The sequence below is a fragment of the Octopus sinensis genome, unplaced genomic scaffold, assembly GCF_006345805.1.
Source record: "Octopus sinensis unplaced genomic scaffold, ASM634580v1 Contig13640_ERROPOS123496+, whole genome shotgun sequence".
NCBI lineage: Eukaryota > Metazoa > Mollusca > Cephalopoda > Octopoda > Octopodidae > Octopus > Octopus sinensis.
Genome location: NW_021833023.1, coordinates 17,218 through 80,341, shown reverse-complemented (window position 1 = coordinate 80,341; position 63,124 = coordinate 17,218). Strand labels below are relative to the sequence as shown.

The window sequence follows — 63,124 nt, the reverse complement described above, 5'->3', positions numbered from 1 at the left end:
GATGGGTCGATAAGTAAGCAGCTTCTCTTTTCCTTATCTATGACTGTAATATCTAGTCTATTGTTTTCTAACTTTTTCTCCATTTAAATAGGAAAGACCCACAAAATCTTACATTTCTCCAACTCCAATACTTGTGTTTCCAGCTTCAGATCCCCATTTCTGGCACAGTTTCCAGTGTAAAACTTTTACAACCTGGTCGTGCCTCTGTTTCTTATATTCTTCCTGTGCCAACTTGGGGCATTCTTCCACAATGTGTGCCACTGACTCATTCCAAGTTCCACAGGCTCTACATTTTTCTGACACATTCTCTCCATATATATTTTTACTCAAGTTGTTTGTTTTTATCGCTTGATCTTGGACTGTTACAATTAGGCTCTCTGTTTCTTTTTTTAATTGGCCCCTTTTTAACCAAGCCCAGGATTTTGTTCCACAATATGTCTTTAGTGACTCTCCAGAATTGGCCATGCAGACGTTCCTCTTCAATCTGTCTGACATGATATCTTTGTATTTCATCCTTGTCCTTCTCTCCTATTACATGCTTGATCCTCTTTTTTTTATTCATTTCACAGAAAGTTCTTTCAGAAATAAGACTAAACTTTGTTTCTTGCACAGAAGATTGCTTGCTTCCAGTTTTGCACTCCCAAGCAACAGCATTCTGGGAACTACAGTACCATTTGGATTAGGATTTGCTAATAGGTTCAGATATCTATAATACAAGACTTAAAGAGGGTTAAAGTATGTAAACAGAATAAAAATATTAGATTTAGAATTGAACCAAGCCTCATAAAATCTAACCAAAAATATAAACTTGATATTGATTCTAATTGGTTGTAATTCTTATTAAAAGACTATCTTAAACATTATAATTTCTAATTGAAGAGATGAGCTTTGGACTTTGTGATGAAGAAATTATTCTAAAATACCATCTTGCAATAAACCAAAATAATGTCTTTTGAGAGGGGAGTTAACTCATCAATGTAGTCTTCCATGACCATCTCATGTGTGATGATACAACATAAGTTACATCCAATTATTACTTTAGGAAAAAGAACCATAAATGTAATCTGATTGTAAATATTAAATTAATTAATAGTTATTATCATACTTAATGAGCTGATTCATTACCTCATTAATTGAAAGTTTATAGCTAGGCTCCTACTGAGTTTTGAACCATCACACTCAGGTTCTTCAGCATGGAACCATATTGTCAGCAAAGGAAAACCAGTTATGGAAAATAAATCATGCCACTATGAAAGGCGCTAACACCTCTGTGAACATGGCTTGGCCAATCAGATCAGCTGATGTACAACCAAGGGCAATGGAATTTTCCCACCAAATAGTCTGGTCAAACGTTTTTTGGAAAACCCTGCTGGGCATTATAAAAATTCTTATTTTGCATTTCTAGACAGAATGAGCTCTGATACTTCACAGATGTTCTCACTTTTCTTTTTCTGCTTAGAACAACCTACGGTGCTTCTCAAAGCTGTGTCAGTCAGTTTTGTGAGAAGACATTTTCATTGTTTCTATTAATTTTTTTCTCAGTAATTATGAACTGTCTTTGTATTACTATTCAGCATATTATACAGTGAAAACTTGTACTTATTTCCATTCAGTATCACTTGACTATTACTTTAGCAAGCAGAAGAATATGTGGAAATATGTGGGTATGACAAAAGGTCCTTTCAGAACCATATTTAACAATCCTAAAAATTTCCATTAATGTCCAGGAGAGACATAATGCCACAACCCTGGCTAGACACATATGGTTATTGAAGAAAAATGCCATGGATTATAACATCAAGTAGAGAGTGATAGGGAGGTGCAACCGTTACTTCAATAGTAGCAGACGGGGAAGGTTAAACCTTGCTTAGAAAAGAACAATATTCAAGAACTCTCTTCATTCAGACACTTAACTAAAGCCTAAACTGCAAGGGTGAGTTTTACTTCCCTGGGCATGGATACATTGTAACTCCAACGTCTGGCAGCTGACCTGGCAGACACCCATAAAATTATTAACCATATTACAAACAATAACTCTGAGCACCTTTTCAAACTTCATCTGTCTAACACCCGTGGACATGTTTACAAAGTCAGAAAACAGCACAATTCCCATGACTTTCGGAAACATTTTTTCACGCTAAGAGTTGCTGAAGCATGGAACAAACTGCCGGTATCAGTTGTTAGTTGTCGGAGCACTGTATCCTTCAAAACTTCCATGCTTCCTGAGATTCGCCAATACTACACCTGATTTTCTCCCCTCCATACACACGCAAGCATGTATCTGATTCATACACTGTTCGCTTCCCAGACATTTGTACATTACTGCATATACTTTATATGCACTTTTGACAAGTTGTGGTGCACCTGAGCACTGTATACAATAATTTCATTATTATTATTATTATATGCCTGCATGAAAAATAGTATGTGATCAGTTATCTACAAACTCTACCATAACATTACGATTTCCACCAGCAGTCTTTCCAACACCACAACCTAAGAGTCCAATACTGACTACACCGAACCATATGCACATAAACACATAGATATGCATCCGCATGAGTTTAAAGGTTTGGGTGCCTTCCCATGTCCTCTTTCAAAGTCCCTGCTTCCTGCACCAACTCCATACTGCCCACACTCAAACTCCACTTTACTGGCAGTTATTTCTCACTCAGGGATTTGGGGCCAGGGACATAACCTTTGATGGAGTCCCTTCACTAGCTGTCTCCTACAGCAACCACAACCAGATGTGTTACTTAAGATATTGTAAACTTTATGATTAACGTAACTTCTCTGTTGACAAATGTACAAGTGCCTGGTATTTCTCTTATGGAGTCTTAGACAATTTATATGCCTTGCTCATCATTTAATGTCCATCTTCCATTTTGGCTTGGGTTAAGCAGTTTGACAGGATCTGGTGAGATGCATTAGGCATGATTTCCATGGCTGGCTGCCCTTCTTACTACCAAGCACTTCATAGTGTGGACCGGAAGCTGCTTTTTCCATGACCCCAGTGCTAGTAAGGTCACCAAGTAACTTGTAATAGAAAGTGAAGAATGGAAAGAGCCCTGTGAAAGTGGGTGGGAGTGAATTTGGGAGACGGGTAGGTGGCTTTATATCCGGGGTAGGAGAGGTTTGATAGAGGGTCAAGTAGGGGTGTCTTGATATGGGGGAAATTCACGACTTGCTTATATTTTTTACAAAAGTGAATGAAAGTAGCTGGAAGGGAGAAAGATGGTGGTCATAGGGTGCAAGTGCATACTCTCAGTTTGCAAGGATGTGTGTATGGGGAGAGAATATAGAATGTGGATGAGGAAGGTAAGAAAGAGAGGGTAATTTCATAAGAATATGGGATGAGAGGCGTGGCAGATGGTTAGTGATGGGGCTAGAGGTGGATGTAGTGAGTGAGGAACAATGGTTTGGGGTGGAGTTGATGGCAAATATCTGTATGGAGTGGGGCAAGTGAGAGTTAGATGAGGTTTGGGTAGGAGGGAGTGACAAGTAGCAACGTAGGAGTAGCAGAGGAGAGCAGCAGAATCATAAATTCATAGACAAGGAAGTGCAGAGATGATGCACAGGATGTGACAGTGGAAGGGATGGGTTGATGATGATGATCAACTGGGACAGAGATGGGAGTTAGAGATACATGAGGATGGCTATAGTGAGTGGGGAGACAAAATTGGAGGGAGTATTGATAACGGATGTGAGAGGGCGTTGGGAATAAATGCATATAGAAGTGTTAAACATCAAGAATGGCAAACTAAGATGTAGCTAAGAGTGGGAAGGGAAAGATTAGGGAAGGGGCAAAAAGGGATGATCGATGGAAGGTTGTACGAACGGAGATGATGATGATGATGAAAGAGAGGCAACTGGTATTAATGAAAAGGGGTGAGAAGTGTTGTGCAGATTCTGCTCTCAAATGCTTACAGCAACAAAGTAGGGCCATAGTTAGAAGTGTAATGGAGGGATGGGTGTTAGGAAAATGAGATGTGGTGAAGGGTATGGTTGACATGGGCAAATGTCAGTGTAGGGCCCAACATGGACAGGAATAAGCACAATGCATTTAGGACCTCACTTTTGCTATGATGGATGTGTCTTTATATGTCTTTATATGTCATTTTGTTCAACTTGCACCAGTAGGTGTGTGGCCAGGTGGAAAACTGCACCAGACTTCTGTACATGCCAAAACATAGAGGTTTGGTGCCATCTTCTACCTGGCAAGTTCCTGTCAAATGATCCAACCCATGCCAGCATGGAAGGTAGATGTTAAACGATGATGATGGTCATGATGATGACACACTGATATTTGTTTATTTCCAGAAACTAAATTATCAAGCCCATCCTTTCCTGGTCCACAACAGAAAACAGTCTCTATCATACCCAGAACTAATATGTATTCCGGAGAAAATGCTGGCATTAAAATAAACTTAATGATTGGTTCAATTTCTAATGCATCTGTGAGTAAACAGATTAATGTAGCCTATTTATATTTAATTGTTATTTCATTTCCAAATAAGGAATCATTACAGTTAATTAAAACATTTTCTCAATCTAACTCAAACATTTCATTTCCTTCACATCTGATATCTTGAGTATATCTTTTGCTAACTTTAACAACCTCAAACTTACTACAGCCATTCTGTAGAGCCTTTCTTAACAACAATATCAACTGCAACAATGTATCTCTCTTCTCTCCATGAAATGTTCCTTAGTTGTTTACCATTAATTACTTTTGTAGGTTGATGTCATCGTTAACAGCACCAATGAACGGCTCCAGCTTAATGATGGTTCTATCTCCAAATTTATTCTCAAAGCTGCTGGTCCACAGATACAAGATGAATGTTACCAGAAATATCCTCGAGGTATTTCTACATCTGAAATAGCCGTCACTAAAGGATATAACCTCAACTGTAAGAATGTAATTCATCTGGCATTACCTCCCTGGGATGAAAATTCCTCTGATTCAGTAAGTATCAATCATATGATATTGATTTATTGAAAGAGTTGTTGTACAACCCTAGGTTATCATTGATCCAGCATCCCTGTGGCATGAACGGAATTGTCCATAAAACTATGCACAATCCACAGATGTGTTTTTCCAGTCATACAACACCTCCGTCTGCTTCAGGACAGTAGCATGTACTTTGATGTCCACTGATGTACAGTATGGGCTACAGTGTGACAGTCTGGTGTTGTGGTATTCTGTACAATTTCCAAAGCATGGATTCTGGTTGTTTGAAATTGATGTAGACTCTATTGTAGATATTCCCTGAACATTTCGACTCAACCATAGTCTCTTGTGTGCAGTGTAGAGTCTTTTGTGCCTGTGGCGCCCTGCCTTGTGGGTGGTTTTGTTGCTTCTTGCAGTATGTTCTCACCCAGATTTCCCTCTTGTAAATAATAATTAATCTCTCCTCTTCCCTATTATTTTTTTTGTTAATTACAAAATTCCACCTGAATTACACTGTGCAACCACCAAATCTTGGAACATTTCTCTTTCCATTCACGGCATCCATATCTTCACTCAGACCAGACTTCCTGCTATCACATGATCTGTGTTGATCCTTCTGTCACATGATCCATGTTAATCCAATGACCACATGATCTGTTAATCCAATAATCACTAGAAGTTGTTTAATGTTATTTGAATCTGTAAAACATTTCTGTTTGAAACAACAAATTCCATGTGCAATGTGTTGATCAAAGAATATATTCATCACTTACATTATTTACATTTGATGGATATTTGTCCTCATCTTGTTTGTTGTTAACACAACGTTTCGGCTGATATACCCTCCGGCCTTCATCAGGTGTCTTGGGGAAATTTTGAACCTGCGTTCTTATTCCTAAGGTATTTTTCAATGTTAATATTATTATTATTATATTATTATTATTATTATTATTATTATATTATTATTATTATTGTTCAGGTCACTGCTTGGAATCAAACTCGGAATCTTAGGGTTAGTAGTCCATGGGCATATGGCATAGTGGTTAAGAGTGCAGGCTATTAACACCAAAATTCTCAGTTCGATTCCAAGCAGTGACCTGAACAACAACAACAACGATGACAACACCACTACCACCACCAACAACAACAATAATAATTATAATAGTAATAATAACAACAACATCGAAAAATACTTTAGGAATGAGAACCCAGGTTTGAAATTTCCCCAAGAAACCTAATGAAAGCTGGAGGGTATATCAGCCGAAACGTTGTTAACAACAAACAAAATGAGGACAAATATCTGTCAAATGTTAATAATGTACATAATTCCTCCTCTCTTAAATATAGAACTGAAAGAATATTTTCATTACAACTTAATGATTTCTTCCTGTAATAAGAAAATAATTTAATAAAATGTGAATTATCAATTACTAAACAATTATTTTTTCAGATATTGCGAAACTTGACTAGCATGGTAAACACTTGTCTAGGAACTGCTTCATGTCTTAGTGCAAAAAGCCTTGCATTTCCTATATTAGGAGCTGGAGTATTGAAATATCCCATTGAAAAACTACCTGGAACTATGTATGAAGCAGTCAAAGAGTCACCTCGAAAATACGATATCAAAGATGTTTACTTTGTTGTTTTCCCTAAAGACACAGAAATAGTAAAGGTTGGTTGACGTATTTGTTGTGCATTGTATCATGTTCCTCCTCCTCCTCATCATCATCATCATCACCATCATCATCATCATTATCACCATCACCACCACCACCACCACCATCGTCATCATCATTTACTGGGGAGCTGCACCAGGTTCCAATTTGATTTGGCATGGTTTCTATGGCTGGATTCCCTTCCTAACACCAACCCCTTCAAGTGTGTAGTAGTGCTTTTTACGTGCCATTGGCATGGGTGCTAGTTACACAATACTGGCATCAACCACATCTATGAGCCCACTTGGTTTAACAAGTCTTCTTAATCATGCTATATTACCAAAGCTCTCAGTCACTTGTCACTGTCTCTGTGAGGTCTAACTATGATTTCACTTGGCTTGATGAGGCATTTCAAACACAGCATATCGCCAAAGGTCTTGGTTACCTCTGTGAGGCTCAATGTTCTAAGGTCATACTTCACCACCTCATCCCATGTCTTCCTGGGTCTGTCTCTTTCACAGGTTCCCTCCACTATTAGAGTGTGTGGCACTTCTTCACACAGCTGTCCTTGTCCATGTGTATCCCATGACCATACCAGCACAGTCGTATCTCTTGCACACCACATCTGATGCTTCTTATGGTTAAGTTTTTTTCTCAAGATGTTTACACTCTGCCATGTATGCACACTGACATTGCACATCTAGCAAAGCATACTGGCTTCATTTCTCTCAAGCCTACACATGTCCTTGGCTGTTATAGCCCATGTAGCATGGCTGTTCACACACAGGCTTCATAAATCTGCCTTTCACTGAGAGAGGCCCTTTGTTGCTTGCAGGGGTAAGGGCTCTTGAACTTAGCCCAGCCTATTCGTATTCTCACGGCTATGCTCTCAGAGCTTCCACTCCCACTACCGACCTGGTCACCTAAGTAATGGATGTTATCAGCTACTTCTAGTTTACCCCGCTGGAATTTAACTCTACCTGTGATTCTGCCAGACACAAAAACTGATTTTCCTGTTAAACTTCCTCTGATATTGATGCACCTCTTATGTGCCCCACAACGTGCATTGGGTACATTTTATGGAGTTTTTACCTACACCGTTTCTATAGATTGAGCAGAACCTGAAGGGGTTTGTGATTTGTCTGCTCTTCTACATGCTAAGACTTTGGTTCTTGCTAAAATCCTCTAAGGCCTTTGATTCAAGACTTTGCTCCCACACTTAAAATTTCTTCTCTAGTTCAGGTAGTGATTCAGCTATATGAAGAATGTCATCGGTATAGAGAAACTCCCAGGGGCAGCCCATTTTAAATTCCTCTGTTATTGCCTGGAGGTCTATGATGAACAAGAGGGAGCTGAGGACTGATCATTAGTGAACTCCTACTTTTACCCTGAATTCTTGGCTATACTTGTTTCTAACCTTCACCTTACCTATAGCATCCATGTACATGTCTTGTACAGCACTCACCAACCACTCATCTATCTTTAGCTTCTGCATTGACCACCAGATAAGGGAGTGGGGGACCCTGTCAAAGGCTTTCTCCATGTCAACAAAAGCCAGATACAGGGGTTTATCTTTGGCTTTCTATTTCTCCTAAATTGCCTAACTATGAATATAGCATCAGTTGTGCTCTTGCCTGACACAAATCCAAACTGTATCTCATCAGATTGTGTCGTATAGCCAGCTGGAGACAATATCTCCTGGGACTAAATTACAGTAACATTAGTCCTAAACCAGGACTGACTACGAAATCCATACTTGTTGCAAAGTGTCCAATGGACAAGCCTGGCTATATTGTCATGGTGTCTCATATATTTCTTCTGGGCTAGTGGTGTACATTGGCTAGTAATATGCCATATGGTTTCACCGTTTTGTCCACAGATTCTGCACTTATCACTTTTTGCTGTGTTGTCTATTCTGTATTTTATGTAGTTTGTTCTTAGTGCTTGCTCTTGGGCAGCACAGATTAGTGTCTCTGTTTTTGGTTTTAAATCACTTTTAGTCATCCACAGCCATCATTTTTCTCTGTCTGTCTTATCTTCAACATCCCTATGAAATTGACCATGCATTTTACTTTTTAACCCACCTATTTTCAGTTTCATTCATTTTCAATTTTTTGTATAGTGCTTTATCTTTGCAATCTTTCATCCTACACAAGCCTGACCTTCTTACTTCTAATAATAGCAGTTCCATAGCATTGTTTACATACCATGCTATGTTGTTTTCTTCTGCTCTAATGCTGTGCTCGCATCCAATAAGTCCTCTTCCCCCTCTTTTTCTTGCTACATACAGTCTGTCTGTGTCACTTTTTTGCATGGAGTGCCCCATATCTAGTTAGCAACTTCCTTGTCTCTCTGTCTAAGCTGTTTAGTTCGTCTACTGTCCATGCGATTACTCCTGCTCCATATCTAAGGAGTGAAACTGCCCAGGTGTTGATAGCTGCAATCTTATTCTGTCCATTTAATTTCGACTTAAGGATCAGACTCAGTCTGTGCAAGTACTCCTCCCTAAATTTTTCTGTCATTTCTTTTTCCATCAATTTATCCATTTCCAAAATACCCAAGAACTTATAGCCCGTCTCTTCTATCTGCTTCATAACATCCCCTGATGGTATCGATAGCTCGTCCATACATTTGATTTTGCCTCACCTCAAGACTAACACACCACACTTTCTCAATCTGAACTCCATTCTGATATCAGCACTGAAATCATACACCCTATCAACAAGGGAACTGACTTAGGCTTCATCTTTACCATAAAATTTGAGGTCATCCATGAATAACAAATGGTCGACATTTTGTTGGCGGCTTTTGGATACATACCCAGCCTTTGCTTTCCTAAGAATCAGTGTTAGTGGTATCAAGCACAGTACAAATATCAGTGGGGACAAGCAGTCCCCTTGGAAGATGCCCCTCCTAATTTCTACTGACCCTAAACTTGTCAGGCCATCCTCCAATTCGTCATACTTTCTCCAAACAATCGCTCAACATTCGATGCAATACCAAATAGGTTCATACACTCCATAATCCAAGAATGTGGGATCATATCGTACGCCTTATGATATGGCTAAGTTACTTTTCCTCCTCTTGCAGTCTCTGAGCACAGTTTTATCTATCAGGAGTTGATCCTTGGTACCTCTGCACTTACGCTTGCAACCCTTCTGCTCATGTGGCAGGACTCCATTTTTTGCCAGATGTTCATACATTGACTCTGCGAGTATTCCAGTCAATAATTCCCACATAAGTGGCAAACAGGATATCAGCCTGTAATTGTCTACTGTATTGCCTTTTCCAATGTTTTTCAGGCACAGCACTGTCCTACCAAATGTCAACCACTCTGGTATTACTTTGTCAGCATTTGACCAAGTGTTGAGTTGCGCAACTATTCGGGCATGACATTCACCAAAACTTTTGTTCCAGTAGATTTAAACCCCATCTGGTCCCGGTGCTTTCCAGTTGCTAATTTTTTTGCTGATTTCTTTCATTTCCCTAACTGAAATGACTAGTTCTGCCTATTTTGGACAGACTACTGTTTGTTTCAGTTCTTGCAGCCATTCAGCATCCTTCTTGCGCTCCTTGTCTTTGCTCCAGATGTCACCCGAAAACCTTTCACTTTAAATGTTATTTGGTCACGCTACAAGAAAAAGAAGATAATTTTGAACAACTGCTTCAAAATCTCCAGCTTCTATTTCAGGATTACAAATTTACATCAAGCCAAAGTATTTCAACACAAATATTCTTCTTTTGTTTTAATTAGTTTTGAAAATAACGAAGAATAAAGTAAATTAGCTTTGTCATTATTGAGCTGGTGTTTGGACACAACATGGAATCTTGATACCAAATTCAATTCCGTGAATAATTTTTTACAGTCACTTAAACAAGCAAATTTCATTTCTTTTTATTCTGTAAGTAAAAATTCCTCCCCAAACTACAGAATATTCAAAAGCCTGTCCATCATAGGAAGTTATTCTATGATACAATAAATGGAAATATTAATTTAAAACAATATTTGTGATAGAAACAATGAGTTAAAACATTGCATTGTAATTAGCAGAAATTAATTATTTTCTCATTGAGTAATGATAAATTATTTGCTTACTTTTAACAGAAATTTAAAGAATATTTCCAACAAATGTCAGCAGATGGCTCAGCTGTAACATCAGGTAAATTGTTTCTTTTTTCTTATATTAAATATCATTTAGGAAGAAACTAGGGACAGTTTTTCTGATCACCATCATCATCATCATCATCATCATCATCATTATTATTGAGTTAGAGAGGAGCACATGCCATCAAATTGACATTGGGGTACAAATATATGAAGCCCAATAAATGGTATTAGTTTTTGATTCACCCTCGTATGTTTTTAAACATTTTGAATTTGACATGTTTTGTACTCAACAATAACAACAAATCCAAAGAACAACACCTCTAAAATTATATTTAAAAAATAGGCAAATAAAGAAAAAAAGAGATATTTGTAGTTAAAAAAAAAGATTTTTGAGAAGAAATCAAAGAAATCATCAGCATCGTTTAACATCTGGCATAGGTTGTGTCAGGACACAGAAAGGGTCTCAATTAAAATGCTAATAGTGAGAATAACAACTTCTAAATACGGACAAGTTTTGGTCTGAGAATGGGAAAAATTGTGTCACAAGTGATTTTGTTTCCTTATGAGAAAAACTTATTCAGGAGTGGTGGGCAAGGTAGAAGATAGTGTACCTCTACCTTACAAAAAGGAAAGGGCTTTCTGCATGCCCTTAAAACAATGACTAAAAGAGGCATTAGCCAATGTATGAAACAACATTTTATTCATTGACCAGAAGAAAGCTTATGCTGCCATTTGCCTGACCTTCAAGACCAATGGTGAGACATGAGAGCAGGTAGAAAGAGGGCAAAAAACATTCACTCATGGGCCCTTAATGCATTGCATTGTCAAATGGGACACAAAAGCGACAGCAATGACAGCATCAACAGTGACCTTGATCCCTCGTCTGTTGTCACCTTTATAGGGTTAGTAGAGAGTGCAAAGGTAACCTTACTCAGGAAGGGTCAGTATAAATTTATAAATCCTAATGGGCCATGAAAACCTCAAGTCCATTCTAAGGCCATGACCCATGATGTGTTCAGAACACAAAGCAATAATTCTACTGCTGGAAGGCTGAGCCTCATGTCACGCTTAACCGTAAAGACTACAATAATTAACTGTGACAACTTAAAACTAATTACCCAAATGATGTGGGGTACGACATGTCACATACAACCTTAGAAATACTTGTGGGTGCCTTTGGATGCACCAAGTTTCCAGAAGAGATGTGACAAGGAGACACAGTACAGACAAGAGAAACATATAAGGAGAATCCACCACCACCACCACCACCACCCTCACACCCCAGATTCACTCAATTGAAGTTCACAGTTCTTTGTGAAACAAAAGAAGAACTGATGGAGCCATCATGTGCACCAAAAGAAGACAAAATTAAGCATCCGCAAGTTGAATGAAGAGGAGATGGACTCTGCTCTGATTTTGTGCAACACCCATACAAGAGAACACTAGCAAAAGAATCACATGAGCTATCCATGAACCACTAATGTGCAATTTTGTAGAGGATGTGGAATATTTCATCCTTGGGATAATAGTAAATTTGTCCAGTTGTACCTTTGAATATATGTTTCTTTACTACCCGCAAGGGGCTAAACACAGAGAGGACAAACAAGGACAGACAAATGGTTTAAGTCGATTACATCGACCCCAGTGCGTAACTGGTACTTAATTTATCAACCCCGAAAGGATGACAGGCAAAGTTGACCTCGGCTGAATTTGAACTCAGAATGTAACGGCAGACGAAATATGGCTACGCATTTCACCCAGCATGCTAACAGTTCTGCCAGAACACCACCTTATCTTTTTGTCCTGCACCTTTGAATATAGCAGTTTGAATGAGTGGCAGAAAGTCAATATTGTTGGGATATTCTGGTTCAACTTTCTGGTTCGACTTAGCTAAGTTGATTTCCCCCTCCACATGGGTTGCTTTCCTTAAATGCTTTCCAGGTCTTTGAATTAAATTATATTTTGCTTAAATTATTGTGTTTCATATATGTTTATATATTATTCCTTGTTTATGTTGAATTGTTATTGTGTTTGTTGCATAATGTGAAAGGGCCTCTGAGTCAACTTAGCAAAGACCAAAGTAGGCAAACAGACAGGACTGTAGTCGCTTCAATATATAGAAAAGGTGTATGTAGAAATTCCATACAGTGTACCTAGAGGTAGCAGATTGCTTCTGCTCTTTAGGTAGATTAATTAGCAGTGGAGGTGGATGTACTGAAAGTATAGTTGCTAGAAAAAAAACCAGCTTGAGAATGTTCAGAGACCTTCTACTTCTGTTAGTAACAAAAGTCTGCACATATTTTATACCTGCTTAGTGCTACCAGTTATCCTTCTCTTGAAACCACTTCATTTGACATCCATTCATCATTCTCAACAGCATCACTTCTGACATTATTTTCCACTGCATCAATATTTCTTGCACTTTCCATTGTGTTGTTGCCTTTATTGAACTCATAAAGCAAAATATGGCGAATATGCTCCTTTGCCTCTGTCATTATAGCTTTGAAAAAATAACTGTTAAAATCGAACTGCACTCTTCAAAACTTGCACTAAGAATAAGTAAAAGGTAAAATTACTACCTGCTTTGATAGCAAGTTAATGCAGGTAGTTTATCCCATACCCCTCTAACTTTGGTTCATGCAAATGAAAGAAATCACATTACTTATGGGATGATCCAACATATATATATATATATATATATATATATCATCATCGTTTAACGTCCGTTTTCCACGCTAGCATGGGTTGGACGGTTCGACTGGGTTCTGGCAAGCCAGGAGGCTGCACCAGGCCTCAATCTGATCTGGCAGTGTTTCTTCAGCTCGATGCCCTTCCTAACACCAACCACTCCGAGAGTGTAGTAAGTGCTTTTTACATGCCACCACCACAGGGGCCTGAGGAGCTGGCATTGACCATGTTCAGATGGTGCTTTTTATGTGCCACTGGCATGGGAGCCAGTCAAGGTGGCACTAGCATTGGCCATGTTTAGATGGTGCTTTTTACATGCCACCATGGGGATACATACATACATATATATATATTTCGTTCTTGGATTTCGCTTTCGGATTATAAGGCACATACCCAGACACAACAGTATATATATATATACATATATATAAACCATAAAAAATCAGAAGGCATGAGAAGTGAATATATATTTAATTACTTGTCAACCTTTTGGGGTGTATTTATAATTTCAGTGCATAATGAATTATTTGTACATGTCTGAACTAAAATGCATGTTAGGTATTATACAATACGATTGTACGAGTTCTGATCAATAAGTATCCGGACTGGGGCTATAAAAACAAAACTGCAATACATACCAATTTGGCATTTAATCTTCTTCAAAATAATCCCCTTCAGAAGTCACACACTTAATCCAGCACTGTTTCCAGTGATGGATGCATTCCTGGAACTCGTTTTCTGGGATAATCAGTAGCAGCCTTCTTGCATTCACTTTGATTTCTTTGACATCCTGAAACCTTCCTTTCAAATGATTTTTGGTAAGAGGAAAAAGTCAGAAGGGGCGAGATCTGGGAAATACCGTGGCTGCCAGACCTTGAGAATCCTGTGCCTAGCCAAAAACTGTTGCACAAACTGCACTGAATGGGCAGGTGCATTGTCATGGTGCAATTACCACTCACCAGATGCATCCAACTGTGGCCTTTTCCAATGAATAGCATCTGGCAAATGCTACAAAATGTCACAGAAGTACTCCTTGTTTACTGTCTGACCAGATGGAGCATACTCATGATGAACAAATCGCCTTGTAGTCAAAGGAAACGGTCAACAGTGTCTTCACATTGCTTCAAGTCATGCTTTCTTTGGTCTCAGAGAGGTTGAGGGTCTTCTTCTGCAAAGACAGAGCCTTTGTTTCAAGGTCATAGCCATAAACTCACGAGTTATCACTTGTTATGACTGTTTTCAAAAAGTTTTCATCGTTCTCAAGACAATCAAGGAGAACTTGTGCAACTGAAACCCAATGATGCATTTTACATGCCACCAGAACGGGAGCCAGTTAAGGGGCACTGGCCACAGCTATGATTTTGGTTTTACTTGACTCAACAGGTTTTCTTGAGCATATCATATCGCCCGACACATCAAAGGTACTCTTAAATGGGCCAGGCATGCAACATTGGCATTGGCCATGGCTGTGATCTCACTTTAGTTGTCAGGTCTTCTCAATCACAGCATATCTCCAAAGGTCTCGGTTTCCTGTCATTGCCTCTGTGAGGCCCAATGTTTGAAGGTCATGCTTCACCACCTCATCTCATGTCCTCCTGGGTCTACCTCTTCTACAGGTTCCTTACACAGTTAGGGTGTGGCACTTCCTCATGCAGTTGTCCTCATCCATACGTAACACATGACTGTGCCAACATAGACACCTCTCTTGCACACTACATTTGATGCTTCTTTTCTCTCAGGGTGCTCACACTCTGTTGTGTATGGACACTGACATTATACATCCAGCGGATCATACTAACCCCGTCTCTTTCAAGCCTACACATGTTTTCAGCAGTCATGGCTCTTGTGGTAGAGGTAGACCCAAGAAGACAGGAGACAAGGGCATGACCTTTACTGTCAGCATGTAAAAATCACGTTCTGAGTGTTGGGCCTCAATGCAGCAATGACAAATGACTGAGGCCCTTGACCATATGCCATACTTGAGAAGACCCATCATGCTGAGTGAAATCATAGTCATGGCAGATACTGGTGTCACACAAATGGCACCCATGCCAGTGGTATGTAAAAGCACCCATTACACTCCCAGAGTGGTTGGCGTTAAGAAGGGCATCCAGCTATAGAAAAATCAGAATGGACTCTGTTACAGCCCCTCAGCTTATCTGCCCTGGTCAAGCTATCCAATCTATACCAGCATGGACAATGGACTTTAAATGACAATGATGATGATAAGGATGACGATGATGATGATGATGACGATGATGATGATGACAACTATGATGATGATGACAACGATGATGACGATGATGACGACAATGATGATGATGATGATGATGATGATGAATTAGAGAGATTTGAAATTTGAATACAAACAAAGAAGAAATAATTTTAACAACACTCGATATCATTCACTATGCAGAGTCCCAGGATGGTAGCAGTGGTCTGAAATAGTCATATTGTAAATATGTACATAGGTACTTGATGGTGATGTATAGCAATAATTAAAGAGCAGTTGATATCACTCCCCACAGGGATAAGATGATAGTCTTTTTCAGGTTAACTTCATTATCTCAGGAATTGACACCTCTTCGCTAAACAGAAAAGCAAAGAACACTAGAATTAATATTGAATGTTGAAGTGTCAACACAAGAAGTCTTCTGCTGATTGCTTGGTTATTTTTCTTTGACAAAATGAATATTTCTTTTATTTCAGATGATGAAGATGACGAAGATGAAGAAATAGAAGATAATGTCTCTACTGGTCAACACGATGATGGTGTCACCTTGAAATTCTTTGCTAAATACCAAAATCTTGACAATGCTATAGAAACTGTTAAAAAAGAATACCTTTCTCTGTTGACCACTGAGGAAATACCATTTGATACAAATTTAACAGAATCTCGAGTAAGTTATCCACAATATTACAGAGTTTTTATTTATTCGCTTGTTTATTTATTATTGTCATCATTTTCTGATTGAATTGCATTTTATTTTCAATTTCCAACCAGGTTTCAACTAGAGACCTAAGTTACATAATGGAGGGAAAAAACTGAGAATGTGGGCAGTTGATGCCAACACAGTGTTTTGGGTCCCATAGATTGTTGGTTTCCCAGCATGGACAGAAACCACATATTGAGCAAAAGAGTAAAAGCTTGCTTGATCTCGTTTTTCAGTATGAATGTATTATTATTATTATTACTATTATTAAGTGAAAGAGCAGTGCATGCCATCAAAGTGATACTGGGGTAAAATATATGAAGCCCAGTATACCCATCATGACTGCCCATCTGATAAGGGTACAACAGTCACATGCATCACAACTGTATGTGCATAACATGGTGACCTTATATCAAGATAAACAGCACATGACTTGCAGGTGGGGCCCAGTTAGAATTTTCTTCAGATCGACTAGCCCATCCGGCTCAAAAGGTCCCTGAATAAGGGTTGTTTAAGGATGTAAAACGAAACACCCATATTTCCAAAAGTGAATTATTCAAACCCCAAAGAATTCCTCTCAACACATGGCTATGATGCTCCCCCACTAATTCAGCTCGTGATCAGAGATGCACATATCGTCACCCACTAAAGGACATGCTCAACTGGTTACGGTCAAACAATTTACAAGCAAATCTGTGATAGTGAGCAGAATATTTGCTGTTGCCCATCTTTTATATCAAGACAAAACATGCACAGGATAACACTTCATTCAGTTAAGACCACAAGCCATGAAAGTTACTGCCTATTATTTATTATTATTTTTTGTTTTTCTTTCAAGTTTGTTTCTACTTCTTGTTGGGTGTCTTCATGACACCTAGAGCAAAAAACTCACTGTGTACATAGATAAGCAAGAGGACATGAGTAAGCTTGCAAGGAATGAAACCAGTATGTTCCACTGGATGTGTAATGTCAGTGTGCATACACAACAGAGTGTAAGCACCCTGGGAGAAAAGATGGATTTAAGAAGCACCAGATGTGGTGAGCAAGAGAGACGACTGTGCTGGTATGGTCATGTGTTGCAAATGAATGAGGACAGCTGTGTGAAAAAGTGTTACACCCTAGCAGTTGAGGGAACCTGTGGAAGAGGTAGACTCAGGAAATCCTGGAATGAGCTGGTGAGGCACAACCTTCGAACATTGGGCCTTACTGAGGCAATGACTAGTGACCGTGACTTTTGGAGACATACTGTTCTTGAGAAGATCCGGCAAGCCAAGTGAGACCATACCATACCCCATGGCCTATGCCAGTGGGTGTAACCAGTCCATTTATGAATACCCCTCATTCATTGGACAATAAACCTTGCTTGTGAAGACCTACAAAGGTGAGTGAAATCAAAATCAAAATTGCTGACATGTCCAACGACAGTACCACCTAATTGGCACTCATGCCAGTGGAATGTTAAAAGCACATCCGAGTGTGGGATGTAACTGGGCCACTCATGAGTACCCCTCATTCCTTGGACAATGAACTTTGCTTGTGAAGACCTATTGAGGTAAATGAAAACAAATCAAAATCACTGACGTGGTTGAGGACAGTACCGACTGATTAGCACTGGTGCCAGTGGAACATTGAAAGCACATCTGAGCGTGATCGTTGCCACGACCACGGATTGGCTCCCATGCCAGTGAAAAGCACCATTCAAGCATGATCATTGCCAGTATCGCCTTAACGGCACATGTGCTGGTAGCACATGAAAACCAACATTTGAGCGTGGCCATTGTCAGTGCTTCTGGACTGGTTCCCATGCAGGAAGCACATAAAAACACCTTTTGAGCATGAGCGTGGTCGTTGCCAGAACCACCTAACTGGCCTTCGTGCCGGTGGCACATAAAAAGCACCCACTATACTCTCGGTGTGGTTGGCATTAGGAAGGGCATCCAGCTATAGAAACTTTGCCAGACCAGATTGAGCCTGGTGCAGCCTCTAGCTCACCAGTCCTCATTCAAACCATCCAACCCATGCCATCATGGAAAGCAGATGTTAAATGACAATGATGATGACACCAGCTTGTTCATTTACAAAATCAAATGAATTTTTGTAGAAAGCAAAATTTGTAATTCAAACTTCAGGAAACCTGCCAGTCACCTGTTCGCCTATCAGACTGGTGGGCACACTAGTCAGATTGACAACATTCTCTCTAGGAAACAGGAAAGATGGCTGCTCATAAATGCCAAAATTTTCCCAGGTGAAGAAAATCACCCCACAAAATAGGTTAGTGGTTATTGTGTTCAGGATCAGGGCTAAATGGCTGCCCAGAAGATAGCAAGGAAGGGTCTGGAAGCTTAAGGATTTTGTGAGTGGACAGATGAAAAAGAAGAGACCATAGCATCACATAATGTGGAAGACAACTGGAGGTTCCTACAGGATAACCTGTTGAGGGTTACTGACCAGATCTGTGGTTGGTACAAAGTCCCCAGTTGACCTAAGGAAACATAGTAATGGAACAATGTAATTTACAGGTCTGGAAGGATTGGAATTGTAGTGGTAGCAGGGAATTGTATCAGATTGCCAGAAGGGAAGCTTGGAGACAAGTTTACATAGCCAGAGGGGAAGTAGAAAAGAATAGATTTACAAACATTCTGCATTTGGAGGATCAGAGACTTGAAGTGTTTTGAATTGCAAGATAGTGTGTGAGAGAGAATCATGATGTCATAGGAGAGAAATGTGTCTGCATGGGTGATGGTGCACATGCTTTTAATGATTCTGCAAAGAAAAAGATACCACTATGAAAGGTTGCTAAAAGAAGAGAATGAATGGGAGAAAGAGAGTCTGCCAAATGTCGACCAGACTGAAGGATCAGCTATCCAAATTGACAGTACCTTGGTAGATAAAGCAATTAAGGATCTGAAGACAGGGAAAGCCCCCTGCCCATCAGGAATAATTCTTGAGATACTTAAAATATCTGGCTGTGTAGGCTATGGTCTAGACACCCCTATAGTCAATGAGGTGGTACATGAAGAAGTCATACTCAATGACTGACGTAGCAGTACCAAGTCGACTGCCACAAAGGTAAAGGTGATGCATTAGATACGAATAATTACAGAGGTATCAAATTGTTGGATCAGGTGATGAAAGCCACGGAGAGGGTCATAGCCCAACTAATTAGGGAGGGAATTAGTTTAGATGAAGTGCAGTTTGGGTTTGTGCCAGGGAGGAAGCACCACTGATGCTATATTTCTGGTAAGATAACTGCAGGAGAAACTCCCAGCCAAAGATAAACCTCTGTACTCGGCTTTTGTTGGCATGGAGAAAGCTTTTGACAGGGTCCTCCAATTCCTTATCTGGGGTTAATGCAGAAACTAGGGATAGGCGAGTTGTTAGTGAAAGTTGTACAAGCCATGTACAAAGATGTTGTCAGTAAGGTGAGGGTCGGCAACAAGTATAGCAAAGAATTCAGGGTACAAGTAGGGATTCACCAAGAATCAGTCCTCAGCCTCTTCTTGTTCATTATAGACTTCCAGGCAATAACAGAGGAATTCAAGACAGGCTGCTCCTGGGAGCTCCTCTATGCTGATGACCTTGCTCTTATAGCTGAGTCACTACCAGAACTAGAGAAGACGTTCCAGGTATGGAAGCACGGTCTAGAATTGAAGGGCCTTAGAGTTAACCTGGAAAAAACCAAAGTCTTAGTAAATAGGAAGGTAGATAAATCACAAATCTCTTCAGGTAGATGACCCTGCTCAATCTATAGAAAAGGTGTAGGTAGTAACTCTGTAAAATGCACTTGGTGTAAGTTTTGGAAACATAAATGGTTCAGCAGAGGAAGGTTAACTGGGAAGATAGGTTTTGTGTGTGGAAAGTGGACAGGTACAATAAGCACCAAACATGAACAGGAAATAGATTCCATCACATGCCAGTGGAGAAAACTGGAAGTAGTCAATAGCTTCCATTGCCTAGGTGATCAAGTCAGTTGCAGAGCTGGATGCTCTGAGACGATAGCTGCTAGAATACGAATAGGCTGGGCAAAGTTCAGAGTGCTCCTTCCTTTACTGGTAACAAAGGTCCTCTCACTCAGAGTGAAAGGCAGACTGTATGATGCCTGTATACAAACAGCTATAGTACACGGCAGTGAAACATGGACTGTGAGTGCTGAGGACTTGCATAGGCTTGAAAGAAATGAAGCTAGTATGCTTCACTGGATGTGTAATGTTAGTGTGCATGCATGACAAAGTATCAGCATCCTGAGAGAAAAGTTGGATATAAGAAGCATCAGATGTGGTGCGCAAGAGACACGACTGTGCTTGTATGGCCGTGTGATGCGTATGGATGAGGACAGATGTGTGAACAAGTGTTACAATCTAGTGGTGGAAGGTTAGACCTAGGAAGGCATAGAATGAGGTGGTGAAGTACGCTCTTTGACTGTTGGGCCCCACAGAGGCAATGACAAGCGACCAAGACAGTGCTTAAGAAACCTCTAAAGAAAAAAAAAGCCAAGTGAGATCATACTTGTGGCTGATGCCTGTGTCGCATAAAGTGGCCCATTAAAAGCACCCTTCAATCTTTGGATGATATGCTGTACTCATGAAGACCTGTTGAAACGAGTAATGTCATGGCCGATGCTAGTGCTGTCTGACTGGCACCCATCCTGACGGCATGTCAAAAGTACTGTTCGAGTGTTTGGCCTCATGGAGGCAGTGACAGGTAACCAAGACCCTTGGCGATGTACCATACTTGTGTTGATTTGTCAAGCCAAGTGAGACGGTAGTCATGGCTGATGCTGGTGTGAGGTCAATGGCATCCATGCCAGTGGCACGTAAAAAGCACTCGCAACACTCTTGAAGTGGTTAATGATAGGAAGGGCATCCAGCTGTAGGAACCAAGCCAGATCAGACTGGAGCCTTGTGTGCCTCCCCCACCATCTCACCCAGCTTACCAAGTTTTCAGTCAAAGCATTCAACTCATGCCAGCATAGAAAGCAGATGTTAAATGATGATGATGATGATGGTGGTGGTGATGGTGGTTATCGTTCTCACATCAACAATTTTCTACTCAGTACGTAACATAATTTTCAGTTTCTTTTTTGATCAGTCCAAATCTTCTTACAATCACTGGCTTCATAATCACATTGATATACCACATTTTCCAATTTCAATGAGCATCTCTTTATATTATTATTATTATAATAATAATAATAATAATAATAATAATAATAATAATAATTGTGTACAGTGCTCAGGTGCACTACAACTCATCTAAAGTGTATGTATAATCAGGTGTAGTTTCGGCGGATTTCGGAAAGCATGAGGGCCTTAAAGGATGCAGTGTCATGGCAGTCAACAACTGACGCAGGCAGTTTAGTCCATGCTTCAGCAACTCTGAGCGTGAAAAAATGTTTCCGAAAGTCATGGGAGCTGTGTTGTTTTCTGACTTTGTAGGCATGTCCACGTGTGTTAGACACATGGAGATCAAAAAGGTGTTCAGTGTTGTTGTTGGTGAGGTGGTTGATAACTTTGAGGGTGTTTACCAAGTCCGTCGCCAGACGCTGGAGCTTCAGTGAATCCATGCCCAGGGAAACAAGGCACTCAGAATATGGTAGGTGTCTGATGGAAGGTATGCGTTTATCATTCAGTAGTTTTATTTTTATAACGTGCTTTCACTTCACTACCGAGCGCAGCTCTGTGTGCCTTGGGTATGTGCTGTGGTTTGTTGTGATGCTCTGATGGTTACTGTATTGAAAGTGTTTTGCGTAGGATGTGTGCAGTGCCTAGTAGTGCAATTTTCTGTATGTTATATGTGTTCGTAAGTCCTGGTGTTTTAGTTATGCATTTGTCTGAATATTTTTTTATCATGCCTAATGCATCTACTATGATAGGAATTGTTTCTGTTTTTAGATTCCACATTCTAGTTACCTCTGTTTCCAGGTCTTTGTATTTCGAAAGTTTCTCCATTTCTTTTAGAGACACGTTGTCATCTGCTGGTATTGATACATCAATTAGAAAGCATTTTTTTCTTCATGATCTCTGACAACTATATCTGGTCTATTGGCCTTAATTTCTTGATCTGTGTGTATTGGCATATCCCAGAGTATGGTTGCTTTCTCGTTTTCTGTGACCTTTTCTAGTGTGTGCCTATACCATCTTTTTTCTGTTGTTATTCCATAATGTTGGCATAGCTTCCAGTGTATGTAGGTTCCAACTCTGTCATGTCTGTGAATATATTCCTTCTTAGCCAGGACTGGGCAGCCAGAGATAATATGATTTATTGTTTCTTGTCCATCTCCACATATTCTGCAGTTACTTGTTATATTTCTTTTCATTACATGTTTTTGGTAATTTCTAGTGGGGAGGCTTTGGTCTTGTGCTGCTATTAAAAATCCCTCTGTCTCTGCTTTCAATCCTGAGCTTCTCATCCACTGCTGGGATTTTTCTTTGTCTATTTCTTTTGCATTTAGTTTAATCCAGTACTTGCCATGAAGGGGCTTTTCTTGCCATCGTTTTATCATGGTCCGTTGCTGTTCTAGTTTTAGTTTTGATTTCATTTGCTTTATAGCTTTTGTTATGTTTTCTTCTTCTTCTTCATATTTGTTAGGTAGTATGATTTCTTGTTTGCATTTGTCAGCTTCTTTAATTACTGAGAACAATTTTTTATTTTTCTTATGATTTGCCGCTATTTGTATCAGTTTTCCTTCCTTCTGAAGTAGATATTTTTGCAGTCCTATGGTGGTTATTTTAAAATAGTTTTCCAGCTTTATAAGGCCTCTACCACCTTCTATACGTTGTATATATAGCCTTTCTATGTCAGATTTTGGGTGATGCATCCTAGATCCTGTCATTATTTTTCTTGTTTTCCTATTATTTTGGTTAGTTCATTTAGCATCCAGTTAAGGATATTGTAGCTGTAACTTATAACTGGGACGGTTAAAGTGTTAATATCTATTATCTTGTTTTTAGCATTGAGCTCTGTTTTTAGTATTGATCTAACTCATCTATAGTATTCTTTCTTTATTTTTTCTTTCATTTGTGTGCATTGTCTTATCTAGTTCATGGATTCCTAAGTATTTGTAAGTTTGGCTTTGGTCTAATTCTCTTATTTCATTGGCTTTATCTAGTGTGATGTTGCTACTCTTAACTAGTTTTCCTCTTTTCAGGGTTACTTTGGCGCATATTTCTAATCCAAATTTCATATCTATTTCTTCGGTGAATCCATGAACTGTCTTTAGTAGTGTTTCCAGCTGTTTGTCATTTGTAGCATAATAGTTTTAGGTCATCCATATATAAAAGGTGGCTGATTATTATTATTATTGTTGTTGTTGTTATTATTATTTTCATATGCACACAACAGATTACACCATTGGAAATGAAAATAATCCTAACATCGTGCTACAACAAGTAACCTTAGATGCCTAGAACCCTCTTGAGTATCCTGGCAGTCCCTAATAACACCATTTGCTGGAGCTGTACTAAACTAGGTTTTATGCCTATTTCCTCTACCTACTCAAATATTTAGGGACAGTTCCTAATGCCCCTATAACTACAGGGATACATTTTACCTACCCTTTCCATAATCTATGTAATTCAATGACTAGGTCCTGATACTTTACAATTTTTTGTATACCTTTCATATTGATTTTTTTCATCATTTAGGACTGTAAAGTCAATTATCTGGCACACTTTCTATTGTCTTTATCTACTATTACTACTACTACTACTACTACTACCACCACCACCACCAAATCAGGCCTTCTAGCTTCTATTATTCTGTCAGTCTGAATGTTAAAGTCCCACAACATCTTATATTTCTTACTTTTTAATAATTTACTAGGTTCATGCTAATATCATTTATCAGTATGGTCAAATCCTAGCTTTCTACAGACCGTCCAGTGGATTGCTCTCTCTAGGTTATCTTTTCTTGTATTCTTTCTGTGCCATCATGCTACATTCACTTTCTATAATAACACTTTCCCTTTTTCATTTGCATAACTCACATTGGGAATCTACTTGGTTTTTGTCTATCTTGGCTTTTATCCAATTAGTCATTAGCACTTGATCTTGTGCTGCTACTACCTAGCTTTCTGTTTCCCTTTCAGCTTTCCTTTCTTCAACCACAACCATGTTTTATGACTATTATTTGCTGCAAATATCTTTGAGAATCTACCATGCAAAGCCTTCTCCTGCCAATCAGATAACTTTTGTTCTTTTTCTGGTTTTTTCACTTACTTTCTTTTTGGGGTTTCCCTATGTATTGCTGTGACTTTAACATCTCTTAATGAACTGGCTTCACTATTACCTACATAGGAGTCTATATTGACTCTAGCTCCATGCGGTCTTTTACCAATATTAATTCCCTTATTATTATCAGTCCTCTTATTATTATTAGTATTACTTCCACCTTAGTGAAGGCGGAGGTATTGTTTTCAGTCTTGTTTGTTTGTTTGTCTATGGACAAGATATCTCAAGAACCGCTAGCATGAATGGATTAAATTTTGGGATCTATCCGATACCGGACAAGGAGTCTGGATTATTTGTTATCTTTACTTTACATGATTATGATCTTACGTTCACTTTCAAGTCTTTCTCAATTATCTCCCTTTAGGTTGTTTCTAAAGTTTTATTTTCATTTCTCTATCATTAATTTTACTTGCACCTTTATCTTAATAGAAACTGATGGATAAACAAATCAAACTACATTAACAAACAGCAGTAAAACCATTCAGAAATTAAATAACATTAACATATTTTTATAATGTATATATCATATATTAAAAGTATAAGGTGTGTTATGAGAATTTATAGAACAAATATCCTACAGAAACTGAACAAACTGTTAAAGATGGAGAAAAGAAGATGTTAAAAGTTTGAAAAGAATTTAATCCATGCATACAATCGTTTCGAACAGCAATATTAACATGAAAATAACATGGTAGAAAAATTAGAAATCAATTTAATTATAATTAAATTAATTACATATTACTCTTCTCCTCTGTGCAAAAAAAAGAATACATCAAAAAATAATTTTATTATTGTCACAGAAGACTTGATGGAGTGAATAGCACATAACATATTCAGATATACTTATTATATATGCTAAGATAGTGTTATTGAGTCATAGTTGTGTATGAACTAAAACTGATGCAGCTAATGGTTACTTTAAAATACAAGTGTAAGATGTTTAAGAAACATTTTCTCTATATAATAATAAGTAATTAAGTGATATACACTCGATATAAATATAAGGCATTTATCATAAGAAGTAATATATATATATATAAGCATCAAATGGGACAGCATAGCTATATTTAAATTAATATCTGATTTGACAGTTATAAGTGGTAAGAAATATTAAGTATGGTGTATATTTAAAGAAATTATTTTTTAAAAAATTCTTGTTTGAGAATAAGAAATAGGAAATAGTTAATACAGTTTTATTTAAGCTACTTGAATTATAAACAAAAAATATATACGGAGTTGCGATGGAGTAATTAATAGCTAATAAAATACATGTGCCCTTTTTAAAGCCTAACCAGGTTCATGGGCCTGGTTTCCTGGTTTCTATGGCATATGTGTTCCCCAGCTGGATGGGACGCCAGTCCATCATAGCGTTACTCATTTTTGCCAGCTGAGTGGACTGGAACAACGTGAAATGAAGTGTTTTGCTCAAGAACACAATGCGTCGCCCGGTCCAGGAATCGAAACCACAATCTTACAATCATGATGCTGACACCCTAACCACTAAGCTACGTGCCTCCCACAATCAATAGCTAATACAATAGGGAAAGTTTTTTTAGTGAAAAAACTAATATTTGTTTGTGTGAAATAAATATAAGATAAAGAAATAAAGATAGAAGAATAGTTGTTAATATTACAGAATAAAGAAAGAAATTACTTGCTGTGGTTAAGAATATTGAAAAAACCGTTCGATGATAATCAAGTGTTTTTGAGAGGTTGAGAAAAAATAACAATGTATGGGAAATACGGCTGAGACCAAGTCGTAAAAGTGTTATTTTAAAAAATTGTACGTTTCTATATTTTGTAGGTTGACTATGTCTTTGTATAAATATTAAAAATTTCAATATGAGTCGAGAATCTAGTTTGGCATAAAGGAGGTGAAAAATCTATAGTAATATTTTATAAATAATTTCCTAACTAATATAAGGTAATGTGAAAGTGAATATAAGAAAATTATAATTACATTGATTTCTAATTTTCCTATTATGTTATTGACATGTTTATGTTTCTGTTTGAAACAATCGCATGCATGGATTAAATTCTTTTCAAACTTTTAACATCTTCTTTTCTCCATCTTTAACAGTATAGGATATTTGTTCTATAAACTCTTTTTTTTTCTTCTTTTAGTTTCAGCTCAGAGCTGCGGCCATGCTGATGCACCGCTGTTTTGTGCTACACTGTTATTACTAAGAGCCTCCTCTAATATGTGGCACTTGGTGAAGAATGGAGTTTGATATAGCTACTCTCATTTGCACCTCTTGCTGTGAGGGGTTAATATAGGGCGTTACGTCTATCAGAAAATCAAAAAAAAAATGTGTGTAATAGGTGTAAAACAACTTCCTATGAACGAATATGAAAAAAAAATTCGCGCACGCGAAAGGGGGGTGGGGGAGAGGCCTCGGAAAATTCACATCAGGAAGTTCCGAAAGCGTCTGAGGGGCTGACCCGGGCACCAAAACAAAAAAAAAATAGTGTAATATGTGTAAAACAACTTGCTCTAAACGAATATGAAAAAAAAATGCGCTCTCGCGAAAGAGGGGTGGGGGAGAGGCCTCGGAAAATTTATATCGGGAATTTCCGAAAGCGTCTGAACCGGGCACAAAAACAAAAACAAAAACAGCGTAATAGGTGTAAAACAACTTGCTCTAAACGACTATCATGAAAAAAATGCGCGCTCGCGAAAGGGGGTGGGGGAGAGGCTTCGGAAATTTCACATCTTCAGTCCACGGCCTTTAAACTAAGAAAAAATAGTGTAATTGGTGTAAAACTACTTGTTCTAAACGAGTATCAAGAACACACACTCACACATGAATCATAAACTCCGTTTTTTTGTACATATTTCGCAAAAAAAAAAAAAATAAAGAGAAGAAATTCTGGAAAAAGTGAAGAAATGTTGGATCTCATTCCTTGGTCAAAGCTATTTTAAACATTAAATTTATGCTTTTCTTTGAAATAGTTCAGATATATGCAATTCTTCTCACTTATTAAGATGCATTTATCAGAAAAAATAATTATTTTGTGTCAATCCTTCCCTAATTATCCTTTATTAATTAGTTTTGGCATGTATTTTTTTCCCAAATTTATTTTTTCACCTTTACAACACTGTTTAGTAAAGCAATTAATTATCTTTATAATTTGCATATTTGACTTATTAATCAAAATTCTCTAGATGTAATATATACTAACTAATGCATCCTTCATTTATGTGTTCCGTTCTGTATTATGCATGCGTGACTGTTTGTATGTAAGTGTGTTTAACTGTGCACATGAATGTGAATATTAAAGAACATATTTATTTACTATGATTGTTATTTTCAGAACAAATAAATCTTTTGGCTGTTATGTTATTGATGTTATTATTATTGCTAGTTAAAGGGTGGTGACTTGGCTGAATATTTTGAGTCTTGTAGTATGTAGTTGTGTTAGTCAATATTCTGAGTTCAAATCCAACTCATTTCTTTATCATCATTGTCGATGGACCACTCAAAGAGGTATGTATACATTATCATTTTCGTAACATAATTTCTGTAGTATTTCAAGATGTTTCTGACACGTATTTTGATTCACATGGCGGAGATCCAACATTTCTTCACTTTTTCCAGAATTTCTTCTCTTTATTTTATTTTTTTTTTGCGAAATATGTACAAAAATACGGAGTTTATGATTCATGTGTGTGTTCTTGATACTCGTTTAGAACAAGTAGTTTTACACCAATTACACTATTTTTTCATAGTTTAAAGGCCATGGACTGAAGATGTGAAATTTCCGAAGCCTCTCCCCACTCCCCTTTCGCGAGCGCGCATTTTTTTCATGATAGTCGTTTAGAGCAATTTGTTTTGCACATATTACGCTGTTTTTGTTTTTGTGCCCGGTTCAGACGCTTTCGGAAATTCCCGATATAAATTTTCCGAGGCCTCTCCCCCACCCCTCTTTCGCGAGAGCGCATTTTTTTTTTCATATTCGTTTAGAGCAAGTTGTTTTACACATATTACATTATTTTATTTTTGTTTTGGTGCCCGGGTCAGCCCCTCAGACGCTTTCGGAACTTCCTGATGTGAATTTTCTGAGGCCTCTCCCCCACCCCCCTTTCGCGTGCGCGAATTTTTTTTTCATATTCGTTCATAGGAAGTTGTTTTACACCTATTACACACATTTTATTTTTGATTTTCTGATAGACGTAACGCCCTATATTAACCCTGTGAGGTAGGTTCATCTGGGACTCTCGACAGGAAGATGTCCAGCTTTGATTTAAAAACTGCTACATCTACTTTGTGCAAGTTCTTCAGACTCTTTGAGAGAATATTGAAAAGCTGTGGGCCCTTGAAACCCAGGCTGTTGCAGTAACTGGTCCTGAAGTGTGATGGCATTGCTGGGATCTTTGGCACTATGCAGCGTCGTCCCGTTCTGGCATTGGTGTAGCTGTCAATGCCAAAATTTGGCACATTTCCTTCCAGGATTTCAAGATATATATTACTGCATGCCTCTCCCATCTTCTCTCCAGGGAGTAGAGTCTTAGCTGTTTCTCATAACACACCTTATACTTGTAGCATTTTCATATTCACTATTCTTACAACAGTAAGCGACCAATGAAATATGAAGAATCTTTATAAGAAACCGACCTTTGGAACCAACCAAAATAAAGGATGAAAGAGAACTCAACTTTCTCTCACATATATTATATATTATACATACATATTAACGCTTTACAGTATACTTACATATATACACACATCTATACATCGATCTAAAACAACAGGAATATCAAAGGTAGGCTGTAATTTAAGAGAAGAGAAAACGAAAAGGTCTCATGCTATTCGTTTAAAAATTCCTGAGTAGAACTTTATTAACCCTATCTTTGAAACTATTTTGAATGGTGAAATTGTTGACTTTGGCTTGTATTAGATAAGGATATACTATTTTTTACTGTTACTAAATTTTCTACTGCCACCTTCACGTTCCATGACTACCATTGGGATCGATCAGGTACCGGACAAGGATTCTGGATTATTTTTTGGGTTGTTTTTTTTTTGCTTAATTTTTGAGAGCCATTGGATTCATTTTTAGATATTCTCATTTTAAAAACCATCTCTGGTTAATCATTGAGAGGACATTGGTGTTACCTTGGTGGAAATTTGTGCTCTCGTAGTGCTCTTGTTGATAATGTCATGCAGTGAACAGCCCTGCTCTGAGCATGGCCCTGTTGTTTGAGAAACAATAGATGAGAGAGAGCGCTTGCCCTTGCTGGTCAGGACCATTGAGTTTTAGTGGAGTTTCCTACTTTGCCTTTGAAGCAGTTAGCCTTCCTTTTGGCAAATTCTATTGTTATTTGTAAACCCTTACCATGTTTATCATTTTCTTATTGTCTTTGTCTTTCTTTGAACCTAGTGGCTAATAAAAAAATCATCATCACCACCAGCACCACCATCATTATCATCATTATTATTTTGAGGTGGCAGACCAGTAGAATTCTAAGAACATTGGTAAAATTGCCTTGCAGTATTGCAGGATTTTGGCTTTTTGCATGCTGAGTTCAAACCCTGTGGTGGTCTTCATTACCTTTCATCCCTTTGGGATAAATAAAATGAAAAACTAGGTTTGTTTGTATATAAACTAAAATCTTCCCATCAAAACTTTCTATTATTATTATTATTATTATTATTATTATTATTATTATTATCAATATCATTATTATTATTATTATTATTATTAATATCATTATTATTATTATTATTATTAATATCATTATCATTATTATTATTAATATCATTATTATTATTATTATTATTATTATTATTATATTTTAAAAGGTAAACAGATAAGACAAATAGCGCGATGCAATTGCAATAGCTATTTTTATTGGTTGAAGGATATTTCAACAGTAAGCCTGTCTTTGTTGAGTTCAAAATGCAAAGTGATAAAAATTCAAAATTATAGAAATCTAAATCCAAAGTATGAATGAGAGCAACCAGTGTCCAAACGTTGATGGAATGACAACATCGGTCTTTAAGTTTCAATTTTATAACAGACAAAATGAAAAAGACAGAAAAATAGAGGAATGAAAAATTAAAAGGAAAAAGAAGAAGACTATCTAATCAAACAGTTTTGTATGAATTTGATGATATTCTCCTGTCATTTTATTCATTCCTCCAGGGCGTGATGTTAATAACCTGCAAACATATTTCTCCTCATGCATTTTGAGAAGTGAAAGTGAAGCAGATTCAGAATATTTTCTGAGAATATGCACTTTCAAGTCTTCTTCATAATTGCAGCCGCTTGAAGCGAAATGTTCGGCAAGTTCTGTCGAACTACTCTAATATTAATGTGCCTGACATCATATCTGTGCCCATTAAGTCTTTTGTTTAATTGTTCTGATGTACAACCAACATAAACCAAGTTGTGTTTCATGCATCCTGCTGCATACACCAAATGGGAATCTCTACATGTCCCACCTTCTGTATAAATCATAACATTTCTGTTATGATTCCTGATGGAATTCCCTTGACTCATGTTGTTGCACAATGAACAGGGCTTACCTTTTTTTTACGATTGGTTTTCAAGGCACAGCATGCAGATACTCCAATGTTAGTTTCCTTGGAGTCAGAAATAAAGGTCAATAATTCTCTTATATTTCTACACTATCTAACAGCTAGAATGGGTGGCTGAGGAAATTTCTGTTTGAAACAAGGATATTTTTTCTGCCACATGCTGGTATCTTTCAGGCAACACTTTTGAAATGCCAGAGAAATTTCAGTGCTAGTTAATCACTAAAGAATTTCTCTCACATATTGTATTGTGTTTGACTTTCTTTGCTAATCTCTTATAAACATAAACGGCAAAATTTTCCAGTTAGAGAGCTTGCACTTTCTATGGTCATTGAAAACCATCCAAAGGTGGTCGTGCACATCTTTACATTTCCTCAGTCACCCTGCAAAGCCATTCAAAAATCAATAGAAGTGACTTCTTTGTGAATTTTCTATCCAAAACCCAATCAAAATGCCCGAAACTTGATATGCCAATTGAATGCCAGCTAGCTGTATGTGATTGGTCAGAGATTTGGACAGTACTCGCGTGTATGTGCACACGCACGCAGCTGTATATGCATGCACTAGCACTATGACCCGGCTTAGCTATGTCATTTGCTATTTCCTTTTATCATGATTCACTGTAACTGCATTTGACATAATGATGAACAAAAGCATTTGTATGTTTCCAGTTATCACCTCTGTCAGTACAAATCATTTTAAGGCCCCAAATCCATGTCAAAAAAGTGGTTTTTGATAACCATGGACGTTTCTTCCTTATATCCGAATATTGACCATGATGAAGGGGTAGAAGCATGCATGAATGCCTTTGAAAAGCGGTCAAACAAAAGTATTCCATCATAGTTTTTTTGTAGGTTATTGGTGTTTGTGTTACGAAGTAACACAATGAAATTTGGACAAAATTTTACCACCAGACAAGGGGCTGCACCATGGGGGCACCCATGGCAGTTAATTTCACAAATGTCTTCATGACAAAATTCAAGACATAGTTAATGAACACATTCAAATCCCTATATAGTCGTGAACCAATACTCTGGTTACAGTTAATTGATGACAGCTTTTTTGTCTGAGAAGGATCACGGGATAGTTTAAGTGACTTCTTGCATTTGTGTGAATTATGCTAAAAGCTATGGCTTTAGGTCCAACAGAAAACTTACGTCCAGTTTTTCAAAAACAAGCGTTGAATTTTTGGACACCAAAGTTAAGTTGTCTTTAGGGAGAATAGTGACAGAGTTATTTTGCAAGTCCACATTTTCCTCCACCACCGATCTGATCATCCACATCATATTATCCAGTCAAATGCGAAATCTCAAAGTGCTTTGTGTAGTTCCTTCCAGTTGTTAATGGATGGTTTCAATTTGTTAATAAGGAGGGATTCAATAACTGAGATTGCCCTTGTTTTGTTGGGTATCATTATTGTTATTTCCTATGCACACAACAGATTAAACTATTGGAAAAGAAGAATTCCTTACATCAGGCTAGAACAAGTAACTTCAGATGTCAAAAACCCTCCCACAGGCAGGAGTCCTCCATTCATATTGAATTCCTTCCTAGTTGTTCAGTTAGATTCATGTGTATGATGTGGAAGGGGGGGGGGAGGCACCGTAGCATTAGTAAATGTGAATACAAGTTAGTATATATGTATATATATTTATTTGCACATAGACTTACTCAGAGTTGAGTGTGTACGTTAAATTATTTTTCACATTAAGTCTTCAAAAACAAAATTAACAAATGAAGAGCAACCCACTGTGGAAAATGTATTTCTACATGGTGGTCAATTTAGGATTGTTAGGAACATTTATAGTGATTCTTGGTAACAGGTATTAGTGGCAGTGGTGATGTTCTCTCTCTCTCTCTCTCTTCCTTGAAATATTTTGTTGATTTTATTTTCAGAAGCTGAGTTTAAGGGATATTAGTAGAACACATGAAGTCCAGATTTCTATCAGTAACAAAATTACAATTTATGGCAGACATTCTCTTGTAAAAGATGCCAAACTCTCTGTCCAATCATTATTAATGGGATTCAAAGAAACTGACGAGGAAACTCTTCTTAAAACAATGGTACAATGGTCTTACTTTGATGAAAATTTTCCAGCAAACCTACAAATGTTTGAAGACAAAGTAAATGCCAAGCTTGAGAAAGCATACTCACAGAAGAAAAAAACCCTTGATTGGGAAAACATAAAATTTGATATTAAGAAAATGAGTTTTCAACTCAGAGGGAGGAAATATAAAATGAAGAGACAACAAAACCTAAAAGATGGTTCGTGCATATTTTTACTATAAAGACATTCTCATTTATTTTTTGTTGATTTTTTTTTATCTATTATAATAAAAGTGAAATTCTGTCTGTCTGTATTTCAGTCTACAATTGCTAAACATAGAAATATACCTTTTTGGAATTAGAATGATCTCAGGATTGAAAATCTGTCATTTATTTGGTTCTCGAACATCCAGCATTGGGATCTGATTTAAAAGCATTTAGGTTGTTATTTCTAGCAGGTAACGCTTGGCTGATTCACACCATCCTGGATGGCATTTGTCAGTTGACGTCAGAAATCCAGAGGGGAGATAGATGACATTCACTTTGTTAATTTTACATTGAGATAAGAACTTTGGGAGAAATTGGCCAACAGTTGGAATTCAGCTGGGACTGGAACAATAGAATGATTCATAATGATGATGATCATCATCGTTTTAACGTCTGTTTTCCATACTGACATGGGTTGGACGATTTGACAGGTTTGGAGAGCCAGCATGCTTCCACAGCTGGATGTCCTTCCTAATGCCAACCACTCCGAGAGTGCAGTGGGTGCCTTTTACATGCCACTGGCATAGGAGCCAGTTAGGTGGACCTGGCATCGACCACATTTGGATGATGCATTTTACAAACCACTGGAACAGGAGTGAGTGAGGGGGCACTGGCCACAGCTACGATTTTGGTTTTACTTCACTCAACAGGATTTCTCATCATATCATATTGCCCGACACATCAAAGGTACTCTTAAATGGGCCAGACATGCAACACTGGCATTGGCCATGGCTGTGATCCCACTTTAGTTGCAGGGTCTTCTCAATCACATCATATCTCCAAAGGTCTTGTTTTCCCGTCATTGCCACATCTCAGGTCTTCCTGGGTCTACCGCTTCCACAGGTTCCTTACACAGTTAGGGAGTGGCACTTCCCCACACAGCTGTCCTCATCCATACATAACACATGACCATACCAGCACAGTCGTCTCTCTTGCCCACCACATTTGATGCTTCTTATGGTCCAACTTTTCTCTCAGGGTGTTTACACTCTGTTGTGTATGCACACTGACATTACACATCCAGTGGAGCATACGAGCTTCATTTCTTGTAAGCTTACACGTCCTCAGCAGTCATGGCCCATGTTTTACTGCTGTGTAGCATGACAGTTTGCACACATGCATCATACTTACTAAGACTTTGGTTTTTGCTAGGTATACCCAGAGGCCCTTCCATTCTAGACCTTGCTTCCACACCCGAAACTTTGTATCTAGTTCTCGGCTATTAGAGCAAGGTCATGAGCATAGTGGAGCTTCCAGGGGTAGCCTGTCTTGAATTCCTCTGTTATTGTCTGGAGGACTATAATGAATGAGGGGACTGAAGACTGATCCTTGGTGAACCCCTACTTCTATCTTGAATTCTTCACTATACTCGTTGCCAACCCTCACCTTAGAATTAATTTTCATTCATCCTTAACTTCTGATCAAAAGCTACTAGGGCGTATACTCATTATAGATGTATCATAATCATGCAATCTAGCTCCCTTTAGTTTTGGACGACATGCCCAATGAGCCCTCTTCATGAGTGAGCTGAAAAGTCTGCTAGGAGTTCAACTTTTAAAGCTAGTCCCCCGATCCCTTATCTGGTGGTCAATGTGGAAACTCAGGATAGATATGGTTAGTGAGAGCTGTACGAGCTATCTACATGGCTACTATCATTAAGGTGAAGATTGGCAATGAGTGTAGTGAAGAATTCAGGGTAGAGGTAGGGGTCCACCAAGGTTCAGTCCTCAGCCCCCTCCTATTTATCATAGTCCTCCAGGAAATAATGGAGGAATTCAAGACAGGATGCCTCTGGGAGCTCCTCTATACTGATGACCTTGCACTAATTGCTGAGTCACTATCAGAACAACAGGAGGAGTTTCAGATGTGGAAGCAAGGTCTAGAATCAAAGAGCCTTAGAGTCAACCTAGCTAAAACCAAAGTCCTAATAAGTAGGAAGGCAGACAAATCACAAATCCCTTCAGGTAGATGACCCTGCTTGGTCTGTAGAAAAAGTATAGGTTGAAAGTCCATAAGATGTACACGGTGCAAGCTTTAGACACATAAGAGGTGCAGCAATATCAAAGGAAGGCTAACTGAGAAGATAGTTTTTGTGTGTGGCAAATGCACAGAAAACAGCTTCTGTCACATGCCAGGGAGAAAAACTAGAAGTAGCTGATAGCTTCTATTACCTAGGTGACCAAGTTAGTGGTGGGGTGGGGTGGATGCTCTGAGAGTGTAGCTGCTAAAATAAGAATAGCCTGGCAAAATTCAGAGAGCTCCTACCTCTGCTGGTGACAAAATGCCTCTCACTCAGAGTAAAAGGTAGACTGTATGATGCATGTATGTGAACAGCTATGCTACATGGCAGTGAAACATGGGCTGTGACTGCTGAAAACATGTGTAAGCTTGCAAGAAATGAAGCTAGTATGCTCCACTGGATGTGTAATGTCAGTGTGCATACATGTCAGAGTGTGAGCACCCCGAGAGAAAAGTTTAACATAAGAAGCATCAGATATGGTGTGCAAGAGAGATGATTGTGTTGGTATGGTCATGGGTTACATATAGATGAGGACAGCTGTGTGAAAAGGAGTCACACCCTAGCATTAGAGGGACCTTTGGAAAAGGTAGACCCAGTAAGACCTGAGATGAGGAGGTGAAGCATGACCTTTGAATGTTTGGCCTCACAGGGGCGATAACAAGTGACCAAGATTTTTGGGGATATGCTGTGCTTTAGAAGACTTGGTAAGCCAGGTGAGACCATAACCGTGGCCAGTGTAGCATAACCAGCCCATTTAAGATTACCTGTCAATCATCGGTCAATAAACTGTGCTTGAGAAGACCTGTTGAGTTAAATGAAATCATTGTTGTGGCCAATGCCAGTACCGCCTGACTGACACCCATGCTGGTGGCATGTAAAAAGCACCATTTGAGTATGGTCAATGCTAGTGCCACTTGACTGGTTCCTCTGCTAGTGGCACATAAAAAGCACCACTCAAGTACCGCCTAATTGGCACTTGTGCCACTGGAATGTAAAAAGCACCCACTACACTCGTGTAGTGGTTGGTGTTAGGAAGGGCATCCAGCTGCAGAAACTCTGTCAGATATAATTGGAGCCTGGTGCAGCCTTCTGACTTTCCACCCATCAGACAAATCGTCTGACCCATGCCAGCAATGAAAATGGACGTTAAAGGATGACGACAATGATGATATATATATATATATTGGGTCATCCCATAAATAATATGGTTTTCTCAATTGCCTAAACTAAAATCAGATAGAGTCGAGATGAACTACCTGCATCAACTTGCTATAAAGGCAGGTAGTAATTTTATCATGCCCTTATTCTTAGTGCAAATTTTGAGGAGTGCAGTTCAATTTTAACAATTATTTTTTCGAAGCTGTAATGAAAGTGACAAATGAGCATATTCGGCTTATTTTGCTTTATGAGTTTGTAGTGAACGACCCTATGTAAAGGAGATGGTGACAGAAATGTCTCCTTTTAAAAGCCGCATGGTTGTCCCACAAAAGAATAAGTCAAAATAAATGGAATGAAGGAATGAAGAGTGCCAGTAAAGAATAAGGAGAAAAACACAACCGTTCTACTGTTTGAGAAAAGAAAGACTTTTGTTTACAGAAGTGTACAATAAGAGTGTGTGTGAGTGCTAGCAGAGTGTTTGTCTCAGCGTGTGTGACAAGAGTGTCTGTGTGTCTGTTTTAACTACTAACAATGTCTGTGTGTCTGTTTTAACTACTAACAACAGTGCGTGCAACAAATGTTTGTGTCTGTTATAAGAGTGAGACAACAATACAGAGCAAAGAAAGAATGTCCAGACACAAGATTTTCTGCCAATTCAGAACTTTTCCGGTCTCTTAATCATGACCTCCTTTATGCAGATTACTGTCACTTACTCACTCATACAGTGGATGACATGCAAATACTCATGAATCGTATTTCTGCTTCTTGCAAGGCATGTGGACTCAGCATTAGCCTGGACAAGACTTTTGTAATGTTCCAGCCTGCACCAGGAAACCTATATGTGGTATCAGCTATCTTGGTTGAAGGAACAATACTGAATGTGGTAGACAAGTTTGTCTACCTAGGCAGCATACCCAGCCGTTCTTGCTCCCTGGATGAGGAAATATCTTCCAGGCTGCAGAGAGCAACTGATTCCTTCGGTCTCTTCAGCCTCGTGTCTGGTCCCAGCATGGCATCACAAGGTAAACAAAAATTGCTGTGTACCGTGCATGTGTACTGACATCACTCCTTTACTTATGTGAGACATGGACCCTTTACAAACGTCATGTAAAAGTCCTTGAATGCTTCCATCAGAGATGTCTAAGAGACGTTCTGAATGTTGGCAGGACCTTAAAAACTCCAGACATACAGGTCCTAAGGACAGCTGATATCTTGAGTATTGAGGTGATGGTGCACAAGCACCGGTTACGTTGGACTGGACTCCTTATTAGAATGAAGGATAGCAGGATCCCTAAACAGATGCTATATGGGGGGGGGGGGAGAACTTGTGGATGGAAAGAAACCCTGGCAGAAACAAAAGCTGCAATTTAAGGACTGTGTCAAGCCCTCATTAAAGACCTGTGATATGCAGGAGACTGACTAGGAGAGCAATACCTGTCATTGCCACAGAAGGACAAAGCAGGTTAAGGATATGGGGTCAACACCTTTGAGAGAGCACGTGTTCTGCATGAAGAACTTGAGTGTGCTGCTCAAAAGCGCATAGCTGGTGAAGTGAATGGGTAAAGCTAGGTTTGCAATGTTTGCAGTCGTGTATGCTTGTCAAGAGCAGGGCTCATTAGCCACCACTGGGGCTGCAAATGCAAAATATACGTTAGTCCTAGAGCACACAATGTTACTGAAGGTCAGCAATGGTCTTCCTCGGTCACAAGTGGACAGCCATCATTTGCTGCTGCTGCTGCTACTACTACTACCACCACTACTACTACTGCTGCTGCTGCTACAACAACTACTACTACTACTACTACTACTACAAAACTACAGTGCTGTGTTTCAGTATTTCTTGTCTATTAATCAAAATATTCTTGTTTTCTTTTCTAAACTTTCAACAGAAAAAGGGTTCATAATTTTATTTTAATTCTGAAATATTTGATTTCTGTTTGAACTCTAGAAGTGACCCCTGATACATGGTCACCAATGGGAGACAAGGAATTAATTAAAATCGTTCCAGTAACAAATGGACCAGAATATGATGACATCCAAGCCACTTTCCGTCGGAAGTTGCCTTCCTGTCGTATAATCAAAGTTAGTATTTTTACTTTTATTTATAAACAATATTGGATGGCATGCTGTTAAGAAAATTTTAAGAGACATTTTGTTTGTATAAAAAATTTAAATTTCATTGTATGTCCTTTGCGACAGCACGGTTGTTTCTAGCCTCGTTCCTGATCTATCTATATCTGTCCCCGCATCAGCCAGGTAACCTTGTACCTCCTTACAACAAGACCCCTATTTCTTTCTCACTATGAAAGGTTATATGAAAGGTTTCAACATCTGACACAAGATCCCCTCCTCCAATGCCCCCTCCCCTCTCAAAAGATCCTTGTCTTGCAAGTTACTTGGTGACCCTGTCTGTGCTGGTGCCATTTAAAAAGCATCCACTCCACACTGTAAAGTGGTTGGCATTTGGAAGGGCATCCAGCTGTATAAAGCCTGCCAAAACAGACACAGAAGTCTGGTGCAGGCCTCTGGCTGGCCAGATCCTGTCAAACCATCCCACCCATGCCAGCATAGAAGGTGGATATTAAACGATGATGATGAAGATGTATGAACTTATTTGGGATTGTTCTAAGTGTTTTTGGATATTCACAAGAAATCTTTGCTCAACAAAAATACCTCTGCTTTAACTTCTTGCATTGAATTGTACATGCAACACCATTTTGCAGCTAAACTATTGTGCCTTACCAAAATTTACAGTTGAATCAAAATTGGTATCAAATAAAAAAGAAAATAAAAGCAGATAGGGTCGGGGTTTTTCACCACAAACGTTATTTCCTTGTCAAAGAAGTGAATTTTCCTTTCTACAGATTGAGAGAATTCAAAATAAAACATTATACCATGGATACCAAGCATTGAAAAGAAAGTTTGAGGTAGAAAATCCAAACATTACAAATGAAGTTGATGGCCTTTGGCATGGTACTGCTGAAAGATCTGTTGATGGAATAAATAAATCAGGATTCAACCGTAGCTATTGTGGTAAAAATGGTAAGTATATTATAATCAACATCATCATCATCATCTACCCGCCCTTCCTATTGTCTTGAGCTGGGCAGTCACTCTCCACATTGATTGCTGTTTAGAATCCTTTCTCACACAGAGAGGATGCCATGTTGCCCACACATTCCATGTTTGGCATCGTTTCTACTGCCAGGTCCCCTTCCTAACATCTTCTGCTCTAGAGTAAACCAGGTGTATTTTATTATTGTGGAACCAACACTTTTATTTGGATTGGGAGGAAGGGTCTGTCCCCATCCATTAATGTTCCTCTTGAACCTTTGTAAATGAAAATATTGCAGGAAAGATAAGAGAAGGGGTAGAATTCCAGAGGGGTAATGTTTTGGGGAAGAAGGACTAGGTGTAGTGGTAGGTCGGCAGGACTGGACAGAAATATCAACAAGCGAACACCAGGCCTAGCAATCACCATTCTGAGTGTGTCAATTATAGATATACTGAGATAATCAATACAGTGTTGTTAACTCTCATTGAAATATTCAATGTCTGCTACGGCCTAGAAATTGGTTAAGGGACATTTAATAACTGTATAGAAATCTGATAAACCAGCAGTGGTACCATCACAGAGGTCACTCCATTTAGATATCTCAAACGATCTTCTCTCACTAACTCTTTTATCATCTTTTGGAATTAGATTTTGATGTGTATGATGAATATGGATATGGGGTGAGTAGAAGAGTGGGGTTCCACAAAATGCCACCCAAACATGTTCAATGGTAAATATTGGCAAGGGTCAGGCTTTTAATAGATCTTTTCTAACAAAGTGTTTGGAACTATTAAATGCTTGCAGAGTTTCAATGACACACATCTGTCAACTGACATGGAACTCATTCTGGAAGTTTCTGTTGACATTGCTGGGTATATAATTGGGAGAAATAACCCTGTTTGGACATCTAAAATCTCTATTGTTATTGTTATCGATTGCTGTACGTATGTACGTACATACATACATACATACATATATATATACATATCAACAACTTATAAATAAGGGCAAACGAAAAATTTCTAATGCCAAATATGCCGAAGTTGGATAAATCACTGACATAGGAAGGGTTCTTATTAACTAACCCTGAAATCGGTCCAATATGGTAGTAATGGAATTTTTTAGAAATTTCTGTCGACCTTTTTTCGAGTAGCGTGTGTATTGTGAAAAAATTATACGGTTATGGACAATATGTCCAACTTCGGCATATTTGGCATTAGAAATTTTTTCGTTTACCCTTATTTATAAGTTGTTGATAAATTTAACCTTTAAAGGTATTTTTTAATATGCTGGCCACTGATGAGGGTTTTTTTTTTCGAAAAAATTTTCCCCTACATTAAATATATATATATATATATATATATATATACAAAATAAGAAAATGGAGGAATACACCTTAATCAATAATCAACTACCAGATAATACCCATTCACATAATTTATTAACCTACTACATATGAACATCAAGGTCAACATAATAGTACAGAACAAAACAGTGCACATCAATGAGTAATATGATACAATAAGTACAATATGTATAAATAAATATAAATAAGTATAAATATAAATATAAACTATATCTTACAGATGTTTCAGTCATGTAGATATGAGTATCTCATTATGCTCATATTAGCCAGGTGTGATAAGTTAATATGTGGTTATAAATGAGACACTTACAAATATATCCCAAGGCCTCTTCAGAGATTATAAAGTACAATCCAAATAAGAATATAAGAGAAGGTACACCTATACAAGAATGAGTACATATACATAATATATAATATACACATACATATAAGTGTATATATACATGCACCTATATATATATATAAGTATATTCATAATAATATATAATAACTTTGTTGGGTGCTTTACTGGCAGTATATTGGATATATGTTATCCCATGGTGGGTTGCACTCACAACCCCTATCTCAATTTCTCTCTCTCTATATATATATATATATTGTAAATTTTTAATTGTTATCATTCGTATCATTTGTAAACTTTTCATTTCCTCATTCGTACTATAGTTTTAATTTGAAAATATTTATTCGTCATTGCTTCCCTTTTTATTCGAATATATATTGTTTTTGCCATTCCTTTCATTTTATATCATCACAAGTATATATTTTATTTTATTTTTTTATCCCTATATATTATAAATTTTATATTTATAGACATAAGTTACATAAGAACAATGTTTGTAAATTTTTATTTTCATTCATATTTTTTATTTTCATCTTTATTTTTTTATTTTATTTTTTTATTTCTTATTTCAATTAAATTATGGCTTGTACAGTAGGGTCTGGCGAACCTATCTTATTTATTTAAAAGATTAGAATATAGTTTATAGTATCAAACTATGAGAAAGTGATACAGAGGTCTGATGTTTGGGGTTATATTTAAGAATGGTTCCAGCAAAACACGGCGTGGTTAAGGAACCGGGAAATGTACCTCAAGAAACATGTGTAGCCAAGTTATAAAGTAGTAAGTATTTAGATTAAAATTCTTTATATGGTGAGATGAAAGGCCTATTATCTCTAAATAAAAATATATATTTCCTCATTAAGAATAATTTGAACCCCTGTTATGCCAGAATTTTTAATTCCCTAAGAAATGAAATTAAATATATATACGTGGTGACACGTAAAAGCACCATCCGTTTCGTGGCCATTTGCCAGCTCTGTCTGGCCCCCGTGTCGGTGGCACGTAAAAGCACCATCCGTTCGTGTTCGTTGCCAGCTCTGTCTGGCCCCCGTGTCGGTGGCACGTAAAAGCACCATCCGTTCGTGTTCGTTGCCAGCCTCGCCTGTCCCCTGTGCCGGTGACACGTAAAAGCACCATCCGTTCGTGGCTGTTTGCCAGCTCTGTCTGGCCCCCGTGTCGGTGGCACGTAAAAGCACCATCCGTTCGTGTTCGTTGCCAGCCTCGCCTGTCCCCTGTGCCGGTGACACGTAAAAGCACCATCCGTTCGTGGCCGTTTGCCAGCTCTGTCTGGCCCCCGTGTCGGTGGCATGTAAAAGCACCATCCGTTCGTGTTCGTTGCCAGCCTCGCCTGTCCCCTGTGCCGGTGACACGTAAAAGCACCATCCGTTCGTGGCCGTTTGCCAGCTCTGTCTGGCCCCCGTGTCGGTGGCATGTAAAAGCACCATCCGTTCGTGTTCGTTGCCAGCCTCGCCTGGCCCCTGTGCCGGTGACACGTAAAAGCACCATCCGTTCGTGGCCGTTTGCCAGCTCTGTCTGGCCCCCGTGTCGGTGGCACGTAAAAGCACCATCCGTCCGTGTTCGTTGCCAGCCTCGCCTGTCCCCTGTGCCGGTGACACGTAAAAGCACCATCCGTTCGTGGCCGTTTGCCAGCTCTGTCTGGCCCCCGTGTCGGTGGCATGTAAAAGCACCATCCGTTTCGTGGCCATTGCCAGCCTCGCCTGGCCCCTGTGCCGGTGACACGTAAAAGCACCATCCGTTTCGTGGCCATTTGCCAGCTCTGTCTGGCCCTCGTGTTGGTGGCACATAAAAGCACCATCCGTTTGTGTCCGTTGCCAGCCTCGCCTGGCCCCCGTACCAGTGACACGTAAAAGCACCATCCGTTCGTGGCCGTTTGCCAGCTCTGTCTGGCACCTGTGCGGGTGGCACGTAAAAAGAACCCACTACACTCACGGAGTGGTTGGTGTTAGGAAGGGCATCCAGCCGTAGAAACACTGCCAGATCTGACTGGGCCTGATGAAGCCTTCCAGCTTCACAGACCCCAGTTGAACCGTCCAACCCATGCTAGTATGGAAAACGGATGCTAAATGATGATGATGATGATGATATATATATAATATATATATATATCTCATCATCACACACCAATATATATATATACATAAAATATTATTCGAGACAAACCACTATTTTGCAAAACAAACAAGGAAAGACTTAATCAATACATAAATTTTAATAAATAGTCAAAAAAACCGCCACTACAATCGTTGTCTTGATCGACAATCTTCAGGTGGACTTCCAATAATTCAGTGTCAAATTATGAAGTCTTCATAATTGACACTGAATTATTGGAAGTCCACCTGAAGATTGTCGATCAAGACAACGATTGTAGTGGCGGTTTTTTTGACTATTTATTAAAATTTATGTATTGATTAAGTCTTTCCTTGTTTGTTTTGCAAAATAGTGGTTTTGTCTCGAATAATATTTTATAATATTTTACTATAAAATCGATTTAATCCTAAATCTGATTTTTTCCCTGTAAATTTGGATTTATTCCCTAATATTTATTATTTATATATATACATATATATCTTTTTTTCTCTTCTTAGCCACAGCATATGGTGAAGGTGTTTATTTTGCCAGAGACATCCAATATTCTGCAAGGGATACCTATTCTGCTCCTGACCATAACGGAATAAAGAGAATATACAAATGCAGTGTTCTTGTGGGAAGAGTGATGCAAGGATACTACGGACTAAAAGTTTTACAGGATTCTTACAATTCTGCTGTTGATAATTTTCAAAGACCCAATATTTATGTTACTTTTCATGACTCTCAGGCATATCCTAATTATTTGATTACATTCTCTAATCATTGAATATAATTGGAATTCATAAAACACATATAAAGTGAACAGGAATATATTTAACAAAAGAAAGACAAAGAAAATACAGGAAATTCTCTAATTCTAGGTGCAATCCCAGGGTCTTTTGTAAGAATAAAACTATTCAATAGAATATTTCTCTATCATTCACACAGTGTTGTTGTCATTTTTTATCTTTTTACTTTAGAAATAATTATTGCTCAAAATTAAAATACATGAAGGTGCATGGCTCAGTGGTTGAAGCATCGGGCTCACAATCATGAGGTAATGAGTTCAATTTCCAGACCGGGTTGTGTGTTATGTTCTTGAGCAAGACACTTTCTTTCACAATGCTCCTTGTTCAGTGAGCTGTAGCAATGAGTTTCCACATCACTGGTGCCAAGCTGTATTGGTCTTTGCCTTTCCCTTGGATAACATTGGGGGGGGAGAGAGGAGGCTGGTATGGATGGGTGACTGCTGGTCTTCCATAAAGAAACCTTGCCAGGACTTGTGCCTTGGAGGAGAACTTTCTAGGTGCAATCCCATGGCCATTCATGACTGAAAGGGGTCTTTATCCTTTTAATATAAAATGCAGGCTGAAGGCGGCAAGCTAGCAGAACCATTAGCATGCTGGGCAAAATGCTTAGCAGCATTCCCTCTGGCTTTACGTTCTGAGTTCAAATTCCATCAAGATTGACTTTGCCTTTCATCTTTTCCGGGTCTATAAAATAAGTACCAGTTGTACACCCGGGGAACAATATAATTAACTCACCCCCTCCCATGAAATTGCTGGCCTTCTTCTCTCTCTCAGGGTACTGGATTCTATGAAAAAAATCCGTTTTTTTTTTTCTTACTGAAAATCTTGCGGGTGTTAATCTCAAAATTTACCTTTTGATTTCCTTTTTTGCCATTGCTATACAGGGGACTTAACTAATGTTACCAAACTTAAGGATTTCATTGACGTGGAAATTGCTAAGAGTTATGGTTGAAAATCGATTTTTACCGCTATTTGCGGTTGCTTTTGGGAAAATAAGTTGACAAAAACACAGCCATGGTCATGACCAATGTCCTTAAAGTTGCGAGCTAATTTGTGGACATGCATAAATTACACACACAGCCTGCCTTTTATAGATATAGATAAGGTTAATGTTGACTAGTACACCAGCACGAAAATCGCCCTTTTTTTGAATATGCAATGAACCATTTTCTCATAATATTAAGTCCCTCCCTCCTCATTTTTAAATTTTAACTTTTTTCGAATTTTCTTTTTTTTTTGTTTTCAATCAGCGTGGAAAGTTTTTATTTTTTTACATATGGTGTTGGTGGGAAATGGGATCTTTTGAAGTCGGCGTGAAAGCAAAAGAGACAGAGAGGGTACGATTGTATGAGGAAAGTTCTTTTGAAGTTGGGGTGAATCTGAAGAATTAATGTGTGTGTGCGCGCGTGTGCTTAAGTGTGTGCGTTGGCGCTTGTGTGTCTGTGCGTGCTTGTGTGTGTGTGTGTGTCTGTGCTTGCGTGCGTCGGCGCTTGTGTGTCTGTGCTTGTGTGTGTGTGTCTGTGTTTGTGTGCATAGGCGTGTGTACAGGTGTGTGTGTGTGTGTGTGTGTGTGTGTGTGCAAAACGACGTCTCTGCATCCAAGGGCTTCAAGAAAAGAATTACGGGCCTGTATTTATATAATACATTTCAAAACAAATATAAACGAAAAATAATAATAATAATAATAACGTATCTATGAATCTGATCATTAAATCGCCAACAAACATAAAAAAATAAACCGAGAGAAAGAAAAAGTGAGCAGCAGAGGCCAACTTCAAAAGAACTTCCCCGATCCAATCGTGCTCTCTCTGTCTCGCTTTTACGCCGACTTGAAAAGATACCCTTCCTCGCCACCCCACATATATTTTTACAAAATGTTTAATTTACGGAAAGCGACAATCTTATTCTTCCAATGTAAACAAAAGCACGTGCTCCTGGTTGACAGTAACGGTTCTCATGCCGTAATTTTGCCGATTAAAAATATGGGGGGGGGGTAGATAATTAATTTCAAATTTTCTGAGGAAATTCCAAAACTGATCCATACACCCCTCGCCACTTCGTGCTAGGGTTGCCAACCATCCTTTATTCAGCACTATTTGCCCTTGTCCTTTATTGAGATTTGAAATGACATTATTTGTCCTTTATTTTGAAATCGTTTTGACTGTTAGTTCAATTTCCCGCTCTCAAGATGTGACTGCAAAAGCGTTTACTTCTTGTGCAAGTACGGACTGTCAACTCTGCTTCTGTGCACAATACCAGAAGCACAGAGTGGCAGAGCGGCAGACCAGGGTGTAAAATTAGCCTCGTTTTATGTATAACTCGATTCTCCATTTCAAAACCGAAGGCACTCATTTTGGGAAAACGAGAAAATCGTAAACTATGTTACTAAATATGAGAATCATCACCAAGAAAAAAGAAAAGAAAAAACAATAGAAAAGGAGGTGCCGTTGGACATTTGGAAAGGCAATAACTCTGCCTGAAAGAACAACCAAAACAAATATGGCGTATTATACAAGGTAGTGATGAGGCCCTTCACAAAATCAAGCCATAATTTGTTATAAATATCAGAAGAACAGTGAAATCTATGTGAGAAAACTTGTAACAGTAGTGCCAATATTTCATGTTAATATCAGATAACAATATTAATTGAAAGTGTGTTTTCCAGACATGATCATTTTTACACTGTTACAGAATGTACCAACTTTTCAAGTGCTACCATTTCAGTTTCAGTTCACATTCCAAGTTGTGCACATTTTACATACATGTTTGTCGGGCCACATACTATCTTTTTAACTTCATATAGTCATGGTGGTGAAAAATTACAATGAGTAATTATTATTTTCAAATTCAATATAGCTAGTGACATCATCGCAAGCCTGTGAGGCCCAGTGCTTGTCGCTAATTCAGTTGGGTGCTAGCTCTCTTGCACACACACACACACACACACACCATTAAATGGCAAAGAAGTAGGCTAGAGAATATAGGAGTTTGAAGTTATAAGAAATTCTGGGGTTTATGCGCTAGCAGAATTTGATTTTTCAGAAGCTAAATAGACCTACCATAGCCTAAGCTATAGTCACATATTTTAAATATCTTCTAATGGCGTTTGTGCGCGTATATGATTCATCATCGACTCTCGACCTTGCTTTGGAACATATATTTATTTCAATGCTAAATCAACTATTTCTTTCATAAGGTTTTAATGCATTAGTAAGGCGGGACAGCAGCGACTGCTTAATATTTTGTAGTGACGGGGAACCCTCAGCGATAAAGAAGAGATTGTGCTCGTATAACAAAAACTGGAAAAGGAGTATAAATGGTTGGCAGCAACTTATTAATCAACAAGAGGCAAAATGCATTACTCGTAATAGGACCTTAAAATTGGCTGTATGGGGTTGTAGCTATCAAACAGCACAAGACTTCTGATAGGCATAAAAGTAACCGCAGTGCTTCACTTTCCAAATCTTTAATTGATAAATTTTTCGTGAAAGCCAATACAAAAGAAGAAGATAATGTAATTGCTTGAGAAGTAGCTCAAATATATATCATGCAGTTAAACACAATCATTCCTACAACTCCCTTGATTGTAGCTTGAAATTAAATTCAAAATTTTACCAGGATTCCAAAGTAGCTGGAAAGATATCTTGTGGTCGGACCAAATCGGAGGCCATAGTTACGAATGTGTTACATCAAAAAAGCATTAGAGGTAGCATTGAAAGATTCGAAACAACATGATCCTCCTCTATAGTTTTGCCTTCAAATTGATATTTCTAGTCCCCCCCCCCCAAAAAAAAACCCAGGGAAATGTTTCCCATATGTGTTCAATATTTCAATATGGAACATGGTGCAGAGAATAATAACATTATTGACTGTTTTGAGAATGCTGATGAAAGTGTAGATGTCATGTTTAGGACGTTTGAGAAAGACTTTGGGCAATTTGCAACTTGACTGGGAAAGAGTTTCAGGTTTTACTGCAGATAATACAAGTTGCAATTTTGGAATAAAGCATTCTTTATATTCTAACATTCTCACACTAAATAACAGTGTTATTAAAGCCAATTGCAGTGCACACATTTTACATAATTCAGTAAAAAGTGCTTTGGAAAACTTAAATGTAGAAAATATTGTTTCTTTACTACCCACAAGGGGATAGACAAACGGATTAAGTCGATTATATCGACCCCTGTGCGTAACTGGTACTTATTTAATCGACCCCGAAAGGATGAAAGGCAAAGTCGACCTCGGCGGAATTTGAACTCAGAACGTAGCGGCAGACGAAATACGGCTACGCATTTCGCCCGGCATGCTAACGGTTCTGCCAGCTCGCCGACTTATGGTGATGTAGAAAATATTATCCTAAAGATATCTGGGCATTTTTCAGTATCGGCAAAAAGAACTGAAACTCTTAAAGACTTTCATTTATTTGCAGAGACAGAATATGGAGAGATTCTTCGGCATGTACCTACCAGATGGTTATCACTTCAGACATGTATTGAAAGAATTTTACTTTCTGGGAAAGCCTTGAGTTCCTATTTTCTTAGGAACTGATTCCTCTAAAGAATTATATAAACTTCTTTCCATTGACGGGATTCCACAGAAATACCCTCCAAATTATTGAACTCTATCTGATGTTTTCGCAACATGTAATGGGGGTATACACATTATCAATTAAAGAACTTGAAAAGAACCTGAAAGTACAGCAGTAGATATTTTCGATATCAGGACAGATTTAAGAATCAATAGATCGATATGCAGAAGAATTTTTTCGGCTTTCAAGATGAACAACAATTGAAAAATTGATGAGGTTCGAATGAAAGTTGAAGACTTTAAATTTTCTCTTACTTCTGCCATCAAAAATTTGGGTAAAAGAATAGATTTCGATGAAAATTCAAACATTTGGCAAATTATGAAATCTAAGTTCCTTAGGCCATTTATTCGAAAAGTTTCGCAAATCTGTAGAAGTAGTACCGAAATTTGAAGCTAGAAGGAAAGCTTATAGACGGATGAACTTTCTGATGAAGAAGTATTAATTCAAAGAAACTTCGACAAAAGCTCTGAATTCTTCATAAACTCAAAAACAACATGCAGAAAGTGGTATTTTATTTTGAAATCTATGGACTTTAAGTCTATCAATGTTTTCAAAACAGTTTCCTTTGTACTTTCCTGGAACATCATCTTATTGTGCGAGAGAGTTTTTGAGTTTCGTGTCATCTAAATGGCGAGATGAAAGGAACCGATGCTCTTTGGAATCGAAAACGAACCTCTCATATATTTAAACATAAAAGATAATTGATTGAAAGACATCAAAGATGATACCAATTTTATGAAGGCAGCAAAAAACCAAGGCAACAATAGTTTTAAAGGTTAGAATCTTTTGTTCAAAGTAAAATATATGTCTTCTCGTTCTTGTCTTTGTATTTACATTTAGGTGAGAGACGAAATGTAATATTAAAATATTGGCATCTCTAGGAACTGAATCAAAATTTGTGCACTTAAATATCAATAAAGTTTTTTTTATGTCCTTTATTGTAGCTGAACAAAGTTGGCAACCCTCCTTCATCCCGCTGCCTGAAAATGAACAGAGGAATTATGCTAGAAATAACAGCCAAATCTCACAAAACTGCGATAACACAATGAAAGAAATATGGAATGAATCTACTGACCTTCTTTTCTGCAAAGGTTTCTTTCAGAGTAATTTCCTTCAGAGTAATACGTGACAAAGTGAAATGAAAGTGTTTTTGTTTTAAGGACTGAAACGTCCGTTGGGAATTGAGCAGGGAATAAACTTGGGCAAAAGGGTTTGGGAAATGTTATAAGAAATTCTGGGAATCTTTTCTTCGCTGTAAATCCATAAATTTCTCGAAACATAGATCCGTCAACGCCAGACCACTTCATATCGCCCAAATGACTCAGCGACATACTTCGACTATCTTCTGATTCGGGACCAACGGAACGGGTTTCGGTAATCTCCGGGGGTCTTTTTTTTTTTTGGGTCTTTTTTTAATTGAAATTTTACTAACAGTTTTTCTTTTCAAAATCGGAAATCTCCATAGCCGAAAACGTGGGAATCCATAAAAACAATTTTTTTTTTATCTAAAGGGGTGGACGGGTCCCTTTACGTCTCTGCCATGCGTTCGTTCAGTGAATTAACGGAATTTACCGAATGACGTCTCATTTCTTTTTTTTTTTCTTCTTCTTTCTTTACTACCCACAAGGGGACAACATAGAGGGGACAAACAAACGGATGAAGTTGAATACATGGACCCCAGTGCGTAACTGGTACTTAATTTATCGACCCCGAAAGTATGAAAGGCAAAGTCGACCTCGGCGGAATTTGAACTCAGAACGTAACGACAGACGAAATACCACAAAGTTCTCATTCTTTATTTTGGCACAACGGGGCCATAACGCACAGAGGGGACAGCACAAGGACTAACAGGACATTACGGTGGGGATATAAAACATTTGAACGAACGAACGAAGGATGAATTATAATAATGGAGGTGAAAATGGATGCATGCTGTCCACTCGCAAGCAGAATAAATTTTAAATGTTTTAGTTAAATGTTTTCTTTTTCTCTTTTATTCCTTTTGTATCAGTCATTAATTTGCTTTTCCGTACCCTTTTATGTACGGTATTTGGTCCTCATAATCTATCACTGGCGGCAAGTCATCAGACTCCACGCGTTCTTCTTCTGGGTCGATCTTATTTCCAAATAATTCTCCCAGTTCTTCACATCCTTCTTGTCAATCACAGTTGCCTTGGGTGTTTCTCTGGATAATATTCTGTTATTAACTTCTAAGGTGGCGAGCTAGCAGAACCGTTAGCACGCCGGGCGAAATATTTGGCGGTATTTCGTCTGCCGTTACGTTCTGAGTTCAAATTCCACCGAGGTCGACTTTGCCTTTCATCCTTTCGGGGTCGATAAATTAAGTACCAGTTACGTACTGGGGTCGATATAATCGACTTAATCCCTCCGTCTGTCCTTGTTTGTCTTCTCTGTGTTTACCGTCTTCATTTTGGTTATTCTGTTTTTCAATTTCCGTCTTTTTCGAATATGTCACCATCTGCTATTTCTTTTTTTTTTTATTGTTCCTGTGTTTCCACTTGGTTTTCTACTTTGGTTTCCTTTGTTGCCATTGTTGGAATCTCCTGCTGTGTCTCTTCCCGCTTATTTTCCTTCTTCTTTGGACTCTTTGAGTCCACGTATTCCTTCCTTTTCTTTTTCTTATTCACTACCTTATTATATTCCTCCTCCACCTTCTCTGGACATTGGTCACTCACTCACTGGGGTCGCCATTTCGACATTTTGCTCCTGCTTGTTGCCCCTTGTCACTGCTGTTCCTGTTCATTTTTCTCGTCGTTCTGGGCCACACCTTGCTGTCATGTGCCCCCTTGCTCCACACTGGTAACAGGTTGGAGCTCTTCCCTCCATCACTAACTCTTAATTTCACCTCCTCTGCTATTTTGTGCAAGTCTTGCAATGTCACCTTGTATCACCACCTCTTTCGTTCTCGTTACTTTTAAAGCTTTCGCCGCCTCCTCTTCCGTGTTGTACTTAATGTCTCTACGTTCTGAGTTCAAATTCCGCCGAGGTCAACAACCTGGGCTATACACACCATCAAGTGAACCACAGTCAACATTTTGTTGATCCAGTCAACCCATCAGTCCACACTCGAAATATTGAGCGTTTATGGCGAATGCTCTAGAACATTTATAATTCGATCTGGAATTGAGGCCTGAATACCTGAAGCAGTACATTGCTCGGTTCTTTTTCCTAAGGACTGCCTCACCACCAACCCAGCGACTTCATAAATTTCTTGCGGAGGCTGCAACATTATATCCAGATTCCTGAAGACACGGAAGGCTATTCACAAAAATTATTTTCTGCAAAGGTTTCTTTCAGAGTAATTAATTAGTATCTTTTAAAACACACAATTAAGGCCTATGGGTCTCGAATCAAAAGACGGTTGAAGTATATCATTGGATCATCGGGTGATATGAAATTGCCCAAGTTTATCCCTGCCAAATTACAACAGCGTACATGGTGGAGGTTTTAGTTGTTAAAAAAACAAAACAAAAACACTTTCATTTCACTTTGTCACATATTACTGTGAAGGAAATTACTCTGAAAGAAACCTTTGCAGAAAAGAAGGTCAGTAGATTCATTCCATATTTCTTTCATTATGTTATCGCAGTTGTGTGAGATTTGGCTGTTATTTCTAGCATATTTTCTCTGTTCATTCGCACACAAGCTGTTCATTTTAACTTTTAGACAGAGGAATGCAATGGCGAGGAGTGTTTGAATCAATTTTGGAGTTTCCTCACAGAAAATTTGAAATGAATTATTTTTAACCAATGCAATGGGTGTACGTACATGTGTCACTGAAGCCATTCATTCTTTTTATTCTTCTCCTCTTCACCCCACCTTTTTCACAACAGCCGCTGCCATACTGGAAAGACAGGGAAATCTGGAACTTCATAAGTGGTAAGACTGTTTTCAGTCTTTTCAATCTGCCAAGGCCCCATTCATTTTAATTGTTACAGTCTTGTTGTTCACATTGCCTGGAATGCACTGCCACCATTTCCTGTTTAGAGGTACCCCCTGTTTTGCAGAGTGGGGGGTACCGGTATTTTTTAACCGTCTTAAACTGTTTGGAAAATCAAATAATTCACTGTTTTCCAAATATTTTGAAATATGGCAGAAAAAGAATTGATTATAATGTTAGCCGAATAGAGAGAGAGAAACTTTGTCCGAAAAGAAAGAGGATACTGCTGTAGCACTGACTACAGTAATTGATGTAGCGACGTCACACCAGCCAAAACGAACATCACAGGTAATACATTTACCTGTCAGCAGCTTCGAAATGTTTGACAGATCAACAATCCAAGAAGACATTCGACAGTTTCAGTAACAACAACAACAGGACTGATAACAAGTGTAAAGAAAGGGAAAAACAAAATAAAATTTCAAAGCAAATGCAAACACCACCACCACCTCCATTTCCACTGTCACTGCCTCTGCTAAAGTAGCTACAGCCACAACAAAAGTTTGCTGAAAAGGAGATTTCTTTTGTGAGTGCTTCAAGAAATCTGGAAGAGTTCTGCATAAAGAAAATTTCAAACTGGCGCCTGAAAGAAATGGAAGAAGAGAAGCCCTGAACCCTCCACTCGAGGTGATTGAAAACATTTGGAGACACATGGTTATTTACCACTGCATCAGAGTTAAATCATGCCAGGTAGAAAAGGCTACTGAAGCCCAAATTCAAGAATATCTTGGACATGTGTGGGAATACAAGATTCACATCACTCGAGGAAAGAAGTGTAAGGAATATGTGAATATCTCCGCTTGCACTTTTGGGGTGCAAGTTGGTGCAATCACTTTCCGTTGCTTTTATATCCAGACTCTACCAGTCAAAGAACACAAAACGCAGACGTAAAAAATAGATATACTTTATTGTTTTATACCGGTGAGAAATCAGTGGTATATCTGATGTCCTTGGTTCTGGGCACGCAAGGCTGAAGGTTAATCGATTGTAATATTTACAATGTTCAACCGCCAAAAACAGAACGGGTACAAAAATGGCGTCCGGGTGAAGAAGATGATTTGACTGCAACAATTCAGGTTAAAAGTCTTCGGCCAAAAGACTGCTGCTATCAAAACCGGAGAGAGAATTAAACGTCTGCTTTGGTGAAATGCCTGTCGCTGTCTGTCGGACGCTAATGGTCAACCTTTACGCTCCCTTGCCTCTTTGTTAAGGCTCACGCTCCCCTGCCTCTTTGTTAAGGCTCGCTCTCCCTTGCTAAGGCCACGTCAGCAAGGCCACGTCAGCTAAGGCCACGTCAGCAAAATTCCCTCTTTCGGACTTCGTGTATTCGCGAGAGAGCGTTGCGCGCGCGCGCTGTTGTATAGGGTGACTACAGAAGTTTGGCTTGATTGAAGTGCAATTTGGCACTGAAGAAGAAGCCAGGTTTCATTTTGTGACCACATTGAGGAATGAAAAACTCTTCTTAATCCCCAGTTGTTGCATCTAGTGCCTTGCTTTTAACAACGTGAGAAATATGCTGACAGAAATATCCATCACCTGGTTTGTAGCTTCCGTTTTGGCAGGAAGAGAGGACTATTATGAAGGAAAAGAAAATACTGCAGCAAAACTGGTCAGGCATCGGTATGGAATTGATCATACACACTGACCAAACATATATTGAGAAGGTGTCTGACCTAATAAACCTCCCAGGTGGCACCCACCTGTCAGGGATTGTAGAAGAATGAAAGCTGTTATATATGTGGATCTGTGACTCACTTAAAGGCTTTCTGCCTTCAAAGAAAACAAACCACCCACTGCTGCCAACATGACAAGCACAAAATCAAATAGAAGTGCTATGGACTTCAAAAACCAGTCCCAAACCAGAAAATGTGCAAAGAATTGTACCTGCCCCATCATAGAAATTGGTGGAAATACAACCATCTCCAGTGCTTCAAAATGATATCTTTTTCACATGGAACTTTTTTTGTTCAAACTGACAGAAAGACAGATGCAAATAGACCAGATATTATACTGAAGGATTTCAGATGCCAAGCATGCCACGACATCAATACGTCCCAATTGATGTGAATGTATCTGTGAAGACCTACTAAAATTTGACCACATACAAAGATTTGCAATAGAATTGGCAAAATGTGGTAATTCAAGACTTGAACAATATCCATGGTTGCAGGTGCTTTATGAATAATAATGAAAAGGGCTGGTTATTACCTGTCTCAAATCCCAAGGAATTCAAAAATGGAAGAAATTCAAGCAAATAGTCCTGATGGAGACTGCTCAGATTCTGTGAAATATAGTCTCTCTATAACTCCAAAACAATCTTTTTCCACATTATCAAAAGCACATGTTCTAAAAGAATCCTTATAAACCCAAGGTAGACAATTAAAGCGCCAAATCTTCTTATTTAACCCCCAAAGAATATGACAGTTATCAACCCTCCTATTCCTAATGCCCGCTTGAAATTGTAACCTGCTGTCTCTTGGGGTCGTCAGGTGAGATTTGAAGTCAGTCCGTACAAAAGCAAAGCAACATCATCATAGTAAGGATAATCCTTTCTACTCTAGGCACAAGGCCTGAAATGTTGGTAGAGGGGACAAGTTAATCGTGCTCCCCCCCCCCTAGTGTCTGACTGGTACTTCTTTTATTGGCCCTGAAAGAATAACAGATGGAGTCAACCCTGTTGGAATTTGAACTCGTTGACGTTATCACCATCATCATAGTTGTAGTAGTAGTTGTTTCTACTCTGGGCGCAAGGCCTGAAATTTTAGGGGAATAGTCAATTACATGGACTCCAGTACTCGACTGGTACTTATTTTATAGGCTCCGAAAGGATGACAGGTAATGTCAGCCTTAGCAGAATTTGAAGTCAGAGTTTAAAGATGGATGAAATGCTGCTAAGCATTTGCCAGTATTTTAGTGTTTCTGACAGCCCAACACCCAATCATAGTAATAATAATATAATAATAATAATAATATGCCCCAAACCACTACAAGTGTGGTGACATGACCAGGTATTGGAAGTGCTACATTGGAAACTGTGCACAAAGTGGAGGCTAGAGAGAGGCAAGACATGATATGAGCACAAACCAGAAAGCGTGGTGGAGTCAGAGACCAGCAAATTCCTCTGGGATTTCCCAATCCAAACAGATCAGACCTAATGGTGGTCAACAAGATGCATCACATATGCTATACAGTTGACAGTGCATGCCCCTTTGACTCATGAACAGTCAACCAGGAAGGCGAAAAGATAGATACATAGATACAACCCTCTTAAGTACGAAATAGCCCGGCTATGGAAATGAAGAAGGTGTGAAGATAGTGCCAATTATTGTTGGGTCCTTGGGACAATACCAGAAGGCATCAAGAGGAAATAAAGGAAATTGGAATAGAGTGCCCAGTAGAATTGTTACAAAGGTTGCCTCCTTGGCACAACCAGAATAATCAAGGAAGTATTAGATAGCTGAAAGGAACGAATAACATGATACCATAGGCTGCAGACAGCAAGCCTGCTACACATGCAAGACTCCAGGAGCTCCAACAAAAAAAGGCATTTAAACATGTAGCCCCATAAAAGTAACACATCATAACAAACAATCTAATTAAAAAATTGGTGACCCTGACATGACTGAGATGGCTGCTTGCGTATAATTTTCTTTTGGCCACCAGGGCTGAACACAAAACAAAAATGGACAATACAAAATAAGAGATGAGTGGGTCTTAGCATAAAAATATGTGGATACTCAAAAAACAAGAAGAAATAACAGCAAAAAATCAATCAAATCCCTCAGAGGAGGAGTTTCACTCAGGGCCAACCAAGGAACCCCACACATCCTGGTCATCCTGACTGTCAAGCGCATGTTAGCAGGTGCCTCTCTCTTCAATTCCATGTTCAGAGTTGATCCATTCATATGGGTTATCTTTGCCACATTCACTCCCCTTTCAACATAAATACTGGGGAGCAGCACTTCCCTCTCCTCCCTCAATCTCCTTTTCAAGTGGAACTTGAACAAGTCAAAAGCCCCACCCATGCCAGGTTCCTTACCCAGCCTCTCTATGCTGTAGCGTTTGAGGTGGAGGTTGTCATGAATAGGTCGTCTGTTTGGCATAGCACATACCAGGATGTCAGCAATCTAGTCATATCGATAACCATCACTAACCTCATGCCTAACACTTTCACTTTTAAATCTTGTAATCTGCTTTCAGTCGAGCTACAATCCTAAAATTGTCTACTTGGACCACCTTGTTCAGGTTCTTTCTCAGCAGTATCACTGTACCACATAGCTCACAGTATTGAGAATTCTCTTGTTCTGCTGCCATTTGTGGTAGACAACTGCCAAGAAGAAGTCTGACAAATGGTAGACCATCCACTCCCTTGTGCAGCTTGTGATCGCATCCCATGTGTCTTCAGCTGTTATTGGCATTTTGCAGAACTCTTCATCCCTGGGCGAAAGGAGTGACTTACTATGAAGGGAGGCAGTGAAATCCACCCTTGTCTCTGACTCACTGCATGCTCCGCACAGTTCCAAACACACCCGCCTGGTTTCTTGCAGCATGTACCTGTCCTGTCTCGTCAAAGACTGAATTGTGGCCTTGCTGCTGCCACATTGCACCTCTGTCGCCTGGGCTCATCAAACTGATTTCATTCCTTGTGTCTTAGTTCATGCACCCTTGCTATGAGAACACAACCTTCATGCTTGGCATTGAAGAATTGATCAAAAGCCAATCTTGCCACCAGCAAGTCGGTCGCTATGCTTCTTCTAAGCACCTCTAACACTATTCTTTTACTAAACATTAATGCCTCCTCTCAAATAGCTGTGGACGATTACACCCAACAACCTCCAATGGGCTAGCTTGCTAACTCTGTCTCTGAGTGATTGAGGTGCCAGAAAGACACATTCGGCTTCCAGTATCTTGAATATATACATATACAGACATGACCAAGTAAATAGTTATGTCCAGTGGACAATATGCCAAACACTACAACATAACAACTGACAATAAATGGTATAAACATGTGCCAAACAAGGTACAAGACAATGGCCAGCCACAATCATCTGGAATATGCCGGTTCAAACCGACAAAGAAATAACAGATAATCACCCAGACACAATACTAAACTATTGGAAAACAAAAAAATCACCAACTTCCTAATAGATATTGCAGTCCCTTCTGACCAAAATGTTTCTCAAAAAAAGAAGTGGAGAAATTGTCAAAGTACAAAGACATGGAAATTGGAGTATTCAAGATGTGGGGCATGAAGTTGAAAACAACACTTGTAATGATTGGAGTAGTGGCCATGATACGGAAAAGAAAACATATGAAAAAAAATATGCCAGGATCCTCAATACCATATACTATCCCAAAAATAACCCTGCTAGAAACAGCGAGGCACTATTAATTTAGTAATACAACCAAATAAAACACTCTATAAACACAAGACACATTCCATATAACAAATATCCAATAAAATAAACAACCATCAGAAGACTGGATACACAACTCGAATTACATGCACAATACAAACACTTATACAACAAAAGACTGCAACCAGATCCCATAAGAAAAGAAAATGGTACAGTACAATACTGGAGAGAGTTTGCACTCTCCCAACCACAAAAAAGAACACACAATGCTGCACACACCTCAGTAACACGGGGGTTGTAGCAGATGATGTAGTAGAGAAATTTGCCTGAAACTACCAAATGCTGAATAATAATAATAATAATAATAATAATGATAACTCTTACATTAGCATGTAAGAATTAATATTGCTATAATGAATCTTACCGTGATAACAATGTTTTAATATTTCAGTGATGTTTATGGTCAGCTTTTGTGGCTTGCTTTCCTCGAACCGGGAGGACCATGCTTCCTTGGCTTTCTCTCTCCAACTCTTCGTTCACTGTTGAATTTCCCTTTCCGCAATTAACTGGCGAGGGTTATCTTGGCCGACTTGATATGACTTCTCCAGAGTGATAACGCTTAGCTGGGTTGTACGAGTTGCAATCAGAGGTAGGTTTGCTTTGGCCAACATCGCTTCCCGTGGATGTGGTGTGCACGTGACCAGTAATTGCCCGACCGGCATACCGCTGGTTCGCCTCCAATTTCTCCGTGGCTGTGATCGAGATCCAAGGCGTCCTAAGGTGGCGCTGCATACTCAATAATGGATCTTCTTACTGTGATATAGGTAGCTTGAAGAGTTTCCTTATCATATCCCCAATCTGTATTTGCCAATCTGCATATAGCTGTGCCTGTCACTTCACCTTGTTGCAAAACAATGTTTGTATGGCGGTAAAGGTGAGTTGGTGGTCGTATGTGACCCTGAGAAACTTTGGGGTTGGGTTGTAACTCAACTGGTTGCCTTCTAGCTCTAGGTTAGGTCTCCAGCTTGCTTCATGTGAGTTGGTCGAGAAGAAGGTACATTCTGACTTTGGGACGGAAATCGTCATTTTCCACTTAGCACGCCTTTCTGCCAATCTGTTAACCTGCCTTGTAATGCCTTTCTGCAATAGCCAAGCTTGGGTGCTGTTTCCACAAAGCCACATCATCAGCAAAAATGCTTATGCTAAGGTCTTGCATTTCATCGGCCAAGTCATCAATGTAGAGCAGGAAAAGTAGCGGAGAAAGCACCGAACCCTGAGGTACACCTTGCTTGAATACCAGCTTCTTGCTTCGCTTGCCCTCATACGAAACCCAGTTCATTCTGTTTGCCAGCCACACGTGGGTCCTTCTGATGATATGTATTCGCATTCCCTTCTTTGCCATCTTATTGATTAAAGCATCCCACCAAACCCCATATATGCTTCTGAGAAATCAATCAATGCCGTCACCATTCTTGCCATTGGTTTCTGTTGGAAGCCATCATTAATCTTCTGGGACAATCTGAGGAGTTGATCTTCGGTACTCCTTCTCGGCCTAAAACCTGCTTGATCTTCGGTTAAGAGCCTGTAACTTTCTATGATGTACCACAATCCATCACCTTTCCCACTACTGAGGTAAGCGAGATCGGCCTATAACTGGAAAATTGGTTCGGGATTTTCCCCAGGTTGGGCATAGGCCATACGTCTGCATTGCGCCATTCCTGCGGGACTTGGAGTGAGGCCCAGGACTTGTTGTAGATGTCTGTTAGAGCTTTTAGGGCATTGCTCCCAATGTGATACAGAAGGCGTGGGTGAATATAATCTGGACCCGCTGCTTTGGAAGGATTCAGACTATTGATTGCTGCTGTGATCTCGCTTTAGTGAACTCTTTGCCTTTTCAGAGTCATCTTGGTGCTTATTGAGAAAACCATTTGTTATACCTTTCATGCCTCTGTCTTCTTTGTATAATCTTGAGGGAACTTGCAGACTGGTAGTACCTCACAAAACCATTCGCCTTCTCAAGATGAGTAACATACTTTTTCACTGCCTCTGTGATTATTCCTGCTGGGTCTTCTCTACATGGGTTAGTCAGACTGCGCAGAACTCTCCACATTTGTGTGTTCCTTTCATAGATATTACCTTCCTTTGCCAAATCTCCAGCTTTCTTTCTTTGATCAACCCTTTCAATTCTCATCTTGCACCCGGAACTCATTTTTGTGAATCCCCACTCTTTCGCGGATAGCATCCCTTTCTTTCCTGCTTTGACAATTTCACACGTTCTCCAGCACTCGTTTGACATCCCAACCGCCTTCAAGCCAATCGTTTTCCTCACTGATTTCACGATGCGTTCATTAAACAGCCTCACCTCATCACTAAGTTTGCTGATGATGCCGCTCTGGTATCACATACAGAAGAAGTCCTACAAAGGTTCATCAACTGTTTTGAGCAAGCATGTAGTGACTTTGGCTTAGTTATCAGCCTCAAGAAGACCAGCATCATGGTTCAGGCTATATCGGACATCCCAAACATACATATTGGAGACCACAGACTACAGGAGGTGGAGCAGTTTACCTATCTTGGCTCTACCGTCGAGCTCAATATACACATAGGCAAGGCAGCTGCTGTGATGGCCCAACTCTCCAAACGGGCATGGGACAACAATAAGCTGACCAAGACCACAAAAATGATTAACTGCGTGTAGGGTATGCATCGCCCCTCCGATGCCTTTTTAGTTTCATTTGATTTCAAGCTTTATTGATATTCTTTCCTATTTCTAATTTCATGATATCAATGTAAGCTTTAAATTTGTTAAATAAAGGGTTTAATCTGACTTGTGGCTATCTTCGTTTTTTAGATGTAATACTGGAATACTACAGTCTAAGTTCAAATAGCGCCTGGAGACGCTGTGATTTTATCAGTTATTTTAAACATTCCGCAAAAAACACTGAGCCGCTTCTTTGTGGATATAATCAGTCCATTAACAGGAAAGTCAACAGCGTACGTGAAGAATTCCACCTACTTCACAGAATTGATCAAGGACACCCCCATTGAATCCAACCAGATGCTGAGTCTAGATGTGATAAGTCTGTTCACCAAAGTCCCAACTGGTGAAGCACTCTCGGTGATACAAGAAAAACTAGTGACAGACACCCATCTAAAAGAACGCACTAGTATACCAATAAGAAACTTGATGGAAATGTTGACCTTCTGTGTAGAAACTACCTACTTCAGTATGGACACTGATATTTATCGACAAGAAGAGGGTTTAGCTATGGGTTCGCCATTATCACTGGTAATAGCCAATATATACATGGAATACATTGAGAATTTGGCTTTAGGATCAACATCACTAACACCAACACCATGGCTACTATATGTTAATGACACCTTTATACTCTGGCCCCACCAGGAAGATGTCCAAGTGCTGTTAGATCATGTGAAGTCAATAGAGCCATCCATACAGTTAACAAGGGAAAAGGAAACAGACAATCAGTTGGCATTCTTGGACGTATTAATAACACGCACCAAGTATGGATTCAGGACATCCGTATACCGCAAGCCGACCTTTACCGGACGATACTTCAACTTCAATTCCTACATTCATACTGTGTAAAGGGAGGGATTGCTCAGTGCCTAAAACATCGTGCAAAAAAATATAAGTAGCGATCGTGATAACACCAAGCTCAATAACGATCTGTTAAGCAACAACTACCACAAAAGTATACTATCCACTCCAGTTATGAAGAAAAGAGAGGATAAGGCCAATAAACTGTCTAAAGTCTGTCTACCCTATGTGAAAGGCCTCTCCGAAAAGATACGAAACATATGCGGCCCATATGACATCAGGACAGTATTCAAGAGTACTACAACACTTCGCAAATAAATCCTTTGAGTAAAACCACCAATAGAAGAGAATTTGACCAAAGACTGCGTGTACTCCATCCCATGCAGTTGTGGTAGGTTATACAAAGGCGACACATGCCGCCCCCTCACGAGGAGATATTGATAAATCGGGTATAGCTGATCATGTATGGAAAAAATGGAGACCACCTCCCCCTGTAGGATGAAGTTAAAATAATAGACAGAGAACACAACTGGAAAATACGAAAACTAAAAGAAGCAGCTAAGACACAACAACCCCCTAAGCAGACAGAGTGCAGATATGAGCAGCATATGAGAACCGGTATTAAGGAAGGATAGAAAAATATTAGATTTATAAGCCCTAAAATTCACTCCATAATTGCCTATGGGCATATGGCGTAGTTTTTAAGAGCGCGGGCTACTAACACCAAGATTCCGAGTTCGATTCCAAGCAGTAACCTGAACAATAATAATAACAATGAAAATCCAGGTTCGAAATTGTCCCCAAGACACCTGAAGAAGGCTGGAGGGTGTATCAGTCGAAAATGTTGTGTTAACACCAAACAAGATCGAATATAAATAATATAAATAATTCCAGTAAAAAGTCGAAATTTTGCAAGATATATCTAGGGGATTAGATTTGTACTCATTTGTACTCAGGTCTTTCAACTGCCAATAATCCAGCAATGAACTTAATCCAGTAATAAACATTTCACAAACAGCTACAATCCAATCAAGAAACTAAGTACCGTATTTTCCGGTCTATAAAACGCGTCGGCATTGAAGCCGCTCAGCCGAATTTTGGGGAAAATTATGGTTTTATCCGCACATAAAGCATACCGGTGTTTTATAAAGACTTATGGAACCACGGGTCCGCAGCTAGCTTTGTTATTGTTGATGTGTATGTAGTTTCAAAATGTTTTATTCTTCAACTATGAGATGTATTGTTGATTTTTTGATTTTATCTTACTATAATCAGCAACAAACACATTCCGTCACTATTAAATTCTTTATTAGATAAAAAAAATATCATTATCAAAACCTGAAGGTAAAACAAAATAAACGTGCTTTGTTTTCTTCCAGGCATCAATGTACTGTAGCAATA

General features: G+C 38.9%; 1 protein-coding gene across 1 annotated transcript; it reads left to right on the top strand.

The window, feature by feature from the left end:
* Positions 1 to 4,310: 4,310 nt before the first annotated feature.
* Positions 4,311 to 44,386, top strand: LOC115229727 (protein mono-ADP-ribosyltransferase PARP14-like). Its single transcript, XM_029800037.2, has 9 exons — positions 4,311 to 4,457; positions 4,739 to 4,966; positions 6,402 to 6,623; positions 10,712 to 10,766; positions 16,112 to 16,302; positions 32,999 to 33,368; positions 38,543 to 38,676; positions 39,459 to 39,636; positions 43,962 to 44,386. The coding sequence occupies exons 1-9, from the start codon at positions 4,392 to 4,394 to the stop codon at positions 44,228 to 44,230; spliced, it is 1,713 nt and encodes a 570-aa protein (XP_029655897.1). The 5' UTR covers positions 4,311 to 4,391; the 3' UTR covers positions 44,231 to 44,386.
* Positions 44,387 to 63,124: the final 18,738 nt, after the last annotated feature.

What these genes read in the sequence shown, in the direction of transcription:
- LOC115229727 (XM_029800037.2), top strand. Translation starts at nt 4,392, where the DNA reads ATGTATTCCGGAGAAAATGCTGGCATTAAAATAAACTTAATGATTGGT. An exon ending in CTTCCTGTCGTATAATCAAA is followed by an intron (nt 38,677 to 39,458) that starts GTTAGTATTTTT and finishes TCCTTTCTACAG; the next exon opens with ATTGAGAGAATTCAAAATAA. An exon ending in TAGCTATTGTGGTAAAAATG is followed by an intron (nt 39,637 to 43,961) that starts GTAAGTATATTA and finishes TTCTCTTCTTAG; the next exon opens with CCACAGCATATGGTGAAGGT.